The 72,089-nt window shown below is 35.3% G+C and overlaps 1 protein-coding gene across 4 annotated transcripts; it reads right to left on the bottom strand.

The window, feature by feature from the left end:
• Positions 1-12,521: 12,521 nt before the first annotated feature.
• LOC148948720 (uncharacterized) lies at positions 12,522-50,036 on the bottom strand. Of its 4 annotated transcripts, none has more exons than XR_016142198.1 (2): positions 38,259-38,340; positions 12,522-13,180 (listed from the first exon to the last, which is right to left on the bottom strand). XR_016142198.1 is itself a non-coding variant. In XM_089094065.1 (2 exons), the coding sequence occupies exons 1-2, from the start codon at positions 49,815-49,817 to the stop codon at positions 12,730-12,732; spliced, it is 480 nt and encodes a 159-aa protein (XP_088950191.1). In that variant the 5' UTR covers positions 49,818-49,833; the 3' UTR covers positions 12,591-12,729. The 4 variants fall into 4 exon arrangements, 3 of the variants coding, with proteins under 3 accessions (XP_088950191.1, XP_088950193.1, XP_088950192.1); XM_089094065.1 differs by lacking the exon at positions 38,259-38,340 and adding an exon at positions 49,789-49,833 and having other exon boundaries at positions 12,591-13,180; XM_089094067.1 differs by lacking the exon at positions 38,259-38,340 and adding an exon at positions 49,965-50,036 and having other exon boundaries at positions 12,592-13,180.
• Between the last annotated feature and the right edge of the window lie 22,053 nt (positions 50,037-72,089).

Here is a 72,089-nt window from a genome sequence, read left to right as displayed (position 1 = left end):
AGTGCAAGAAAGGAGGAACATGCTAGTAATCAAGTGTTACACAAAAATCCAAGCAATTGGTCAATTGGATGGGTTTTTTTCAAAAACCTTTAGTAATAATTGTTCAATGAATGATAGCTGGCATATCCGTTCTTGTATTCTTTTCACTGAACTAGTTTCCAACTGGAATAAGGATGCAGTGAGTTCTATTTTACATCTTCAGCCTCCAAAAGGGAAATTTACTCTTATTTATGAATGCACTGAGCTTAGGCCTATAATAGATAAGAAGTCAAGTTTTCTCCCCAAGAAGTGTAGTTTTCAGACAGAAAGTCTTAAATGATTATTCTGATTTCCTACAAATCTACACAGATGGTTCGGTAAAAGGGTCCAAAGCTGCGAAAATCCCAAGCTACTCTTTGAATATTTGTACAAGGCTGCCAAATGGAGCTTCCATCCTGACTGCTGAGATTCAAACTATAATGGAGGTACTTAAGGTAGTTATAGCACAACCTCAACTATCAAAAAAGTGCGTTGTCTTTTCAGACTCAAAGTCAGCTTTACAATTGCTTTTTAAAGTGCACAATCATCACCGAACTCAGATCTGCATTACCTTCGGAGCCTTCTCTTTGACCTTCAACAGAGAAATATTATCATTCAGTTTCATCACGTTCCAAGTCATCAGGGTACATACTACAATGAAATTGCTGATTTGTTGGCAAATTCTACAGTGGATACACCCATTGCTATCAACGCCAGGTCTCTCACTCTACGTCACATAACCCGACATAGAATACCTCAAAAATGGTTCTTACCTCCTATTCTGATCTTCCCGTTTCGGGAAACTAATGTTCTTTATTTCAGAATAAAGAGTAATTATCTGATTTTAAGAAAGGAAGAACACGAATGGAGTAAAAGGGACGACCCACACTGCAGATTTTGTTTAAAAGTGCCTGAGACTTTACAACATATAATTTTCGAATGCTACAGCACAGCTTACCTGGCAGCAAATATCAAACGTACATTTGAAAGACTGAAGACGAATAAAGATATTGACGAGCTATTTAAAGCCAATTATAATGCATCAGATGAAAGATACTTGTACAAAAGCATAATTGATTTTCTCGTAGATACTAATATTGTTTGAAGAAAGCGGAGTGAGTCCAGAAGAGAGCGAGAGCGAGTACCAAGAGCCGAATAGATACTAGCTGGCCTCCAGGCCTTAAATTGCTGGGATTATGGCAGCTCGAGTACTCATACTTCCCACAAACCATCCAAATCCATTGTTTCTTATTTTACTTTTTTTCTGTTATATGAATTGTTTTTGTTATATCAAAACCAAGAGTAGGCTATTATATTCCTTAAGAATTGAAGGAAGAAAAAAAAAGAGAAAAACAAAAAGAAAAAAGAAAGAAAAATATATTGACTGTGACGTCGAAAAAAAAAACACTTTTGTTTATCTGTTGGTTGCGTTGATTTTCGTGTACTAATTGGGTATTTAGACGAAACCTCCTAGAAGCCGAAAGGAGTCTATTATAGATTTCAGGTGCTGTTTTTCGAAAGAAGAAGAAGCCTTACATTTGGTGGACGATTTTTCCAACAATATTCTATCAATACATTTATTCGTATTGAACGTCATCGCATCCAATGGATAAAATTGAACCGGAGAACTATTTTAGCTTACTTGCAATACTGATTGGCCAGAAATTAAAGAAGCAGCACGTATTATATATGATGATAAAGAATTTATTATAGAGCAGTCCACTCAAGTTCGTCCTGATCTCGTTGCTCAAATTGCGGAACAAAAATTTAATGAAATAATCAATGACTTGGATAAGACAGGTATTTGAAAGGTGGCAGCATATGTGTATACAATTGAATTTCAAAAACCTGGACTACCATGTATGCATTTGCTATTGAGGATGAGTTATGGTAATCGAATCCATAGCCCAGTCGTGAGTAGTGATCTAGTTTTGGGGACGATTCATAATCCGTGCGGAATGGGGTTAAACCCAAACGTCAGTTGTATGATTAACAAAAAAGGAAAATTGCAGTGCCGCTTCGGGTTCCCAATACAATACAATCCAGTTACATCTCTAGCGGATGATGAGAAACCAAAGTATTGCCGTCGCTATTACCCCAAAATTGAATTACCTGTGATTACCCAAAGTAATCAACCCTTTTTGGGGGAGTTTTCTTTCTGTTTCTAAAATTACACCCCTTTTACTTGTGCTTTACCATCATGGAAAAAGTGGGGCAACAAAGTAGCAATGCTACTTGGCAGTTTTGAGATTTGTTGGCAGACTTTGTCTGAAAATACCATTTTTTACATATGAAAATGCTTTTTGCTCAAAGAAGAGCTGTCAAAATACAAGCTGTGCTGCTAAAGTGTCGGAAGCTTTTAGAATTCTGTCGAATTCTGCTACAGGCAGCTTTGGAACTTTGTTCATACCTGGTGCTGTGAATATCAATGACAGATTGCAAGCCAAGGGGGTTTTCCTTAGTCACCATTGGATGTAAACTGGGTCGTATCCAAGTACCCCACTTGTATTAGTTTATCAGTAAACACAAGAAGACACGACGACCAACAATAAAAAAAAAAAAAAAAAAAAAAAAAAAAAAAAAAAACTTCAACCTAAGGGCAAGGCTTTATGGTTGGTGTAGCTACAGTAATACAAAAACGTATAAAAGAAACATAAATTTTTATGCATTTGATGTAAAATAATAAGAATCCCTTTTTATATAAGAAAAAAAATCAGAAAAATATTATGCATCAGAACACTCACTTTATTTACAAAACCAAGATGCATGCTTTCCTGGTTTAAACATTTTAATTTAAGAAAAGTTTTAAAAGGACTGTTCGGGTAAGCGTATATTCAAGGAGATGGCAGTGCCGATTTTACTACAGACATTTTTTTGTATATACTATCTTTACAAACGATCACTTGTGTGTTTATGTATTTTTCCTCAAAATCGGCTCCCTATTTTTTTCGGGAAAAATGGTATCTTGGGATATTCTCGCATAAAAAAAAAAACGATCTAGATAGGTCAGAAGTCTGAGAAAAATTGTTAAGAGCCTTAATTTTGTTTTTTGCCAATGACATCATGTACTATGTTAGCAGCCTACATTGTATAAGCATTTCTTATGATATCACATAAGCAAATAAGCATTTTCTTGACATTATATTAATATAATGTCTGTTGGAAGGCCTAAAAAACGAAGATTCGCATCATCAATTGTGACAACACCTTTACTGGCGGCTAAAGCAAAGCCCATTACTAATTTGTCTGAGGTAATCAAAATCCAAAAACGTGACAAAAATGAAAATGAAGAGCAAACATGGGCGGTTACAAGATATACAAAAACGACAATTATGGGTTAGGATATATATATATATATATATATATATATATATATATATATATATATATATATATATATATATATATATATATATATATATATATATATATATATATATATAACTTTTTTAAACCCTATATGTAAATAATAGGGTTCTGGTTACCCTCCAATCACTTTTGACTCTAGAACTTACAAATTTCGATCGAATGTATCCCCTCTAAAGTTTCTATGACAACTACTTTCATTCAAAGGAGCCAGAAAAAGTAAAACAAAGACAAATAAATAATGCATTGAAGCCATATCGCTATTTACTTAGGAAGCACTATTGTGCTGCCATCGATTTGACTTATATCATTCCTGCAATACCCTTAAAAAAAGATGGATTCCATACCCATATATCCCAAGCAATACGAAGTTAAAAATTGTAGCATCCTTGAATGCGTAATTTTTACCTAGGACTACTCCATGCTCTAACCAATTTATTAATCACTGGAAAACAGGGGCAAAAATTCATCTTTTGACAATACCCCCTCCTTCCCCCCCCCCGCCCAGTCCGTCCCTAAAATAAAATTTCGATACAATTCTCCCCAAAATTGGCTGTATGCACTTTTTCTTGACTGCAAGAAAATCCGTTTTTGAATAGCGTTCCGATTTTTAAGGAATCTCAGTGTAAAGGCGGCTATAAAGATCTTGTATTGGCTATGATCTTTTTAAAAACATCTCAGCCCTTTCTCTGATGATAGAAAAGTAGCAATAGGGAACAGAAAAGAAAAACTTTAACTATGACACTGCATTATTCCTAAACAAAAGTATACAATAATACTTGATCTTGCGAGTACTAATTAGAACTATAATGCTACATTATTCTGGAACTAAGAATAGTCAGATTAAAAATAAATTAACTGTATTTTTTTTTTTGTACAAGAGACACAGGAATTACATATTTAGAAACTTCCTATAAGACACTGAATATAAATTAATAGCTATTTTGGGCTTCTACTGTTATCTTCACTATCAATTTCTTCTAGTCTCTTTTCTATGGCTGCAGTTTCCAAGCCATACTGTTTGTTATATATAAGGGCTGTTTCTAAATGCGGGTTCTCAAGACCTGGCCCGTGGTCATAGATATTACGCTGCAAAAAATCATCAACATCATTTTCTTCACGCAAATATAAGAAATATGTGAGAAAAACTGCCATACTTAAACACACGACATACGTCTGAAACCATGGAGCTGGGTCCTCAGCCCCACCTGAAATAGATTGACGTCCCGTCCAAGAAGCAGCTTTACTAGCTGAAAATTTTACTGGCTTGTCATCTTAAACTTTATTGGAAGAGGCATAGGTTCGTGACGAAGCCGAGAAATTGCAGCAAGACAAATTTCTACAAATCTTAAAACATCGCTGAAAACCAACTCTTGACAAGCTATACACCGTGGAAAATATTTTGACTAAAAATTAAAATTTTTGCAGGGGAATTGGGCCTGAACATAGGGGAGATTTTAGGGGGAAAGCATAGCGGCTAAATAGTGAAAAACTAACGGAAACCTAAGCAAAAATGCAAAAACTCCACACACTTATAAAGGGACTTTCTTTAGCAAAATCAAGAAATCAACTTCATTTTGCATTTGCAAATTTCCCTAGTGAAATCAATAAACCAACTTCATTTTTCATCTTAATGGTAGCCATCTTTTGTTGTAGTCCTGCCCAAAAGCTTTCATTTATGTTCTTCTGCAAGTTTATCAAAACTACATTTAGACAAAATAATTGTATTATATATATTAAAGAACTTCAGTACAACCTCATACACAATTACTACTTTCATTAAACTCAAACTACTGAATGCACCATATGTATATTTATTTTCTATGATGAAGAAGTATTAATTTTTTTTTTTTTTTATTCTTCCTTTTTACCTTTTTTTAACTCTTGAATGACAGAGAAGTAGCCCCCAACAATAGATGCCAGCAATTACAGTACTAAGGTCATAACTGTAAATTCAACAATGAGCTCATTAGTTCACATGGGTGAAGTGCACAGTGCAGAAAGGTGAGCGAGAAGGGGATAAAAGAAAGTACGTTAAGTAGAAAATAGGGGACTAGACTTTACAGTCCCTACCGACGGTACTAGTCTCTGTTTCTTGGCCATTCAGCCAGGAAGTGCAATGAGGGGTTTTGGGATTCAACTATAAAACAAATACGCTTTCAAACTCGAATTCATGATAAGAGATATACAACTTCTGCATTTGACCTGATGGATGACGGAAGCACAAACAGTGAGTAATTTTAAAATTCTTAAATTGAATGTTGTGTCACTGAATAATTTAAGACTTAATGAGCTGATAGATTCGATTGCTTTTAATCCTGTTGGTGTAATCAGTTTACAAGAAACTAACCTTCATAGGCTAAGAAGGATTCATGCACCAGGTTTTAATATTTATAGGAAGGAAAGATCTACTGGGAGGAAAGGTGGAGGTGTTGCAATCCTTATAAAACATTTTATTTCCCATTCATTTATTGCTTCTAAGGAGTATCCCCATGAGATAGACGCTGTTACTATTTGTTTACATCTAGAGGCGGAGAGAAAACTGAAAATTGTTTCTTTTTATAACCCGAAGGGTAATAATGATATAACAGATATCATTCAGGAGATTACATGTGATGGCAATACTATTGTCCTGGGGGACTTTAATGCTCATAGTTTCCTATGGGGAAACTGTACTTCTTCAGACAAAGCAGGAAGTTCTATTGAAACCCTAATACTTGGTCCTAAGCCGATTTCTATTTTCACTCCTTATGGGCTTCCAACTCACTACAATATTAGAGGAAATTCCTTTTCTACAATATATTTGCAAATCGGACTTACATGCCTAGACCCAAAGATTGAGATTAAAAGAGTTCCTGAACTTCGGACAGGCCATACTGCTCTGCTTTGTCAAATAGCAAATAAATCCTTGACCCCAAACCCACCAAGATATAAATTCAACATAAGGAAAGCTAATTAGAATCTTTTCAGTCAATATTTAAATGAAGCGGACTATTCGCCATTGACAGAGGAAGATGACCTTGAATGTCAAGCTATCCTCAATTCACACCATTTAGAAAGAGCAGCTGAAAAGGCTATGGGGCTTATTTCTGGTCAAATCAATTTTCCAACAGTTAAGAAACATCCTAAAATATGGTGTAACGATGATTGCAGAAAGGCAGTCAAGGATAAGAAAAAGGCAAGAAATGGGTTTCAAAAGCATCCTAGCGAATAAGCACTGATTTCGATGAAGAGAGCAGAATCTCTGGTCAAAAATACAGTGCTAAAAGCTAAAAAAGGAGTATGAAATAATTTTCCCTTAGAATTAGATCAAAATGTCCCCTCAACAAAGATTCATACCTTTATAAATAAACTGATGGGAAGTAATGAAAATACAGTTAAATTCAATTCAATTCAATTCAATTTATTCGAATAAAAACATAACACAAACATCCAAGCAGCAATACAAGCAGCACAGTCCTGTTATTATGGTCCAGCGACGAATTATTACATATTGATAAAGAAAAGACAGAAGCTTTAGCTGTCAGCTTTGGTAAAACTAAGGTTTTGGCGACAATGAAACCCCTCAGTTGCAAATTCCACGATACTGACAAGTCAAAGGAGGAATTATTGGTACCTCTGACAATAATGGAGTTGAATGATATTCTGGGGGAAGTCAATATTTCATCTGCAGCAAGTGAAGATGAAATCATGCATAAATGGATAATTGAGTCTGGTGATGTTTTTAAAACCGAACTACTTCATATTTATAATCAATCTTGGCAGAGTAGGAGATTCCCGAAGTTATGGAAGCATGCTATTATTGTACCAGTGCCTAAGCCAGGAATACCTCCCGAAAGAGTGGAGTCTTAATTAACCTATCATAATTTTACTAGTCCTCGGTAAACTGTTAGAGAAAATACTTCATAAGAGACTGGAATGGTTTGTCGAATCTAACCGGTTAATACCAAGTTCCCAATCAGGTTTTCGTCGGGGTAGATCCGCTGTGGACAATATAGTCCTCCTTGAAGCTGCTATGAGACAATCCACAGAGCAAGGAAAGATTTTAATTGCCGTGTTGGTAGATTTTGAGGCTGCTTTTGACAATGTTGATAAAACTTTACTCTGCAGAACTCTTAAAGATATGGGCTTCCCAGAGGGGATTATGGAAGTTTTAGATAATTACCTATCCGACAGGCATTATAAGGTACTCTATGGACATTATAAAGTCCATAGAGAGTACTCTAATGCATCTCCAGTGCATAAAGGACTCCCGCAGGGGTCATTACTTAGCCCTTTATTGTTCACTTTGTTTCTGTCTGATTTAAAGTTCAGCTCTGATAATGCTTGAAAAGCGGAGTTTGCTGACGATCTTTTGATTTGGAGCTCTGGGTCCAATACAAATGATATGGCAATAGAAATTAAACAAAATAATGAAAGAGCTATGGGGCTCTTCTATGGCTTATTCTCTTCCGGTATTAGCATCAAAGACTAAGGCAACTATATTTTACAAAAGAAAAGGATTTGTCCCTCCCAAAATATGGATAAATGGAAATGAAATTGATTACGACCCTTCCCCCAAACTTCCTGGTATCCATTTGGACCATGGTTTGACTTGGGAAAACCAGATTGGTTTTGTTAAAAAATCTTGCATGAAAAGGCTAATTCTTTTAAAACGTTTAGCTGCTACTAAATGGGCCAGCTCACCAACTGTCCTGCTTGATTTTTACAAAAGGTTTATCCGGCCAAAGATTGAGTATGGCATTGAAGCATACGGAGGATGTTGCAAAACAAGTTTAACAAAATTGGAAATCCTCCAAAACATGGCAATAAAAACAGCCTTTGTTTTTCACAACCACATCCCAAGTCATAAGGTCAGGGCACTAACTGGTATTCCGCCAGTGCAAGAAAGGAGGAACATGCTAGTAATCAAGTGTTACACAAAAATCCAAGCAATTGGTCAATTGCATGGTTTTTTTTTTTTTTTTTTTGAACCGTTATTAATAATTGTTCAATCAATTATAGCTGGCATATCCGTTATTGTATTCTTTTCACTGAACTATTTTCCAAATGGAATAGGGATGCAGTGAGTTACATTTTAAATCTTCAGCCTCCAAATGGAAGTTTAATCCTATTCAAGTATGCACTGAGCTTATAATGGATAAGAAGTCAAGCTTTCTCCCCACTCAGATTAAGGTAGTTTTCAGACAGAAAGTCTTAAATGATTATCCTGATTTCCTACAAAGCTACACAGATGGTTCGGTAAAAGGGTCCAAAGCTGCGACAATCCCAAACTACTCTTTTAATATTTGTACAAGGCTGCCAAATGGAGCTTCCATCCTGACTGCTGAGATTCAAACTATAATGGAGGTACTTAAGGTAGTTATAGCACAACCTCAACTATCAAAAAAGTGCGTTGTCTTTTCAGACTCAAAGTCAGCTTTACAATTGCTTTCTAAAGTGCACAATCAGCACTGGACTCAGATCTGCATTACCTTCGGAGCCTTCTCTTTGACCTTCAACAGAAAAATATTATCATTCAGTTTCATCACGTTCCAAGTCATCAGGGTATATACTATAATGAAATTGCTGATTTGTTGGCAAATTCTACAGTGGATACACCCATTTCTATCAACGTCAGGTCTCTCACTCTACGTGACATAACCCAACATAGAATACTTCAGAAACGGTTCTTACCTCCTATTCTGATCTTCCCATTTCGGGAAACTAATGTTCTTTATTTCAGAATAAAGAGTAATTATCTGATTTTAAGAAAGGAAGAACACGAATGGAGTAAAAGGGACGACCCACACTGCAGATTTTGTTTAAAAGTGCCTGAGACTTTATAACACATAATTTTCGAGTGCTGCAGCACGGCATACCTGACAGCAAATATGAAACGTACATCTGAAAGACTGAAGACGAATAAAGATATTGACGAGCTATTTAAAGCCAATTATAATGCATCAGATGAAAGATACTTGAACAAAAGCATAATTGATTTTCTTGTAGATACTAATATTGTTTGAAGAAAGCGGAGTGAGTGCAGAAGAGCGAGAGCGAGTACCAAGAGCGGAATAGGCACTAGCTGGCCTCCAGGCCTTAAATTGCTGGGATTATGGCAGCTTGAGTACTCGTACTTCCCACAAACCATCCAATTCCATTGTTTCTTATTTTACTTTTTTTTTCTGTTATATGAATTGTTTTTGTTATATGAAAACCAAGAGTAGGCTATTATATTCCTTAAGAATTGAAGGAAGAAAAAAAAAACAAAAGAGAAAAGCAAAAAGAAAAAAGAAAGAAAAATATATTGATTGTGACGTAAAAAAAATTTTTTTTTATCTGTTGGTTGCGTTGATTTTCGTTGAACTAATTGGGTATTTAGACGAAACCTCCTAGAAACCGAAAGAAGTCTATTATAGATTCGAGGTGCTGTTTTTCGAAAGAAGAAGAAGCTTTATATTTGGTGGACGATTTTTCCAACCTGTCAATACATTTATTCGTATTGAACGTGGTCACATCCAATGGATAAAATTGAACTGGAAAACTATTTCAGCTTATAACTACGTAGGTGTTACATGACTAAGCTACGACACAGAATGCATTTGTTGGTGAAAAAGTAATACTGCCGTCATAATTTACGGAATCAACACGCTACTATGCTGAACATTTTAAGGATGCAATGGCTATGGTTCGTCGCCTTGGACCGCCAAATTTCATCATAACTGTGACTTGCAATACTGATTGGCCAGAAATTAAAGAAGCAGCACGTATTATATATGATGATAAAGAATTTATTATTGAGCAGTCCACTTAAGTTCGTCCCGATCTCGTTGCTCAAATTGCGGAACAAAAATTTTATGAAATAATCAATGACTTGGATAAGACAGGTATTTGAAAGGTGGCAGCATATGCATATACAATTGAATTTAAAAAACCTGGACTACCATATATGCATTTGCTATTGAGGATGAGTTATCGTAATCGAATCCATAGACCAGTCGAGATTAGTGATCTAGTTTTGGGGACGATTCATAATCCGTGCGGAATGGGGTTAAACCCAAACGTCAGTTGTATGATTAACAAAAAAGGAAAATTGCAGTGCCGCTTCGGGTTCCCAATACAATACAATCCAGTTACATCTCTAGCGGACAATGAGAAACCAAAGTATTGCCGTCGCTATTACCCCAAAATTGAATTACCTGTGATTACCCAAAGTAATCAACCCTTTTTGGGGGAGTTTTCTTTCTGTTTCTAAAATTACACCCCTTTTTCTTGTGCTTTACTGTCATGGAAAAAGTGGGGCAACAAAGTAGCAATGCTACTTGGCAGTTTTCAGATTTGTTGGCAGACTTTGTCTGAAAATACCATTTTTTACACATGAAAATGCTTTTTGCTCAAAGAAGAGCTGTCAAAATACAAGCTGTGCTGCTAAAGTGTCGGCAGCTTTTAGAATTCTGTCAAATTCTGCTACAGGCAGCTTTGGAACTTTGTTCATACCTGGTGCTGCGAATATCAATGACAGATTGCAAGCCTAGTGGGTTTTTCTTAGTCACCATTGGATGTAAACTGGGTCGTATCCAAGTACCCCACTTGTATTAGTTTATCAGTAAGCACAAATAGACACAACGACCAACAATAAAAAAAAAAAAAAAAAAAAAAAAAAAAAAACTACAACCTAAGGGCAAGGCTTTATGGTTGGTGTAGCTACAGTAATACAAAAACGTATAAAAGAAACATAAATTTTTATGCATTTGATGTAAAATAATAAGAATCCCTTTTTATATAAGAAAAAAAATCAGAAAAATATTATGCATCAGAACACTCACTTTATAAAACTAAGATGCATGCTTTCCTGGTTTAAACATTTTATTTTAAGAAAAGTTTTAAAAGGACTGTTCGGGTAAGCATATATTCAAGGAGATGGCAGTGCCGATTTTACTACAGACATTTTTTTTTGTATATACTATCTTTACAAACTAGCAATAATTGTGTATTTATGTATTTTTCCTCAAAATCGGCTCCCTGTTTTTTTCGGGGAAAATGGTATCTTGGGATATTCTCGCATAAAAAAAAGATCAGGATAGGTCAGAAGTCTGAGAAAATTCGTTAAGAGCCTTAATTTTGGTTTTTGCCAATGACATCATGTACTATGTTAGCAGCCTACATCGTATAAGCATTTCTTATGATATCATATAAGCAAATAAGCATTTTCTTGCTTGATGTCATGCATAGCGTAAATAAAATTGTTGGGTTCCCAACACATTAGTTATTTATATAATATAATGTCTGTTAGAAGGCCTAAACAAACGAAGATTCGCATCAATTGTGACAACACATTTACTGGCAGCTAAAGCAAAGCCCATTACTAATTTGTCCGAGGTAATCAAAATCCAAAAACGTGTCAAAAATGAAAATGAAGAGCAGACATGGGCGGTTACAAGATATACGAAAACGACAATTAGGGTATATATATATATATATATATATGTGTGTGTATATATAACTTTTTCAAACCCTATATGTAAACAATAGAGTTCTGGTTGCCCTCCAATCACTTTTGACTCTAGAACTTACAAATTTCGATCGAATGTATCCCCTCTAAAGTTTCTATGACAACTACTTTCATTCAAAGGGGCCAGAAAAAACAAAAAAAAGACAAATAAATAATGCATTGAAGCCATATCTCTATTTACTTAGGAAGCACTATTGTGCTGCCTACGATTTGACTAATGTCATTCCTGCTATACCCTTAAAAAAAGATGGATTCCATACCCATTTATCCCAAGCAATACGAAGTTAAAAATTGTAGCATCCTTGAATGAATAATTTTTACCAAGGACTCCTCTATACTCTAACCAATTTATTAACCACTGGAAAACAGGGACAAAAATTCAGCTTTTTGACAATACCACCTCCTTCTCCCCCGCCCAGTCCGTCCCTAAAATAAAATTTCGATACAATTCTCCCTAAAATTGGCTGTATGCACTTTTTCTTGACTGCAAGAAAATCCGTTTTTGAATAGCGTTCCGATTTTTAAGGAATCTCAGTGTAAAGGCGGCTAAAAAAAATCTTGTATTGGCTATGATTTTTTTAAAAAACATCTCAGCACTTTCTCTGATGATAGAAAAGTAGCAATAGGGAACAGAAAAGAAAAACTTTAACTATGAAACTTCATTATTTCTAAACAAAAGTATACAATAATACTTTATCTTGCGAGTACTAATTAGAACTATAATGCTACATTATTCTGGAACTAAGAATAGTCAGATTCAAAATAAATTAAATGTATTTTTTTTTTGTACAGGAGACACAGAAATTACATATTTAGAAACTTCCTATAAGACACTGAATATAAATTAATAGCTATTTTGGGCTTCTATTGTTATCTTCATTATCAATTTCTTCTAGTCTCTTTTCTATGGCTGCAGTTTCCAAGCCATACTGTTTGTTATATTTAAGGGCTGTTTCTAAATGCGGCTTCTCAAGACCTGGCACGTGGTCATAGATACTATGCTGCAAAAAATCATCAACATCATTTTCTTCACGCAAATATAAGAAATATGTGAGAAAAACTGCCATACTTAAACACACGACATACGTCTGAAACCATGGAGCTGGGTCCTCAGCCCCACCTGAAATAGATTGACGTCCCGTCCAAGAAGCAGCTTTACTAGCTGAAAATTTTACTGGCTTGTCATCTTCAACTTTATTGGAAGAGGCATAGATTCGTGATGAAGCCGAGAAATTGCAGCAAGACAAATTTCGACAAATCTTAAAACATCGTTGAAAACCAACTCTTGACAAGCTATACATCCTGGAAAATATTTTGACTAAAAATTAAAGTTTTTGCAGGGGAATTGGGCCTGAACATAGTGGAGATTTTAGGGGGAAAGCATAGCTGCTAAATATTGAAATACTAACAGAAACCTAAGCAAAAATGCAAAAACTCCACACAATTATAAAGGGACTTTCTTTAGCAAAATCAAGAAATCAACTTCATTTTGCATTTGCAAATTTCCTTAGCGAAATCAATAAACCAACTTCATTTTTCATTTTAATGGTAGCCATCTTTTGTTGTAGTCCTGCCCAAAATCTTTCATTGAGGTTCTTCTGCAAGTTTATCAAACCCAAATTTAGACAAATTAATTGCATTATATATATATTAAAGAACTTGAGTACAACCTCATACACAATTAGTACTTTCATTAAACTCAAACTACTGAATGCACCATATGTACATTGATCTTCTAAGATGAAGAGGTATGAATTCTTTTTTTTTTTAATTCTTCCTTTTTACCTTTTTTTAACTCTTGAATGACAGAGAAGTAGCCCCCAACAATAGATGCCAGCAATTACAGTACTTAGGTCATAACTGTAAATTCAACAATGAGCTCATTAGTTCACATGGGTGAAGTGCACAGTGCAGAAAGGTGAGCGAGAAGGGGATAAAAGAAAGTACGTTAAGTAGAAAATAGGGCACTAGACTTTACAGTCCCTACCGACTGTACTGGTCTCTGTTTCTTGGCCATTCAGCCAGGAAGTGCAGTGAGGGGTTTTGGGATTCAACTATATAACAAATACGCTTTCAAACTCGAATTCATCCATTTACCTTGGGAAGTTAGTCCTTATGAGATCTCTTTTGGAAGGGATAGGAGGGTCATTACTTTATCCCCTTTCTTGTTCATGTACATTAATGAGACAAATTAAACAACCAAGCTTAGCGAACGTAGCTTAGAGAGACTCATTCAATTTAAAAATGGAAGTTCTAGTCCCCTTTTTCAAGATTGAAAAGTGACTAGAGGAGGACTTGCTCACTTCTGGTTCCCTTTTTCCTTGGGCACATACATAGCCCCCAGGATATCAAGTAGAATCAAATCATTCTAATCAAAACAGATTTAAGGTTCACAGAATATTTATCCAACGGACATAGTCAACATAACTCAAAGATTAAGGACGGGAATTTTGTCAAATGGCATATTCCTCACATATACATTTTAGGAGAACGGTGCAACTTTTTAGACTGAAATCTTACAAGGAGTTAAATCTGTATGATATCAGGGACAAACTGGACCCATTGCCTCTTGAAAGTTCCTACTCTCTGTCATCAATATTTGGCAAAAAAGGGTATGTTTCACTGTGTTTAATCCAGAGTAAAATATGGAATTCAAATATTCATAATTTGAGGCAAAATACGGACCCATGATCCCTCCAGACTCAGGCCCTTTTCCTCCACAGTATGTGAAAACTTGGCTAAACAACAAGATATGTCAAGACCCGGAGACAAAAAAAAGAAGCTAAGTCCAAGCTACAGAAAGAGTTGATTCAAAGTAAGCTATGTTCAAAGTCGGCTAGGCCCAGCTCGAAATGGACAACTGGAGAAATCTAAGGGAAAATCTGGGGGGTGTCGATGAGTTGTCCCTAATCGCGCCCACTACTGCCGGCCAAAAGCAGAGAATCAGAAGATCAGTACCTGCGGTACGTGGATCGTTGTCAAACTAAGTCCAAGATCAAAGCAAAACAAGTTAAATCTTCAGTTGGTGCAAAAGCTATCAGATTTCATATACACAACAAACCAAGTCTTTCCATCTAAATCCAAGCTATGGAATTTCGATGACACGGTGCAAAACTGCAGCACAAGCAAAAGCTGCAGCATTACTTGGTTGAAAACAAGCATTGTCCAGATGGATTAGACATCAAACTCAAGACTAAGGCCTGACTCGGTCCAAAAGCAAGAACAAATGCAAGCTAAGTAAGTAATAACGTGCATAGGTCCAGTTTGATATAAAGACGTACTAAATAATTTCTTGTCCTTAGTTCGGTCAAATTGTCAACTTTCACAAAGGTAGACAAGCAACATTTTTTCACCTTGATTTTCAACTGGTATATTTGAACACACAAAGTGGGTCCGGGGTCCACAATGTCTGCTACTTAACTCAAAAAAGTCTTGGCCAAAAAACGAAACTTTCTAGCACTTTCTAGCAGAAGAGTAGTCATATCATTACACCCTTTTTGAACTACAACCATAAATTTCTAATTAGTATGATACAAGGCTAAAAATGGACCTTGGGCCATACCAACAACACATCCTTGACCACATCAACTTGTGTGAATGATAGTCTTTAGAAACATAAGCCCGTTCTTAAACCTTTTCATTGCAGTATTCAGATCACCCTAAAACTTATGAGGCATGTATGTTGGGTCATAGACCCACTGTGGATGGAGCTTCAGAAGTACAAGACAATTACATGCCCTGTCTATCTTTTATATGAAAAAAAAAAACATACCTGCTTGAAATATGGTGGGCACTAACTACCATTAAGTAAATATTGCCCTAAGAATTTTAGATAACTGGCTCTTTTCAGATCAGACAGAAGCATCTTCAAAATTTAGGAGTTGTGGACAACTTGACCAATAAAAAGTTGTGGACAACTCGAAATCTGTCAAGCAAACACCATCACTTTCGATTTTCAATCATTAACCCATCAAGTTACTGCATTATATGTCAATATTAAGCAACCGATTCCTAGAACACAAACCAATTTTTTTTAGGCTTCAACTTATGTCTACCATCTAGCGTGCAGTTTTGTGCAAAGCCATCTTGTGGCAGCTGGTGTGAAAATTCCATATCGACTAACAAACTGTAGACTCTGGCTCAAGAAGAACCAAAAAACCCCACATCAAGCAAGGATTATATGCAGCTGTTTAAATGACATATCGTATTTATCAATTTACCCGAGGTCCATACTTTCAGTAACAGGCAAAAATTTAGCAAGGGGAGGGGTGCATGATAGGCCACATGTCCAGATCGAACAGTTTTGCAAGATTATGGTTCAGAGAAGGCAAATTACCCTTGGCTGCTTTGCCATAACTTGCTAAGTATGTTAACTTGCTCAATATGGTTGGCAATTTGTGTATTTGGCCTTTCTGCAGCTCCATTCCAAATTTTTTCCTAAACTTTTTATGTGTTTTTTTTTTTTGGCGATTTCCATAGTTTATATCCATTCTTATAGCTCAAAGATCATTAGAAGAAATATTCCTTTGGTAGCTTTAATAGTTTATTTATTTATTAGGTAAAAGAAAACACACATATGTTGATGGAACAATATAAATCACTTGTGGAATTGTTAGGATAAATGGAATACCAATGTTCTGTCTCTATTTGGTGCTATGGGATATTTGAACACTATGAGCTGCCCAAGAAAGACACTGCATACACTGCACTAGGAGTTGACCACTTCTACAGAACGAAATGTGCTTTGTGAATTTCTTGTTTTTTAGGGAAATTACCTTATTTGCAAAAAGAAAAGAAAAAACGTAAGAATCATCCAGAACCATTGGTGCTGGCTTAGATTTCAATCTTTCATTTTTATTGTCAGTTACAAGCAGAGAGCCGCCATACCATTATTTGTGAGAAGACAAGAATTGGCCAGATTTTCAAAGCAAATCCAGCCTGCTAGTGCAGTTTTTCTGGCTAGCGGGTTTTGGCACAAAATTCAAATTATCACGCTCATGACTCTAACAAAACTTCCGATTTTCCCCTTTTTTCATTTTATGGGCAATGACTCCAAGAAACGACAAGTATTTGTGAAAACCTTGCAAAATCATAAGTAAAGGGCTGGGCACACGTAGATGATTTTGGGAACAGATTTCCAAATCAGCGCCGATTTTAAAAGAAATCAAGGGCTAGGCACACGTAGCTGATTTCGGGAACCGATTTCAGCAAGGGTGTATTCCACGTCGAGTGATTTTAATTAATGATGCTAAGAGGCGGGGCTTAGTGACGATTTTTTGGTGATTAATCATCATTAATTATGTTCTAGACAAGAAATGTACTAGGGCTTTAGAGTTTTAGCCATGTAATTAATCTTATTTAATGATTATTGTAAATTAATGATGATTAATCACCGAAAAACGTCACTAAGCCCCGCCTCTTAGCATCATTAATTATAATCACTCGACGTGGAATATACCCTGGCTTCTTCTTCATTCTTCTATTTCACAGCAGGCGGGCTTTTCGGTTGATACTATTTAGCCCTTTTCTTTTTGCTTCACTCTGTGGGCTACAGAGCTACTGGCTTAGTTGTCTCTTATTTATTAGATATTCTCAAATATCTTTCAGTAGATCTTTCGACTCAAGGAGTTCAAATATAAGATGATAGATATCGATTTCTGTGCTCTGTGTGCAAGAATAGTCGGCTATGCTCTTTGCTGATAGTGAGATTTTGTGGTGTTTGAAGCACTTTAACAGTTTACAATGCAAGGTATTCTGTGCAAACATCAGCATATTACATTCAAATAGGCAGTGGTCAATTGTTTCATTATTCATAATACAATACCTGCAAAGAGGGGACAGGGGAACTGAACCACTTGAATTAGGAAACTGATACGAGAATGCCAGAAAGTTTAGTCCATTTGTTCCAGAACAAATTCTGTGATAAATTTTAGAAAAGTACTTATTGGGAAAGGGGGAAGGAGTAGAATTTTTCTTATTAAACATAATATCTGATAGTCTCCATTGGTAAATATCTCTAATGGGGATTGGTCTCCCACTTGGCTGGTCAATATTTATAGCATTTTTGCTATTTCATCAACCTGATGATTAACACCTATACCAGTCTGGCTACGAATATACTGCAGATAAGTTCTTATGCCACTTGAAGCAAGATTATCTATATACTAAGACAATGATAAGTGTCAATGTCCAGCTTATACTGTGGAGCTGAAGACAGCAACTCAAGGCTTGATAAAGAGTCAGAACAAACTATAATATTATTTGAATTAGCAAGCAAGGGTTTATTTTCCATAAGGTGTTCTAATGCCATGATTGTGGCATTTAACTCTGCAGACATTATAGATACATTATTATACAATCTCTCACCCATTGCAATTTTCAGGTGAGGAAGGAAGGTACCACTTACTACCTTCTCATTCATTTTGGACCCATCAACAAATATTTGGAAATGGTTTTTATAAGTAATTGTATTAAGTTCAGCAAATTTTTCTGGACAAAAGCAACGGGGGTTAAATCTTTAGTCCACTTTGAGAAATCAGTATTTATTATGGGGATTGACCAATTCCATGGAGGGGATTGGGGGAAAGTAGGCCCAATAGACTTGGCGGGAACAGGGAACTTCTTCTGAATATTGACATACTCATCTGCAATGCCTCTATACATGGCTGGATTTCTTAACCAATTATGTAGGGTGTGTGAGCTATTTGATTCAATTTTTGTAAGATCTTTTATCAAAAGAAAGCTACGTCTCTCCCTTATTGTGGTTAATCCACTCTCCATAAGCAGAAAATTGGTGCTTGTGGGTTTCCTAAGAACAAATATGAGACGTATTATATCGTTTTGTATTGTTTCAATTTTTTGCATCTGGGTCTTTGCACAGGCACCATAGACGATGAGCCCATAGTCAATATGGGATCTTATGTGTGATTTATAAAACTATAGTAAGGTTTTCTCCTTACAGCCCCAGGGTGTAGATAGAAGTCTTTTTAGTATAATTGTTTCACTACAGACTTTTTTTTATTGTGTTTGAAATGTGGAGGTGGAAATTAAGTTTTTGGTCAAGCATGAGACCTAGGTAATTAATATGATTATCTTCTGGAATAGTTGTTAGAGTTAGTCTTGCATTAACATGATTTCGCTTTCGGTGAAATTGGATTATTTTTGACTTGGTAGGTGCAATGGGTAAATCTGAATGTTGAGAGAATTTTCCAAAATGGAAAAGTGACTTTTGCAGCTTTGACTGTGCAATCTCAAAGGAGTTGCCAGATGACCATAGTACCAGATCATCAGCATATTGTAGACTCGTGTGGGGGAGATTCATGTCCCAGAGATACAGGACAAAAAGTAGGCAACTGAGGACTGCTCCCTGAAGAAGGTCTTTGGTTATTGTCTTTTGGGGTGAAGAGGCTGAACCGACACAAACAATGAAACTTCGCAATTCTATGAAAGATTTTATAAAAGATACTAGCTTGGGGGGTAGTCCAAGATTTGCAAGTTCAATTAAAAGGATTTGGTGTTTCACATTGCTATATGCCCATTCAAAATCTAGGAAAGCTGCAACTAGGACATTATTTTTTGAGAATGATTCATTTATTGCATTTGTTAACAATATGAAAGCATCTGTTGAGGAATGGTGGTTCCTGAAGCCAGTTTGAGTGTGAGGGATCATATTATTTTTTTCAACACACCAGAGGAGTCGGTAATAGAACATTTTCTCCATTATTTTCCCCATCACAGGAGTAATCATTATGGGCCTATAGGACACAGGGTTATTTTTGGGTTTTATTTTTCTTTAGGATTGGTAAGAGGGACGAACCTTTCCAGATATTGGGGAATATAGATGAAGACCAAGCATGATTATAACAATTTAGAAGTTCCTGTTTGTATGAAGGGGTGAGATTCTTTATCCATTTAGGGTGTATATTTTCATAGCTGCCGCTAGTCTTGGTCCTAATATGATGTATTGCATTGTTCATTTCCTGAATTGAAAATGGGCTGGTTATATACTCGGATCCTGGGCGAGGTTGGTAACTTGGGTTCATAGGAATTGGGGGTATTTTGCTACAATTGTTTGATGTTAGCTTAATGACAAAAAGAGTGGCAAATAGCTTAGCTTTTCCGTTATCATTGTCATAATGGGTAGTATTATGTATAAGCTCATACATGAGTGGGTTGGGGGAAGTTTTTTTTCCCACAGATGTGGCTTATGACTTTATGTATAATTTGCTCATGTGTTTCTCTGGAGAGATTATTTGCAAAATTGTTCTAGTAGTTATATATAGCATTTATTATAGTCCTTTTTGGATTAGATTCTGCTTGTAACTTTTTTAAATATGTAGTAGGTGATGGTTTATTTAAGAATGTTCTCCTAGCTGCTTTTTGTTCTCCATTTATGTTGGCACTCATTTGTCCACCATGCTTTGGGAATATGTTTAGGGAAGGTTTTCCTGGGTGTTGTCCTGGGGATAGCATGATTAGCTGTGTTTATTAGTAAAGATGCCAAAACTTCAGCATGTGTGTCAGCTGTTGCGTTTGGAATGCATAAATTTTGGGTGAAACTTGTAATTTCATCATTTAGCTTATTTTGGAACATAGGCCAATTTGCTTTAGTGTTGATATATTTGGAGGTATGTGATAAGATTTCAGCAGGTTCGTTTAGGGAGTAAACTATGGCAAAGTGGTCAGTACATAGACTATCAATTTTATTTATATAAATTTTATTCAAAATATTTAAAGACACAATTTGTAGGTCAATTGTAGAAACTGGCACTTTTGGGGTTAAAATATGTATTCAGGTTTGGAGGGGTAGCAACAGCTAATTCATTATTATTTGAAGTCATATGCTCAATGAACTTAGCAGCTTTATTTGCTTGTTTATTCCCCCACAAAAGGCGCTGGGCATTAAAGTCTCCACAAATAATGAGATTTTTCAACATCTTAGGATTACTTATATAACTGAAGAAATCCATGGCAACTGTGGTTTGGCCATTAGGGTTATAAAAGCTTATTATGTAAGTTTTTGTATTATTCAGCCTGATACCAATTCAACACTGATACCAACTGCATCAACATCATTTACAAAATCTGGAAAGCTGATGCCACAGAATTTTATATTATTATTAACTATTAAAGCTACTCCACCTCCTTTTCTCTCTGATGATCTATCCTTTATCAGGATAGTGTATCCCAGATACTTAATTTGTGGATTTTGGGTTAAATGAGTTTCCTGGAGGCAAGCAATATTGATGGAATTATTATTCATAAAAGATATTAGTTCATTTAACTTATTTTCTGTAAGTGATCTTACGTTCCACTGGAGTATTGATATGTGTTGTGTTGTTGTTTTATTTTTCATATGACTGTGTATCAATCTTCAGCTTTGTTAATAGTAGAGCAAGATCTTTTTTTGCTTGAATGAGCATATGATTAGGGATGTAGATTTTTGCCAATTCAGCAATGATTTTTGTTTTCTGTTGTTGTTGTTGTATATTCATGGCCTGAACAGCATTGCAGTTTAGAATGAATAAGCTTATATTTGGGGTTTGCATGTTTCGCTGTGCATCCAGTTTGTCAGTTAAGGGATTAACTCCTGGTAGTGTTTCTGGTTCGTTTCTCGTTGGGAGGGGGTGCCAGGCCGACCTCATCTCACTAGGCAAGGAGGCTTGTTGGCTTGGTGATTCTTTCTGATAGAGATGCGAGCTAGGGGGATTAAAGGATGGTGTTTCGCAAGGAGTACTTGGTGCATTGGGAGTGTTTGACTTGGGGGTTTTATTTGATTTCAATATAGGTTTTATTAGGTGTGATTGGGCAGCACTTGCTTCCATAGCTGCAAAAGGGTATGGAATGGCCTTCTCTGTTGCTATTTGGAGTGTTAGTGCTCTTTTCTTATATGCAGGGCATTAAATTTATTGGTGGATTCATGTGGGCCTTTACAACTGATACATGTAGGCTGAGTGTTGTTGCAATTTGTCAACTCTTTAGGATGGGACCCTTTACAATTACTACAGGCTAGGAGAATTTCATTACATTTATTTGTTGTGTGTCCCAGTTTCAGACACTTTTGACACAGGATAGGCTTTGGCTTGTATTCCTTGTGCGGTTTGATTTGCCCAAATAGGAATAACTTTTCTGGGATATTAATTTTTTCCTTCAGTGTAAATAGGAAAGATCTACTTGTTTTTAATCCATTAGAGTTGGGTTTACCCAGTTGAGTGACATTTTCAACAGGGATTGTGTTACCAGCCCTATCTGAGAGCCCTTCTTTTAAATCCCTAATTGGTATTTCTAGGGGAACATTATATGATACTATTTCTGTTGGAGAGTGTTTTGGGTTCCGTTTAGTTGAATTAATTGGGGTATTCAGAAGAGATTTTAGATTAAGTATTATATCAGCTGATTTCTTATCTTGGAAAGCTATTAGCAAAGATCCATCACGGTGAATGTTAAGAGAAAACATTGATTTTAACATTTTGAAAATTGCAACCCTTATTGTAGTAATCTTTGTTATTTCAAAGGGGGTATTTGGAGAAATTTTGAGGTAAATTCCTAAGTTTTGGGAACGATAATCTTGGAAAGGAGGAGGGGAAATACTTTTGATTGGGGATATTTTTTTCCTTTTTTTGGAGCTCCTAGAAAGGACCTCTTGAAAGCCATTATCATCTATAGTGACATTTGCTCCAACACTGATCATTGTCCTATTCTCAGAACTTGAGTTTTCATGTGAGCTTTGTGATAGGGAGCTTGACCAGCCAGGACGGGGTAAAAATGGATCAATTTCATTAGTAGGCCTATTTGGGGTGGGATCCGGAGGGACCTTTTTTTAGGGGGAGTTCTTTGCATTGCCTTTTTGAATAAGCTTTAAGCTAAAAAGGAAAGGATAATAGTATGATACCAGACCGTCTGCACTCTACAGTGGGGAAAACTTCCACAAAGGAAACACCACAGTATGGCCCTGAGGAGGAGTTTGAGCACGAGGGGTTCAGTACAGCTACTGATTAATCGAGACAATAATTCACAAGAAACTCATTTTTAAAATTTCTTAAAGTGTTGCTGTTGCGTTTTTTGTATCAGCTCGGGAACCGAGCTTCTTCTTCTATTTAACAGCGGGCGGGCTTTTCAGTGATATTATTTAGCCCTTTTCCTTTTGCTTCACTCTGTGGGCTACAGAGCTACTGGCTTGATTGCCTCATGATTATTAGATATTTTCAGATATCTTTCAGTAGATCTTTGGACTCTAGTTCAATTATGAGTTGATAGATGTCGATTTCTATGCTCTGTGTGCAGGTTTTGTTGGCTAGGCTCTTGGCTGATAGTGAGATTTTGTGGTGTTTGAAGCGTTCTAACAGTTTTCAAAGCAGAGTATGTTCTGCAGATGTAAGCATATTACATTCAAACAGGCAATGGCCAATTGTTTCATTATTCATGTTGCAATGCCTACAAAGAGGGGACAGGAGATTTGAACCAGTAGAATTATAAAATTTGTACGAGAATGCAAAAAAATTTAGTCCATTTGTTCCAGAACAAATTCTATGATAAATTTTAGAAAGATACTTATTGGGAAAGGGGGAAAGAATAGGATTAATCTTATTAAAATTAATATCTGATAGCCTCCATCGGTAAATATCTCTAATTGGGATTGGTCTCCCACTTGGCTGATCAATATTTATAGCATTTTTTGGTATTTCATCAACTTGATGGTTACCACTTATGCCAGAGTGGCTAGGAATATACTGAAAATACGTTTTTATGCCACTTGAAGCAAGATTATCTATAATACTGAGACAATGATAAGTGTCAATATCCAACTTATACTGAGGAGCTGAGGCCAGCAACTCAAGGCTGGATAAAGAGTCGAAATATACAATAATATTATTTGAATTTGCAACAAAAGGTTGGTTTTCCTTAATGTGTTCTAATGCCATGATTATGGCATTTAACTCAGCAGACATTATAGATAAATTATTATATAATCTCTCGCCCATTGCAATTTTCAAGCGAGGAAGGAAAGCACCACTTGCTACCTTCTCATTCATTTTTGACCCATCAACAAATATTTGGAAGTGACTTTTATAGGTAATTGTATTAATTCAGCAAATTTTTTTCTGGACAAAAGCAATGGGGGTTATATCTTTAGTCCACTTTGAGAAATCAATATTTATTATGGGACTTGACCAAGTCCATGGAGGGGATTGGGGGAAAGTGGTTGCAATAGACTTTGCTGGTACGGGGAACTTCTTCTGAATGTTCTCATGCTCATCTGCAACTCCTGCATACATGGCATGATTTCTTAACCAATTATGTAGGGTGTGTGAGCTATTTGATTAAATTTTTGTAAGATGTTTTGTCAAGAGAAAGCTACGTCTCTCCCTTATTGTTGTTAATCTACTCTCCATAAGCAGAAACTTGGTGTTTGTGGGTTTCCTAAGACCAAATAAGAGGCGTATTATATCATTTTGTGTTGTTTCAATTTTTTGCATCTGGGTCTTTGCACATGCACCATAAACAATGAGCCCATAGTCAATATGGGGTCTTATATGTGACTTGTAAATCTGGAGTAAGGTTTTCTCCTTACATCCCAAGGGTGTGGAAAAAAGTCTTTTTAGTATATTTGTTTTTCTATAGCATTTTTTTATTGTGTTTGAAATGTGGAGGTGGACATTAAGTTTTTGGTCAAGCATGAGACCTAGGTAATTAATATGATTATCTTCTGGAATAGTTGTTTTATTTAGAGTTAGTTTTGCATTAACATGGTTTCGCTTCCGGTGGAATTGGATTATTTTTGACTTAGTAGGTGCAATGGGTAAATCTGAATGTTGAGAAAATTTTTCAAATTGGAAAAGCGACTTTTGCAGATTTGACTGTGCTATCTCAAAGGTGTTGCCAGATGACCATAGCACCAGATCGTCAGCATATTGTAGATTCGTGTGGGGTAGGTTCATGTCCCAGAGATATTGGGCAAACAGGAGGCAACTGAGGACTGCTCCCTGAGGTAGGTCTTTGATTGTTGTCTTTTGGGGTGAAGAGGCTGAACCAACACAAACAATGAAACTTCGCACTTCTATGAAGGATTTTATAAAACATACTAGTTTGGGGGGTAGTCCAAGGTAGGCAAGTTTGTTTAAAAGGATTTGGTGGTTCACATTGTCATATGCCCCTTCAAAATCTAGGAAAGTTGCAACTAGGACATTATTTTTTGAGAATGATTCATTTATTGCATTTGTTAGCAAAATGAAAGCATCTGTTGAGGAGTGGTGTTTCCTGAATCCAGTTTGAGTTTGAGGGATCATATTGTTTTTTTCAACAAACCAGAAGAGTTTGTGATAGATCATTTTCTCCATTATTTTCCTCATCACAGGAGTAATCATTATGGACCTATAGGACTCAGGGTTCTCTTTGGGTTTATTTTTCTTTAGGATTGGTAAGAGGAACGAACACTTCCATATATTGGGGAACATAGAAGATGCCCAAGCGTGATTATAACAATTTAGCAGTTCTTGTTTGTATGAAGGGGTGAGATTCTTTATCCATGTAGGGTGTATATTGTCATAGCTGCCGCTAGTTTTGGTCCTAATATGATGTATTGCATTATTCATTTCCTGGATTGAAAATGGACAACTTATATACTCAGATCCTGGGCGTGGTTGGTAAGTTGGGTTCATAGGAATTGGGAACATTTTGCTTTGATTATTTGATGTTAGCTTATTAACAAAAAGAGTTGCAAATAGCTTAGCTTTTTCATTATCATTGTCATAATGGGTATTATTATGTATAAGCTCATACAGGAGTGGCTTGGGGGAAATCTTTTTCCCACAGATGTGGCTTATAACTTTATGTATAATTGGATCATGTGTTTCTCTGGAGAGATTATTTGCAAAATTATTCCAGTAATTATATTTAGCATCTATTATAGTCCTTTTTAGATTAGATTCTGCTTGTAATTTTTTTAAATATGTACTAGGTGATGGTTTTTTTACGAATTCTGTCCTAGCTGCCTTTTTTATTCTCCATTTCTTTTGGCACTCATTTGTTCACCATGCTTTAGGAATGTGTTTAGGGAAGGTTTTCTTGGGTGTTGTCCTGGGGATAGCATGATTAGCTGTATTTATTAGTAAAGATGTCAATACTTGAGTATGCGTGTCAACTGTTGTGTCTGAAATGTATGAATTTTGGGTGAAATTTGCGATTTCACCATTTAGCTTATTTTGGAACATACACCAATTTGCTTTAGTGTTGATATATTTGGAGGTATGAGGGAGAGTTTCACCGGGTTCATTTAGGGAGCACACTACAGCAAAGTGGTTAGTACATAGACTATCAATTTTATTTATATAAATTTTATTCAAAATATTTAATGACACAATTTGTAGGTCAATTGTGGAAAATCTGCCACTTTTGGGGTTGAAATAAGTATTCAGGTTTGGAGGGGTAGCAACAGCTAGTTCATTATTATTTGAAGTCATATACTCAATCAATTTACCAGCTTTATTTGCTGGTTTATTCCCCCACAAAAGGCTGTGGGCATTGAAATCTCCACAAATAATGATATTTTTTAACATATTAGAAATATTTATATAATTAAAGAAATCCATGGCATCTGTAGTTTGGCCATTAGGGTTATAAAAGCTTATTATGCAGGTTTTTATATTATTCAGCCAAACACTGATACCAATTGCATCAACATCATTAGCAAAATCTGGAAAATTGATACTACAGAATTTTATATTATTTTTAACTAATAGAGCTACACCACCTCCTTTTCTCTCTGATGATCTATCCTTTCTCAGGATAGTATATCCCAGAAACTTAATTTGTTGATTTTGGGTTAAATGAGTTTCATGAAGGCAAGCAATATTAATAGAATTATAATTCATATAAGATATTAGTTCATTTAGCTTATTTTCTGTGAGGGATATTATGTTCCACTGGAGTATTGATATGTGTTGTGTTGTTGATTTATTTTTCATATGACTGTGCATCAATGTTTAGCTTTGTCAAAAGTAAAGCAAGATCTTTTTTTGCTTGAATGAGCATATCATCGGTGATGTAGACTTTTGCTAATTCTGCAATGATTTTTGTTGCTTGTAGTTAATGTATGTTCATGACGTGAACTGCATTACTTTTTAGACTGAATAAGCACATATTTGGGGATTGCATGTTTGGTTGTGCATCCTGTTTGTCAGTTAAGGAAATAATTCCTGTTAGTGTTTCTTCTTGGGAGGGGGGGGGGGGCAGGCTGACCTCATCTCACCGGACAAGGAGGCTTGTTGACTTGGTGATTCCTTCTGATAGGGATGGGAGCTAGGGGGCTTAGAAGAGGGTGTTTTAGACGGGGTACTGGAGGCAGTGGGGGTATTGGACGGCGGATTTTTAGTTGGTTTCGTTACGGGCTTTATTTGGTATTTTTGGGGAGTATTAGCTTCAATTGCTGCAAAAGGGTATGGGATGGCCTTCTCTGTTACTATTTGGAGTATTAGAGCTCTTTTCTTATATGCAGGGCATAGTGATTTATTTGTAGATTCATGTGGGCCTTTGCAATTGATACATGTAGGCTGAGTGTTGTTGCAAGTTGTCAACTCTTTAGGATGGTATGCTCTACAATTACTACACTCTACGAGAATTTCATTGCATTTGTTTGTTGTGTGTCCCAGTTTGAGACACTTATGACACTGGATAGACTTAGGTTTGTATTCCTTGTGTGGTTTGATTTGCTCAAACAGGAATAACTTTTCTGGGTTACTAATTTTTTCCTTCATTGTGAATAAAAGGTATTTACTAGTTTTTAATCCAACGGAATTGGGTGCGCTAAGTTAGTCAGCGTCTCCAGCTGCGATAGACGTGTCAATCATATCTGAGAGCCCTTCTTTTAAATCCTGAATGAATATTTCTATGGGGCCCTTATAAACACCTAGGTTTGTTGGGGAGTGTATAGGGTTCCATTTAGAGGCATTAATTGGGGTTTTCAGATGTGATTTTAGGTTAAAAACTATGTCTTCTGATTTCTGATCTTGGACAGCTATTAGCAGAGATCCATCACGGTTAATATTAAGAGAGAACATTGATTTTATCAATTTGAAAATTGCAACTCTTATTGCAGTAATCTTTTTTATTTCAAAGGGGGTAGTAGGAGTAATTTTAAGGTAAATTCCTAAGTTTTTGGAGGGAGGATCTTGGGCAGGGAGAGGGGAAATGCTTTTGATTGGGGGGGATTTTTTTTCTTTTTTAGAGCTTCTAGAAAGGACCTCTTGGAACCCATTATCACCATTTATGGTGGCATTAGCCCCAACACTTATCAGTTCCTTATTCTCAGAATTGGAGGTATCATTTGAACTTTGAGAAAGTCTGCTTGACCAGCCAAGATGGGTATGACTTTCACTGTCATTTGAGGTGGGATCTGGGGGGATTTTTTTTTGGAGGACTTCTAATTATTGCCTATTGGAAAAAGCTTTAAATAAAAACCAAACTAAAACAAGAAGGAATAATGGAATTATATCAAACCGTCTGCACTATAATGTTGGGAGGAGAAACACCACAGTATAGCCCTGAGGATGAATTGAGCAGGATTGGTTCGGTACAACTGCTGATTAAATGCGATAATATTTCACGAAAAAATTTATTTTAAATTTCTTATAAAGTTGCTGCTGTATCTCGAGCTGATATCGGTTGATGAAATCAGCTTCTTCTTCTTCTATTACACAACAGGCAGGCTTTTCAGTTGATACTATGTAGCCCTTTTCCTTTTGCTTCACTCTGTGGGCTATAGAGCTACTGGCTTGGTTGCCTCTTATTTAAAAGATAGCCTCAGGTATCTTTCAGTAGATCTTTCGACTCAAGGAGTTCAAATATAAGATGATCAGCTATGTGTGCCTAGCCCTTCAGCGTCGATTTGAGCTTGAAAAATTTTCTTGTTTTCGTCGCCAATTTACAAAATCAGCGACGATTTTCATCAGGATCATCAAAAAAAAAAAAAATAGGAATACAAATAAATAGTCACCCAGAGATGTCTGTGTTGGAAGACCCCACTACTGAGCTGAGGACTAAACTGAGAACTAAGCTGAGATCAATCATGCAACCATTAATAAACTCCAGTTGACTATTTGTGACCATGATTTTTTGTTGAAAATCTTGTCCAATCAATTTTTCTTTCAACAAATTTTTCTTACCGCTATCGTTTGTCCACTGATGCTGAAATCGGGTCCCGAAATCAGCCACGTGTGCCGAGCCCTTAAAATCCATTTTTCATGTTGGTTTATTGCTAAAAATTGATCATGACATATTTTTAAACAGCCTGCTTTTTCAATCATTATTTGAAACTAATTGGCATTAGTCTCACAAGCCAGTCCTATAAGCCCACCTTGCTTTACATTTATTACTATTATTTTGTTTTTAACTGGCAATATTTTGCCACCAAGACATGACTTGTTGTAAAAAAAAGGAATTTTTATCAAACAATTAATGGTAACAAACTGAAGTAAGGGACAAGGCAACCTAATAGTAACCAAAACTTAAAAGGAATTTTGATCACCAATTAACAATAATTACAAAATATATAAAATTCATCAAGTTTAATTTTATCCATTAAAAGCTACAAGCCTGAGAATATTTGCCAGCTTTTTGAAAAAAGGGAGAAACACGTCCCTAAAAAGTCAAGCTGTCTTAACGAAAATGACACACCATATAAGAGAAACCCATTGTGGAGATTTTAAGCTCCTCTAAACAAATATGGAATTTTGCTTTAACTTCCAGAGATTGAATATAAAAAATAAATGAAAGTAAGGCGATCTTTTCCAGGAGGAGTTTCCACCAAAGATGGAACGGTCTTGAGGGAATAAGCAAGGGCAAATTTTCCATGGGAAAATTTTACGCGGGAGGAATTTTCGTGGGGAACGCATTTTCCAGGGGAGATTTTTCACAAAGAGAGGAGGCGGATTTTTCAGCAACATTTGAACAACGATCAAAAATCATAGGCACCGCAAATGCGATGCCTAAGTAAAGAGCAAAGTGGGCACAACGTATTATTTATCTATTCATTTTTTTTTCACCAAGGCCCTTTGTATAGAAGGAGTTATTGTAGAAATTAGGAAGAAGCCCCCCCCCCCTTTGCCTTCTAAAGATCAGAACAAACATAGTTTCTACTTTACAGAAAACCAAACATATTTTAAATACATGAATGTCAGTATATATATATATATATATATATATATATATATATATATATATATATATATATATATATATATATATATATATATATATATATATATATATATATATATATATATATATATATATAAATATATATATAATATATATATATAAATATATATATATATATATATATATATATATATATATATATATATATATATATATATATATATATATATATATATATATATATATATATAAATATATATAAATATATATATAAATATATATATAAATATATATATAAATATATAAATAATATATATATATATATATATATATATATATATATATATATATATATATATATATATATATATATATATATATATATATATATATATATATATATTAAACTGCCAGTCCTTATTCATTTGTTCTTTTCATTAATATTGCTGATAATGGTGATTTTTCCTTGGATATTATGACAAATAGAAACAGACAGCTCGAAATAAGGATTGTTTTCACTAAAGTATAAATTATGTTCTGGTCTTTAGAAGCTATGCGGGACATCAGTCTTACTCCTATTAGTTTCTGTTCGTTTTGACTTTGACTCAGTTATTTATTATAATTTCTGTTCGTTTTCGGGTTCATTTATTTATTGATAGTGATTTGTGGTAGTTTTACGCTTGGACAATTATTTGACTTTATTTCTGCTCATTTTTGGTTTAATGCAGCTCTTTTCTTTGAAAAACTTTTTTAGTGGAGAAGTTTTTTGTTTTTTTTTAATAAAAAAAAAAAATGTTTTTCAACTAAAATCAAGGAGCAACATTAAAACTTGAAACAAACAGAAACTTGTCTGTATATGAGAGGGGCTGCCTCTTCCTCAACCCTAGATCAGTACACTAAAGTTTGACTTGCTGGCCCAATTTTTTAAGAACGACTCCTGAAACACAGGGGCCACTTAATTAGAATAAGAAGCTTTTTTCAAGCACTAGAAAAAATTAGCATAAAGAGCAAGAGTTGATAAAGGGGCAGCCCCCCCCTTAAATATGGAATATCTTCTGTTTGTTATAAGTTTTAAGGTTACTCCTTACATTCAGTTGAAAAACTTTGTTTTATATTTATTAGTTTATAGGCTGAAGGCCAAACAAAGTCCATTGAAAAATACCTTTTCCATGTTTTCATCCCCAAGATTTTGAAAGAAAAAGTTTGCCATCCCCCTCCATCAATTTTTGGTGAATTGACGATCCTTGACATTGATGCTAATTATCATGTACACAAAAAGTATGTAGTTGTCTTAAACTATGTTTTTTTAGTGACAGCATTTTCATCCACTATTTAAGTTCATTTTTCAGAATGATTAATATAATAATACGGAAGACCAGGTAGTTAATACAAAATAAAAATACACTCAATAAAAACAAAGTTAGGGAATTAGCTTTCAGTACAATAGCCTATAGCTAAATAATAATTACAGTTGAAATATAGCCTGATTTAAAGCCAAAGAGTCTTTTAAAAAGAGCTAAATCCATTGACCAGCAATAGTACAATTACTTTTTTGGGGGGAGGGGGATATTTAAACCTTTATCTACAGTCTAGCTGGATAAATCATAATGCATGATTTTCTTTACTACATTCTACATGATTTTCTTTACTACATTGTACATGATTTCCTTTACTACATACCAGGGACAAAATGGAATTACAGATGACCTGACAAGTATAAGCAGGGTATAAAAAGTTGAAGTTGTGGTACCATGTAAGCAGGATTTCTCTTTTGAGAATAGGGATGGAGGAGGCAGCCAATGATGGAGCAGAGACCCCAAATCATCTCACAGCTCCATCCGTTTATACTCAGCCTATCCTTGTCAGAGCATTCGTCATTTTAGAACAAGATTTTTTAGCAATTGCAACTTTTTTTTTACCCAAGTTATCTATTATGGGTTTTTCTCTCCATTTGTAAACATGAATATCTAATGATTTGAAGGTTATATACTTTAGATTGTTCATGCAGAGTTTCAACTCTTGTTGATAGAAGAGCATCACTAAGTATGGCAAACCATTTTTTGACAGAGATGGGTCCAGTATTCCACAAACAAATTCATACTCCATTCATACTGGAAGTCACAGGGACTTCTTGCTGTACGGTTTTAAGCCAGCTTAAGCACTTTGTGCAGACTTGAGAAGAGGTGTTAGTCCTTGTCCTGCACTGGGTCTGGGACCATTGCTTTTCCTGGGGCCATAAATTTCAATTATTTCAAAAATATGAAAAATGCAACTTGGAATGTGACAACATTAAAAAAACAACTATTGTATTGACATTTTGACTGACAAATTCACATGCTTTGAAATGGACTTATTGGGAATTTCAAAAACTCATACCCCCTGGGTGGAGAAAATGAAATTAGGTGATATGGAGTTTATTCATTCAGGCAGGAAAGACGGGGTGCATAGGCAGGGAGTAGGGCTCACGATGAATAAGGAAGCTGCTAAGTTTTAATTGGGTTGGGAAGGTATTAGTAATATAATTCTAGTTGCTCCCTGCAAAACAAAATGATGGAGATAGTAGTGATTGAGATAAATATTACTGACAGCTAAAGGAAAATATAGACAGGAGCCAAGGTAGAAATACAGTATTTTAATGCCCAGGTGGTAAGAATAGGAATAGAGGGTATCCTTGCCTTCGTAAATCTGGTGTAGGAAAATAACAAAGTAATGGTTACAGACTGCTGTAATTTCTTAGGTATAATAATCTAGTTACAACAAATACAGTGTTTGGTCATAAAAATGCCCATGAGTTAACATGGTATTCAAATGATGGTAAGACAGCTAACCTTATTGATTATGTTATTCAAAACCAAAGACTGGGAGGATTAATATAAGATACTAGGGTACATGGGAGTGTTGATACTGATATTAAAGGTGAAAATCGCCATATAGTAGTGTCTAGTGTCTGCCCATAAGGGTAATAAATTCTCCCTTATCATTTGCCAGCGCAAAAAGGTTCCCCAGCCCCCTCCCTTAACAAAATAACAAAGAGTTCCATATATGTTCCCATTATATTTTACAATGGAACAACTCTTCTCTTCTTACCAATTGATTTTAATTCACTGTAGAGTAATGAAGAAGAGAATAGTAGCACTTTTGTAAAATATACTGAAAGTAAACATAGGTGGCTATATATTGATATTTAAAATAGTGGTAAAGTGAAACAAAGCACTTCTGAAAGCTACATTAAACCAATCATAGATTTGTATTTATTCATTAAATAAAAACCCATTGCTTCACTTCTATGTATACATACTTATAATATATATATATATATATATATATATATATATATATATATATATATATATATATATATATATATATATATATATATATATATATATATATATATATATATATATATATATATATATATATATATATATATATATATATATATATATATATATATATATATATATATATATATATATATATATATAAAGTCTATTGCTCTGGAATTAAACAATTTCTAATTTTAAATACTAGAGTGTTAATAATTCATTAAGAGTGAAAGACTCTTTGGATATTGTTTCAGCTAAAAGAGTGGATTTGTCTGATTTTACAACAGTGTATAAAGATCTATCACTGAATTTACTATTTGAAAATTTAAAACTGTCATTAAAACATATTTCCTTTTGTCTAATATGGTTTTTTTGAAAATGGATATTTGTAACAAAAAAGCCTGATGGACAAATTTCTTTAATAGTACTATTAGTTCAAGACGCTATAGCTTGGACAAAATATTTGATTTATTGGAATTAGTTTTATTCAATACTTTTATAAGGTTTAATGGTAATTTATATAAGCAAATTATAGGAATTCCTATGGGTGGTAATGCCAGACCATTTATAGCTGATTTATTTTTAAATCAACTACAATATGAATATATGATATATAAAATAGCCCAAGTAATGTAAAATATTTTCTTTCAAATAATAAAAATATTTGAATGATCTTTTGGTTATAAATTGTTCAGAGTTTATTGGGATTTCGATAAATATTTATCCACTAGAGTTAATTCTGGAACCTAGTTATAGGACAAGCAACTGTGACCACATTTTAGATTTAAATACTATTATTTTGGATAATAATAAATTAATCTTTAAAATATATAAAATAAAACAGATGGTTTTAATTTTTAAGTAATCGATTTACCATTCCTTGAAAGTAATAAATGTCCAAATATCACATACTCAGCTTTTTAATCCCAACTATTTAGGTGTGCAAGAATTTGCAGTAATTATACAGATTTAAAAAATAGATGTCAAATGCTTAACCACAAATTGATCTTAGGAGATTTTTCTGTTGATAAAACAACTTAGCAATTTAAAAAAAATTAATTTTCAGCATAATGAACTTTTAGGTAAATATACAAAAAAATAATCAAGAAATATTGAAGGATATTTTGTAATTTCTCTTTTTTTTCTTTTGGGCTTGTTTTATATATAGGGTTTCTGAACCAGCTTGAACGCCTTTACATTTATAATTGGTTCTAGAAGCCAATAAAGCAGTTTGTTTTACAACTCAGCTCCAGCTCATGAAATGTGGAATTGTTCTAGATTGGTTTTTAGGTTTCTCTGACTTGCTGGATTCTAAAATGGATAGAGCTAGTCTTATTTTTTGTAGGCTATGCAATTTTTGAATAATTTTGATAGATCTAGTCTTATTTTGCATGTAATTTTTGAATAAATGCCACCTTGCTGGGTAAGGAATTTAATGCACAAAAACCCATATAGGTAGTGTGTATTCCTCTGAGGAGTTCTGATGTGAGGTGATCACTTGGAAATGTTTAATTAGATTTGGGGTGCTTTTGCTTGTAATTTTACAATGGCTTACATTTATTAATGGTAACTTTGCATGAATTTTGACATATCTATTTGGTTGACTGTGGGGTTATACTGCTTTGTCCTGGGTGATTAAGATAAAGAAGACAGCAAGAAGCCCATAAACTAGAATTTTACCTTTACAACAAGTTGTATTTGATAAGATTATCAAATTCTTATTGGGCAGAAATAAAAGTAAATCTTAAGCAAAGGGACATATTGAAAAAAAATTACGAAAGTTTCTTACTTATCCCCTTTCTATAGCCACATTATTTACTTTGCCCTTTCCCCTGATGGAGCAATATATATCCAACTATTTTCTTCTTATCAATTCATTAGGATTTGTTGTAAAAGAATAATAAAGAAAAGAGTCACACTTTCATAAAAGATCCAATATTTGCATTGATAGGATTTAGTGACCCAGGCTATCTACAAAATAAAGCAACACATAAGCAAGCATAAAGTAAGTATAAGCAAAAGTAAGCACAAGCAGTATATAAGAATAAGCTTGGTACATAAGTACAAGCATAGCAGGATGCTGCATCTTCTTTCTTTTATCCTTTGAAAAGGACCCACACTTCTTATAGACAAACACTAAGCAATCATTAGAACCAAGCTCAGCTGGCTTACACACTTATTGATTACCTTCAAAAAGGTATACATGAGAAGGCGCAAGGCTTGCTTCTTTTATGCACTACTACTCACATAACTACTACTTCTATATATCTTCTAATAAATTTACTAGCAACATAAGGAATATACCAAAACTCTATGTCTAGCCGAGTGTGGAAGACTCGGAATTGACTTCCATTAGAAATAGTTGCAAGTACCACAGTCCAGTCTTTCAAAGTAGTTTAGCCTCTACAGATTTCTATACTAGGTCTTATCACAATCCGTTTTGAGAATATTTTTACTTTTGTATTAGCTGACTTGTGATCAGTATGTTTTCAGTTATTTTGTAGGCTTACTTTTTGTTATGTTTCAATTAGTAAGAGATATGTTTCAGTTAGTTTGGTAATGCTACTGCATGTTCCAGTTATTATGTTTTCAGAGTGTATGTTTCAGTTACTGTATGTTTATGTTATGTCATCAACATTGTCATAGACTTTTTTTTATAATTGTTTAGTGTGACAAGCTTGTTAAAGCTTTTCATATTTTGGTATTAATAAATAAATAAATAATAAAAACCTGAGTGAGTACTACTACAACCATCAACTTACTGCAGCACTAGCCCACCTTACAGCAGCATTGCTGAATACACTCCCTCCTCCATCCCAATTTATTCCATGCTCTACACTTCAGTTATGGCCATAGGCTCTATACAACTTAAAAAAAACGATACTGATGAAATTCTTACTATATAACATGCAGGGTATTTTTATTAATAAAATTTCAACTTTCTTTTCAGTTCAGTCCATGTTTTGAATTATTTTTTAACAATATAATCTTGATCAAATTCATTAATATATTAATATATGCAATTCATTAAAATATGGAATTTATTCTGATAAAATTCCCAAATATCCTTGCACACAAAATTTAAAAAGCAGCCAAATATGCAATGCATCTGCTAGCCTAACTATATTTCAGAATCTTTCCTAACTCCAGAAAATCTTAGCTATAGTTAGCAACCATATTCTATATTTCACTAAAACTTAAATTCTGTAAATATTTAACACAAACGAATTCCAATAAAATTAAAATTGGCTATTTGAAAATAAATAAGAAGGCTGGATCGAAATGGAGAGAAGGATGAAACTTGATTCAATAGAAAATTACTGTAGCCTATATTATAAAGTAAGAATTTTATTATGTTAACTATATTATAAAGTTAATGTTCTTTATATTATATTTTTTATTGATACAATATAATCATTATGTCTACAACATGCACCTGCAATGCAGAAAGGCTTTTTTATATGACGAAAAGGAATGTTAGCTGAAGCTAATAAAGAATACGGGTTTGCTAAGGAAACAGAAGACACTGCACAGTCTTTAGAGTCACAAGACTTAGCAAAATTCACCCCCCTAGACAAAGAGTGGGATTAAGAATTTTATTACTAACATTTTCTTTAGTTTTGTATATAGCAACTTAGGGTAATATGGTGTTTGGGACCATTATGGGGGGGGGGGTACATTATTGCAAATGCAGATACAACATTTGGAAAGAGCACAAAATAAGGAGTCTAATATGGTATACTCCTGCTCTCCATAACAAAACACAATACAATTCCGGAAACTACTGTAAAACGCTTCAAAATACTTACTTATATCATTCCTAAATACATTTTATTTCAATTCAGACCCCCCCATAATCCTCATAACAGGCAAATATATTCCAATTTATATAGGCCTATACTCTTTTTTTTAGTAGCATGACTCTTTCCTTCCTCCTGTTGTGTATTTTTGAATTAATATGAAGAAAAGAGTTGTACTACTGGACATACAAAGAATAAATACAATTTGAGCTCTAAATTTGCACATTAGAGAGGAGAAGTGGGGCTAAGGTGAAGCAGACAGCATTTAGAAACCATATAAGTAAATATTTTAAAGTATTTTGTGTTGCTTTAAAATTTTATAGTGCTTCCTTATGAAGAGGGGGAGTACAAAATAAAGATTTGTAATGGCAATATTTTTTTATTGTTTCTTTCAAAAGAAAATTGGCAGAAAAAGATATATCTTTATTAATGAAAGTTGTGTAGATGAATCCTGGAATAGAATTAAAGAAATAAAGCATAAGATCTCAGAAAGGTATACTAAAGTAAGTTGGACTCAAAAATCCAAAACTATGCCTTTCATGACAAAAGAATTAAAAAGAGTAACAAATAAAAAGAAAAAGTGGTGGATATCACATAAACAGAATATACAGCATATGGATAATTGCAAAAATATATTAAGGCACAAAACCATGCCAGGGATCTATCCAGAAAGCTATTTGAGCAGCACAAGGAGGCTGTTGCAGCAGCAAGCAACTCAAACCCACATCACTTTCGAATTACACCTTAGCTTGTAAACCTGGTAAATAATCTATTACACAACTTAAAGAGAATGATCAATTGGTAGGTGACTGAAAGGAAGATACAAATACTTTAAATAAGCAGTTTATCTTTGTAATTACTCCACCTGATGAACAGATATGTTTCAGTTGCTTTGGTATGCTACTAGATGTTACAGTTATTATGTTTTCAGAGTGTATGTTTCAGTTACTGTATGTTTATGTTATGTCATTAACATTGTCATAGACTTTGTTTATAATTGTTTAGTGTGACAGGCTTGTTAAAGCTTACCATATTTTGGTATTAATAAATAAATAAATAATAAAACCTGAGTGAGTACTACTACTACTACCAACTTACTGCAGCACTAGCCCATCTTACAGCAGCATTGCTGAATACACTCCCTCCTCCATCCCAATTTATTCCATGCTCTACACTTCAGTTATGGCCATAGGCTCTATACAACTAAAAAAAAACGATACTGATGTAATTCTTACTATATAACATGCAGGGTATTTTTATTAAAGAGATTTCAACTTTCTTTTCAGTTCAGTCCATGTTTTGAATTTTTTTAACAATATAATCTTGATCAAATTCATTAATATATGCAATTTATTAAAATATGGAATTTATTTTGATGAAATTCCCAAATATCCTTGCAGACAAAATTTAAAAAGAAGCCCAATATGCAATGCATTTGCTAGCCTATGTTTCAGAATCATTCCTAACTCCAGAATCTCTTAATTACACTTAGCAAACATATTCTATATTCCACCAAAACTTAAATTCTGTAAATATTTAACACAAATGAATTCCAATAAAATTAAAATTGGTTATTTGAAAACAACTAAGAAAGCTAGATTGAAATGGAGAGAAGGATGAAACTTGATTAATGGAAAATTGCTGTTGCCTATATTATAAAGTAATAATTATAAATTAATAATAATTATATAATAATAATTATAATTATAATAGTAATAATAATTTATAATATATTATAAAGTAGTAATAATCCAGATCTATGGACAACGGCCTCTGCAAAGGGTTGCCTCGACCCTTTTGGGATACCTGCAAGACTGGGGACCTTGCGGTCAACTCTATTCCCACTTGAGGTGTGGCGACCCTCGAGGAAATTATAGCCTAGTAAACGACGCAACATTCTCACGGGATTCTGACTAATGGAAAATTCTTCTGGGCTTGGTATGTTTTGATGGGCATCTTTGGGCTGAAAAACCTCTTCCTTGCTAATTTATCTATTATGAGCGGCCTCCCCGTAGTAGCATAATATTTGTAGGCATGAATATGTAATGAGTCAGAAATAATAAGCTGGAGAATGTCTGGACAGGATTTTGACTCTTGTTGTGTAGAGAGCATCATGGACTGAAAACCCTATTGTGCACAAGAAACACCAAAAACTGTACACAGCAACCATATTGGTACGTCCCTGGCACATCATGATGACCAGTTTTAAGCTGGCTTAAGCACTTTGGGGTATACTTAAGAAGATGTGTGCCCTCCGTCCTGCACTGGTCCCTGGGAGCATTGCTGTTCCTGGGGTAAAAAAAATTTCAATGATTTAAAGAGCATTAAAATTGGAACTTGGAATGTTACGACATTAAAAAATGACTATCGTATCGACATTTTGACAGACGAATTCAGACGATTTGAACTAGATTTATTAGGAGTTTCAGAAACTCATATCCCAGGGGTAGGAAGCCTGAAATTAGTTGATATAGAATTTGTTTACTCAGGCAGGAAGGATGGGGTACACAAACAGGGAGTAGGACTCATGATGAATAAGGGAGCTGCTAATTCTTGTTTAGGCTGGGAAGGTATTAATAATAGAATACTAGTTGCTCATTTTATGACTAGAAAGTTCAGAGTATCAGTTATAGTAGTATATGCCCCTGTAGAACCGACTGACGGAGATACTAGGGACTCAGATGAATTTTACTTACAGTTACAGGAGCAAACAGATAAGGTCCCGGGTAGAAATATGATGTTATTACTGGGAGATTTTAACGCCAAGGTTGGTAGAAATAGGGATAGATGGTATCCCAGCCTAGGTAAATTTGGTGCAGGAAAATAAAACAGTAATGGATACAGACTTTTGCAATTTTTTAGGTATAACAATCTAGTTATAACCAATGCGGTTTTTGGTGATAAAATGGTTAATAGATTAACATGGTATTTATGTGACTGTAAGACAGCAAACATTGTTGGTTATATTGTTGTAAACTGAAGACTGGAAGTATCAATACAAGATACTAGTGTATATAGGAGTGCTGTTATTGATTTTAAAAGTAAAGATCACCATCTAGTAGTGTCAAGGGTTAATTCAAAACTGAAATATCGGAAGGGTAACTACATCCCGGGAAGCTATGATGTTGGTAGACTCCAGGATGAGAATTTGAGAGAAACTTTCCAGGAACATTTGAATACTAAACTTGAGAGTTTAAAATTTGATAATGAGGAAGATGGTTGGAATAATTTTAGAAAAATAATTTGTGAAGTTGCTGAAGGTGTATTAGGGAAGAAAGCAAGAACTGCAACCAAGAATATTAGTGAAAAGGCTTTATGTTTAATAGAAAGGAGAAAGGACTTGTACAAGAATTATCTGAGTGATAGTTTGTATGAAAACAAAAGAAATGTAAAGAAAGTGGAGAAAGCATTAAAATATGAACTAAGGAGGTGTGAAGTGGAGGCCATGGATAAAATTGACGAGGATCTGGAAGATGCAGCTAGACGGCATAATAGTAAAATATTGTACTGGCATGTTAACAAATTGAGAGGGTGTAGTCAATCTGGACTTGTCCCAGTTAAAGATAGGAATGGAATCGCAATTAGCTATAAGGAAAAAACTAAAGAGAGATGGGCCAAACATTTTGAGAACTTGCTTAACCAAGATAGAGTTGCAGGAAAAAATACAGAGGAAAATGAAAAAGTTTGTGATAATTTGGATGTGAAGGAAGATTTGTTTTGTGAGGAGGAATTAGCAACAGTACTAAAAGGATTAAAGAATAATAAGGCTCCCGGTGCTGATAGGGTGGTAAATGAGTTTCTTAAATATGGTAGCTCTGAGGTCAGAAATAAGTTATTGAAGATTATGAATAAGATTTTTGAAAAAGGGGAAGTACCTAACGATTTTAGGAAAACCTTAATTAAGCCACTTTATAAGAAAGGTGATATAAGTGAGTGTGGTAATTATCAAGACGTTAGTCTGGTCTCTGCAGGTAGTATATTACTTAGTAATATGATACTTTTTAGACTGAGAGATGCTGTTGACAAAGTTTTAAGAGAAGAGCAGTGTGGTTTTAGAAAAGGTAGAGGATGTGTGGACCAAATTTTCACTCTAAGTGCCTGAGTTTTCAAACACCTTTGGTCCTCAGTTTTATAGATTACAAGCAAGCGTTCGATTCTGTTGATAGAAGAGCTTTAGTAAAGGTTGTATCCTTGTATGGTATACCAGACAAATACATTAAAGTGATTAGTGCTATGTACAAGAATAACACTGCTGCGGTTAAGGTAGGAAATGAGGTTAGCAGCTGGTTTTGTATTAAATCAGGAGTTAAGCAGGGCTGTGTTCTATCCCCCTTTATAATGATTATTTTGATGGACTAAGTTTTAAGGAGCACAAGAAAGGCAATGGGAGACCACGGAATCAAACGGGGAGGAAAAAGTCTCCTGGACTTAGATTATACTGATGATTTAAGCATCCTAGATCAAAGTGTATGCAAAATGAACGAAGTTTTAGATATTTTGCGATTTTAGGGTTCTAAAATTGGTTTGAAAATGAATGTTAGGAAGACTAAGTCACTAATGCTAGGAATAAGTGAAGATGGAAAGGTGACGATGGATAATGAAAAGATTGATCAGGTGGGAAGTTTCACTTACCTTGGTAGTATTCTTTGTAAAGATGATGGAAGCAGTGAAGATGTTAAAAATAGAATAGCCAAGGCTCAGGGTATTTTTTCACAGCTAAAAAAAGTTTGGAAAAATAGGAAGATAAGTCTGCAAACCAAGATTAGAATCTTAGAAGCTACAGTGATGACAGTGGTCAAGTATGGCTCTGAAGCATGGACGCTCCGAAAAGCGGGTGAAGACTTGCTAGATGTTTTCCGGAGAAATTGCTTAAGGATTGTTCTGGGTACCCGGCTGACTGACCGTATTTCAAACAATAGGCTATATGAAAAATGTGGTTCAATACCGCTCTCTAGGGCTATAATGAAAGAAAGGTTGAGGTTGTTAGGGCACGTTGTGCGGATGAAGGATGACAGATTGCCAAAGATTGTTCTTTTCGGCCAACCATCTAGGGCTAAACGGAAAGCAGGTCGTCCTCGTCTGGGGTGGGAGGACGTCATAAAGAAAGATTTAAAGGAGACTGGAACTTCCTGGGCAGGTGTAAAAAGGGAGGCTTTGAATAGATTGAGGTGGAGGAGGATCGCACGTAGCTGTGTTGGCCTCAGGCGGCTTGATGCTACGGTGAGTTTATATGAAAAATGTGGTTCAATACAGCTCTCTAGGGCTATAATGAAAGAAAGGTTGAGGTAATTAGGGCACGTTGTGTGGATGAAGGATGACAGATTGCCAAAGATTGTTCTTTTCGGCCAACCATCTAGGGCTAAACGGAAAGCAGGTCGTCCCTGTCTGGGGTGGGAGGACATCATAAAGAAAGATTTAAAGGAAATTGGAACTTCCTGGGCGGGTGTAAAAAGGGAGGCTTTGAACAGATTGAGGTGGAGGAGGATCGTGCGTAGCTGTGTTGGCCTCAGGCGGCTTGGTGCTGCGGTGAGTTGTCCACAATTTTTTATGGAAAGCAGAGATGCCACAACAATAATTATTTTTTTCAGTTAAAACAGATATGGAAGAAAATGATATCAAATTCCCTGGGACACCACAGAAACATTTTGATAGACCCAGGTCCCCAATTGGGACTTGTTCATTCTCTTGGGTATTTTTGGATTTCTCATAGGCTACTGGCGTAATTTGGCTTTTGTGTGTGCTCCCTTTTAATTAAATTCCTTGGATGTTATTGAATGTCACAATGAATCTATGGCTCAGTTTTCCTGTAATTTGAGATATATCTGAATAATCTCAACCTTTTTTTTGTTTGACCTTTATAATTTTTAAATGATAATACCTTGAATTTCTTTTTATTGAAAGCAGGGATGCCAAAAAGTGAATTATTATTTTTTTTAATTTAAAGCAGAGATGGTATCCTATCAAAGTGGTATCCAGGGGGGGGGTAGGGAATTGGCATATTTAAATCACAATATCTTGAATATTTTTTTATTGTATGCAGGGTTTCCAAAATTTTTTTTTTTTTTTTATTTAAAGCAGAGACGGTATCTTGTCAAGGCAGTATTCAAAGCGGGATGGATAGAGGGTTTCATTTATAAATGAAAATACCTCAATTTTCTTTTATTGAAGCCAGGGATGCCAAAACAGTTATTTATTTTCTTAATTTAAAGCAAAGAGGGTATTCTATCAAGGCAGTATCCAGAGGGTCTTTTTTTATACAAGTGGAAGTTCTTCTAATATAAGGTACTTACAAGCTATCTACAAGTGAGAACTATAATTTTTATTAATGTATTTTTTTCATTGTAATTGAAGTGTTTCACCATCATGTATTTTTCAATTTGATAAATTTACTCCTTTTAGATGCAGTTTATAATTTAACTGATATTATGTATTTATAAGTTTCTACTTTGGAAAGAATCCCCAAAAGAAAAAATGAATAATATCCAAATTGAGCAGCCAAAAGCAATCCAAAAAAGCAGCATTTGAGCATTAGTCTACATGATGTATATTCTGTAAGGAAGCCAAAAAACTTTAAAATGTATTTTTTGTTTTTTAATTGTTATGAAAAACCAGTTTTTAATACAAGAAAGGCTCTCTAGGAATCCAAAAGAGCAAAAAAACAATCAATATCAAAGATGTCAATTTCAAATGTTTTGAAGATGACAAAACACATATAGGCAAAGGGCATTATGAAAAAATTAAGCTTCTAAGTTCAAGCTTATATTCAAAGTTTTTACCCAGATTATTGACAAATTTTGTGATATGGTATTTGAAGTCTTGTATGCAATAGTAATCAATGAAAAAAACTACTAATATTGATAATTATTTATGTTAAAAATACATAGCTAATAGATACTTCTATTAGCTATACATAGCTAATAGAACTATTATGCAAGGGTTCTAAAACGCCACAGCCATTTTGTTTCTACCAGATTTCTACTTCTCTTGATGAATAACAAAGAAGACCAGCATCCAGCCAGCAACTTGTAAAGTTTTTAACTCATGAATGGGCCCAAATCTGTTGTAAATTCAAGCTGGGATTTGAGAAAGACTGATGAAAACATTCATGTTTGCAGTGAATATTGATTGCACTGGTAGTGCACTGCCAACATCTCACCATCAGCAGCACAGAAAAATCATTGGCAGTGCGTTTCCTTATTGGTATGGTGCCAGGGTCTAATTATGTCACTGACCTTCTAGACCAGGGATTCACACTTGATATTGTGCTTAGTCTTTGCCAAGGTCTGCCATTATAGGCTTCAAATTAAGCTTCAAGTCATTACAGTGAGTGAGTATGTAGTACTCCAAATTAAGCTGAAAGAGAGCTTGCCTTAAATTGCCTGGCCAGTGAGATAAGGTGGTGTTGAACCTCCTTTAGAGAATCTTGCTGGGGGTGTGACTTCATCAAGGTTTCATAGTATCCATAGCTGGATTTAAAGCTTTGACACTTCTAGGCCCAAGTGTTTTTGGAGAAATCCCCAAAAATTTAGTTATAGCAAAATCACTGAACAGAATGCAGCTGATGAGCCAAAAGTAATGAAAGAGAGAGAGGTAATACCAAGCTCTCAGTTGCCATTGTTAGGAGACATCTGATAGTTTATATGTGGCCATAAAAACATGGAATTCCTGTGTTGTTTTAAAATCAATTTTCTGTGAATAGGTAGCATGACAGTGGAGTGTATCTGGCATATTGACAAGAAATCACAGCAGTCTAGTTTTTATCAAGAAAAAAAAGCACTCAGTGATAATGTATTGTGCCTTCAGGCATTGTGTAAATCCTGGCTTGGCAGCATCCCAGGTCAGATTCCTTTCCAAATTTGTCAAGTCATGATAAATACCTTAGTTGAATGGTTTGACAGTCTTGCATTGAAAAGAGGCATATGAAAGACTGTTTCCCAGGGACACAGAGCAAACAGCATAGAAATTTTGACATTCATGTGGCTGGCTTCTGGGGCCCTTTAGTCTCTGGCTCTATCCCCTGGTGACACCAGAGAAGGGTGGAGAGAAAACTGAACTTGGATTTATATATTCACTTTATTGTAGCCTAGTAGTTGATAATGGGCTGAATTTTTGTCTCCATGCGCAAGCAGCTGTTTCAAAGGCAAATCAGAAACTTGGTATAAACAAAATTAACAACTAGGTCCTAAACAGCCATGACCAAGCTTGACAAGAATCTAGTCCTGAAAAATTTTGAGTTTAGGATGTGTGTTGAAATGTTGAAGTTTGCTTGGAGTTGGAATGTCTCTAGCCTCCCCTTATTTTGAAAAAAACTTGAGTGTTGGAAGATGTGCAGAGACATGCCATCAAAGTGATATCTGGCATGCAGGATCTTCCCTACCCTGCAAGACTAGCAAAGCTGAAACTCCCAATTCCTGTATACAGGAGAAAAAGAGGTGATGCCATTTTGGTGGTCATCAGTTGGAACTTGTTAAGCAGCCTACCCTATCCAGAGTCTGTGCTAAATTCTTTTCCTCAAGAATTGTCAACATTTGGAATAAACTAATAGTACTACTACTAACAACTCACCACAGCACCAAGCTGCCTGAGGCCAACACAGCTACACATGCTTCTCCTCCATCAAAGTCTATTCAAAGCCTCCCTTTTTACACCCTCCCATGAAGTTCCCATTTCCTTTATATCTTTCTTTATGACGTCCTCCTAACCAAGATGAGGACAACCTGCTTTCTGTTTAGCCCTAGACAGTTGGCTCTCTGAAGATACTGTTACTGCTGAATCTGCAGACATTTTCAAACAAAGACTGGATGCTGAATGGTTCTCCAAGGAGTGTAAACTCAACTGGGAAGCTATGGATCCGTATAGTGCCACTGGTCACTAAAGAATCCTGAATACAACTCAAATTGTCAACTCTGGAGCTCAACAAGGAAATATCCTTAGATCTCTCCAAGCTGCAATTTACAGTAATTTATTTAGTGGCTGATTTAGCAGCTCTCAAATCAATATACCAAATAGTAAGAAAATGCACTAAAGATCTCTATGATAACCCTTATTCATCAATTAATTAATTAAGATAAAAACACTTATTCATCATGTATCCAGATGTTTCAAATACCATCCCTGGCTTGTCATTGCAAGCTGGATGATTATAGCTTGCAAGATCTTGAATGCTAACAAGTCTATCTCTGGCCTATTTCAATGTGAGGATTCAAATAAACTTGGTAAAATTCTAGTTTTGCTACTTTTTGCTATCTTGAAAAGGGGGTTAGGTTAAAAAAAAATGAAACTTTCAGTAATGAATTCAGGAGTAAAAAAATACTCCCAGAAGGTATTGCCAAGCTTCTATGTTAACCATCTTCTGATTTCTAAGTGTTAGAAATTTGAATGCTTGACAGGTCTACACACAAATTTTTTTAAGGTCATTAAAGGTCAAGGCCCTCTAGAAGGAGAAGGGGTGGAAATAGGTAGTTAAAAATACCTTCCCAGGACACACTTCAGCCTAGTCTGTAGGCCCATCCCTGAAAGTTTCATATTCCTTCCCTAACCCTATCCCAAGATAGCAAGAAGTAGCTAAAACAGAATTTTACCATAGACTCTAGTAAGCTTTTGAAAACCAAGCAAATGCCATACTAATAAAATAGCCTACTCCAGTCTTTGGTTGTTAACCTATATACTAAACTTGACTAAAGAAAATATGGGTAAGGTTTATATTAACAGACTATTCAGATAGCTAAGAAATAAACTTACCTCTACAGTCAGAATTGCATCCTGAATCCAAATTTAACATACATTTGGATCAGAAAAGAACTTTACCCCTACCCCTTTATGAGCTATACCAATTCAGGGTATATTCAGACACTAGGGAGGGGAGGTAAAGTTGATTTCTGATACAATCGAATGTTAAATTTGGAATCAAGATGTAATTCTGACTATAGATGTACTTTTGAAATTTACCCCCACTCCCCTAAAGTGCAAATATATAGGCTATCCTGAAGCGGTCTATATAGTGGTGGGGGGTAAAATTCATTTCCAATGCAAATGCAAGTTAAATTTGGATTTAGGATGCAATTTTGACTTTAGAGGTAAGTTTATTTCTTAGCTACCTGAATAGTCCATTAATATAAACCTTACTCAAAAATATTAATGAAATTCTGGCTTCATAACATGTAGCAATTTTCTTTTGGCTCCACTAACCCCCCCTCTAGGTACAGTCTTGTTGCCTATTATAATTTTAGGGTAAATTTCTAGGTGGTACTATAATTTAGCTAGGATGAAAGTAACAACGTCATTTGGTGCCTTATTTATGCTCTTTCATAATTCAATAATTGCTTTTGAGGCTAGCTGTATCTTTCGCACTAAAAAGGGTCTCAATGGTATTTTGGTAAAGTTCTACCAAATGATATTATTGAGTTAGGAATAAAGTGAATACACCATTTGATGCCTTTTTTTATGCTGATTACAAATATAATATTCTTTTCTATCAGAAATGAATTTCAGCCCCCCTATATATGCCAATTCAGGGTTATGTTAGGTTGTAGAAATATATACCCTGAATTGGCATATATAGGGGGGGGGGCTGAAATACATTTCCAATAGAAATGATTACTATATTTGTAATCAGCATAAAAAAAGGCATCAAGTGGTATATTCACTTTATGTGTAAGTCAATAATATGATTTGGTAGAACTTTACCAATATTTTATATGAATTACAAAAGAGCAAAAAAAAACATCAAATGATGTTTTCACTTTCATCCTAGCTAAATTATATGGCCCACTGCAAAGGTACCATGAAATTTACCCCCCCCCCCTCCCCCCTAATGTGCAAATATATACCCTGTATTGTCAATGGCAAAGTTTTGAATCACAAAATTCAGTACTGCTTTTGTTGATGGTATTTGATAAACTTGAAATGGTAGGAAAACAGTTTATAGGCTATTTGAGTAGCCTAATAAATGAGGTTTGAATTGTTATAAATGATAATTTTCAGAATAGCCAATATTACTCTTGAACAACTTATTTATAAACTAGTTATATGTTTTTGACCACATTTCAATAACTTAACTAGTGTTGATAACTTCTTTGTGTGGTAACAAAAAGGAAGGTAAAGTTCTACAAAATCATATTATTGAGTTAGGAATAAAGTGAATACACCATTCAATGCCTTTTTTTATGCTGATTACGAATATAATAAGCATTTCTATTGGAAATTAAGGTAAAATTCTACTTTAGTTACTTTTATCTATCTTGGAAAGGGGTGAGGTTAGGAAAATGAAACTTTCAGGGATGGGTCTACAGGCCAAAATATGTCCTGGGAAGGTATTTTGAAGTACTTACCTCCTCTCCTTCTCCCTCTAGAGAACCCTGAATTTTGATTACATGACAGTTCTATACCTATTGAAATTTTGACAAAACAATATTTTACCTTAATTTTCAGTTATAAGATTCCTTTTCTCTGGCTTTAGTTCTGAAAATGAAATTCCTGCTATTTGAGTAGTATTTTAAGCCATATCAATGTTAATTTTCAAAATTTAGGAAATGTATTTGCATAGCCTATCTTTAAAACTCTATAAATCAGGATTGAGGAAAGTTGTGAAGCTGAAAACAATTTTGTTGGACTTCATTTTAAGCAGAAGATCTATATTACAAGGTTTCACGTTTATAACACACAGATTTTTAAAGGTCATCAAAGGTCAGGACCCTCTAGAGGGAGAAGGAGTGGAGGTAGGTACTTCAAAATACCTTCCCAGGACATACTTTAGCCAGTAGATCTACCCCTGAAAGTTTCATTTTCCTAACTAAACCCCTTTCCAAGATAGCCAAAAGTAGCTAAAGTAGAATTTTACCGAAATGAGTTTCAGCCCCCCCCTATAGAGGCTTAACCTAACCTAACCCTGAATTGGCCTATATAGGAGGGGGGGCTGAAATTCATTTCCGATAGAAATGCTTATTATATTTGTAATCAGCATAAAAAAGGCATTGAATGGTGTATTCACTTTAGTCCTAACTCAATAATATGATTTCATAGAACTTTACCAAAATGAAATACCTTTGGGGCCCCTTTAAGGGCTCAAGATGCAACTAGCCCCAGAAGCAATTATTGAATAATGAAAGAGCATAAAAAAGGCAGCAAATGTCATTTTCACTTTCATCTTAGCTAAATTATAGGCTAGCACCACCAAGAAATTTACCAATTTAAACTGGTTTCCTTCAAGAGAGTAGCCTGGGTCTAACCATTAAATAAGGGTCAATATATACAAAATCATATTATTGAGTTAGGACTAAAGTGAATACACCATTTAATGCCTTTTTTTATGCTTATTACGAATATAATAAGCATTTCTATCGGAAATTAATTTCAGCCCCCCCCCCCCCTATACAGGCTATACCTAACAAAAACCTAACCCTGAATTGGTAAATATAGGGGGGGCTGAAATTCATTTTCAATAGAAATGCTTATTATAATCATAATCAGCATATAAAAAGGCATCGAATGGTGTATTCACTTTAGTCCTAACTCAATAGGCTAATATGATTTCGTATAGGCTAGGCCTATATTGACCTAAATAAGTACCCAAGAGGTACACTTTAATCAATAGCCTATATTCGTCAAAGGTAAGGCACTGTCCAAGTACAGCATTTTTGAAGGAAGACATTGGCACATTAGGACAGATCATAAAAAGGTGCATCAAGTCTAGTAGTAACCTATTTCCAGTTCTACCTTGCAAAGTTCTGTAACTTTATCCAATTGCCCAGCAATCTAAATCAGTAGAGATTAGCACAATGGTTTATATATACAGAAGCTTCCTACAGTATATTTGGCTTTCTGGCTAATATTGTTATAATTTATAATTATATAATTTATTTTAGTTTTGCAATTTTCGAGGATGATAGATTGTGTCATTGCTTAATCTTATGTCAAAAAGAAAAATTAGATAGGTAGCATGCAATACACAGACGCTGCGCTTCAGAAGTTATTAATAATAAGCAAATATTTATCACCATTTGTGCTCAGAAACACAAGTTAATTTTGAACTCGGTATTTAAGTGATACTTTTTTGTGACATGCATTTCTTTTGTTTACTTTGGTAAAAATAATGATTATTGTTCTAAAATAAGTTCTGGTAGACAGTGGCGTTTATTTACGAAAATGTATGCCTATAGGGGGAGGGTGGAGGGGTAAATATTTTGTCAAAAAAATTACTGTCAAAATCCCGAAAAGGGCATTTTCAATAGAAATACCCCCCCCCCCCAAAAAAAAAACAACATTTTTCAAATCTTGAGAGCCAAATCTTGATACCCTTCATTCTTTCCCTAATTGATTCAACTGTAAGAGTGTGAATTGACTATGCTAAGTGAAAATTAGTTGCTGGAAAGCATCCAAAGCTTAAACTTCAAATCCCATGCATTTATTAATGCTGAATTATGGGTTTATCACAAATAAGTTAGGATGAAAACCCAGTCGTGTAAAATAGAGTTTGGGAAGGGATGAAAGTGTAGAAAAGGAGACAAAACGAAAAGAAAATGCACGAAAGTCTGTCATAGGCAGTAGTTATGATTCGGAAGAAAAAAAGTCACTAAACAGCTATATATAAATGTACATAAATACATTTGGTTGAGCACAAAATAATCGAATCATAACTAATGTTGCTACCAGTGCCTGTCAGTTTTAATAAAATGTAATACTAGATAGTGTTTTACAGAATCTGGTATTACACTCCAGCTGGAGGGACATTCGCTGACTGGGGTCACTCCCGAAATGCTAAGGGGAAGGGTGATACACTACATAAATAGCCTGAAAGACTGCTGCCAATTTGTCGGAATTTTTTTGACTTTCTAGTATGTGGATTCATTCATATGTCCACTTTTCGTGATCAATATTCGGTAAGACTATGTTTCAATACAACAATATTTGATTAGGGAATCCTTATATGCACAAAAAATTTGCTTTGCACAAAAAAAGATCCAAAGCTTTCCTGTCCAATTAGCTAATGCTTTAATTTGGTCTGTAATAGTTTTCGATCATCAAGATCAAAATAGAAAAATATTGGAGACGTGAAACACTGGGGCGTTACATTTCGTACTCCAATCAGCTAGCAGAGCTAATGTCAGCTTGCAGAACTAGTTTCAGCTTCCAATCGGGTTTCAGAAAAAAAACAGAACTAGTCACTCACGACACCAAAAAGTGACACCCTCTTTTGGATTTTTATTAACCCCCTCGGAGTATAGGATTAAAAGTGGCAGCATAATCGAATGTAGTCGTTAATACCTTCTGTACTTGCACAATGAATTTAATTTTGATCCTCATGTATATCGTATGCACTTCGCTTTTGAAAAACCTAAACAACATGCCCCCGCAATGGAGAAAGTTTTTTTTTATATAATGAAAAGGAATGTTAACTAAAACTTTTTAATTATGGTTATTATAAATAAGGATTGTACAAATTCCATTTTATTTTGTTTTATATCTTTGTTTTCATTCTCACGTTTTGTTTCTTAATTTCTTACGGGCTTCGTTTTCTGAATGTCCCTATTGTGAGTTTGATCTTTTAATTTATGTGCTACAATGAGTAAAAATTTGAATGTGACGAATAAGTACCAATCGAAATTGCATACTTTTAATGTCAAAACAAGGAAAATGATTTCCCCCACCAACAAAAGTCTTCCAAAAACAAGTGAAAAATTAAAGAAGAACGTTCAGTCTACATCCCTGAACCCATTACAGATTCCAGTAGCAATAGTAATCAAGAACCTGCCTAATATATCCGCCCAACATGTAACGACAGACTGCTTCTAGTAGACACCACCGGTTCCAGTATAAAAGAAAAAAAAAATAGTTTTCATACTAAATGGGAAACTGATTACTTTTTCACCCAGGTGAAGGATAAACGTATGCTCTTACTTTGTAATTCAAGTGCATTAATTATGAAGAAAGGAAATTGTGAGCGTCATTAAAAAAACGTTCACTCCAGTATTGAAAAGGATATACCTCGGAATCCTTCCTGAAGGAAGTGCAACTGAAATCCCAATTAAATGCCCAACAATCTCAAGTTTTTTTCAGAAAACTTAACAGCAACTGAGGCATATTTTCGTTTTTCAAAGATTAATGCTGGAAAAAAAAACTTACAAAAATGACAAATTAATCATAGCTGCACTTTTAGAATGTATAGATAAATTATTTAATAATTTTAAAACAAAGGTGATATAGTGTCTGCTACTCAATCATTGCAACTGAATGAAAAAACAGTTATAGGAAGAGTTGAATCAACGAGTTCTTATGTAGTTTCGAAACTTAAAACTGACTTAGATCGCTATAGTTATTTTTCCTGTAACTTGATGAATCAATAATATGATTGAGATAGCCCAGTTAGCCATTTTCGTAAGTATTAGTTTGATGAATTTAAAATAAAAGAAGAGCTGGTAGAAGTTGTACCACTTCAAGGACATACTATGGGACAGGACATATACTTGTTCCACATTTTTTTTAAGACGCTAATGGATTCTGATAATACTTCTGTATAAAAGTTAGTGGGCTCGGCAACCAGTGCAACTACCACTATGGTAGGCAGTGAGAATGAATTTACTGCCTTATATCTTAAAACAACAGCTTTTCAAAATTCTGTCTTACCATTGCGTACACCAGCAGCCGTTGTGGTAATTTTTTTAGTATGAGCAAAGCGTTAAAATTGTTAATAAAGTAAGAACTCATGTATCTAAGAGACGTTTGTTCAGGACTCTGAATGAACAGTTATAATGCCAGTTTGATGATGTATTGCTTCATAAAGAAATTCGTTTGCGCTCAGCACAGTCTTTATGCAACGTTCTAAACAGTTTCTTCCCGTTAAATTGGAGTTTTTAATAAAAATAAAGTATATCCTTGTCCTTCCCTTCACTAGAGGATTCAGTGTGGCTGTAAGATTTTGCGTTTCTTATGCTCGCAACAGAAAAGCTAAATAACATTAACTTGCAGCTTCAAGGCGAAGATAATGTGATGTTGGTGGAATTACTTCAAACGTCATTTCATTCACAAAAAGTTGGAACTGTGGGGAAAGGGCTTACCCAGAGCACATTGCTTGTCTGATGCAGACCTTGATAAACAATGATCTACCTCCACAGCCTTCTTATAAACATGAAGAACATATTGCAATTATTTCAGACTTGAAAAATCAATTCTTTCAACCCTTTCAAACACCTTTCCATTGAAGCATATGTTCGTCACATTTCATTTTTGCAAAGATTGATGCAGAAAGATTCCTTACCTGTTTCATGAAACATTTTGAAGAAGACAACGCTGCAGCGGAGATGGACCTGGTTGATTTTCAAAGTGACTTTTCATCAAGATCGCGCACTTCAAGAAATGAAAATATTTGACCTTTTGTTCCTAAGGAAAGATATCCAATTTTGGTTCAGGTTGGTTAACGAGGAAATGCAATTTTCAGCTCAACATATCTGTGCCAGATTTTATTTTCCAGTGTGACACTCATCAAAAACAAGCACATGAACCGGTTGACCAACGAACATTTGGACAACTGTATTCGAATGGCCGCTATAATGTATGACCTTAACTTTAAGGAAATTGCTGATGACGAAAAGGTGCCATCCCTCACGTTTAACTATGTTTTTTAGATTCAAATATTTTTTTTTTAATTTAATAGAAAAATTAGAAATATAGAGGGATAATAAATAACTTTGTGATTTAACAAAAACATGTATTATTTTCCTACTTTGTTGGGTAGCTCACACTAAGGCTTATGAGCTTTAAGGTCAGTCACTTAAAATTGCGGGGACCACAAGCCATAAGGTATACCAATATACAATTTACCAACATACCAAAATTACCAATATGCTAAAAAACCTGTTTTTAGGTAATGCCCGATCATCAGGATGTTCGCAATAGAACTAAAATTATAGTATCCATTTAAAGATTAGACTACGGAACTACACCACTGAAGATTTTAAGCCTAAGATTTTGGAGCATTGCCATCAACTGACTCAGATACAAAAAGAAATATGTTCTAACTTGCTTGTCTTTAAAATCCAACGCTTTTAGCTTTTAAGCACATAACATTTAAAGGAGGTTGCTCATATTTTTCATTTGACCCATAAAAAGGCAATGTGAAGTAGAAAAACGAACCGAAAGGGTTTTTTCCCAATTAAATAATCTGAAGGGCGTCTGGAGGAGGAGGAGAAGGATAGCTTTAACCCAGTAGAAGTCCAAAAATCAGATGGAATTTCAACCCATTTGAACAACAATCCTACATCCTATCGGCTCAGAATTATAACGTAAAGCTACAATTAAAAAGATATTGTGCAAACTATTGTTGACCAAAAAATTGATTAAATATTCAAATTTTGTTTAAAATTTAGATTACAACCCAATGTTTTAATTCGTCAGCAGGAAAACTGTAAAAAATAATATATTCCTGATATTGATCAATAATGGAAGCAAATCAATTAAACTGAAATTGATTTTAAAAGCGTTTTTTAAGAAAGAAGTTTTCAAAGAAAAGTTAAGAACTACATTAAAGCCTAAGCAAACAGAAATACAGTTATATAATAATAATTCAAAATTTAAAGTGCCCAGAGACTACCGTCAATGAGTAAATTAAACCGAAAAATAAAAATAAAATGAATGATCACAACGAAAACAAAGAAAAGATACTAGTATAAATATGATCAGAACAGGCAAATCTTATAAGAAACATGAGTAGGGTCACCCCCCCTACATATTCTAATGACCAGAATCCCATTTACGCTCTACTGAAAGCAATTTGTTTCAAGCAGCGTGTTTTTATTTATTATAAAATCAACAGGACAAAAAAAAAATAATCACAAATACAACCAATATTTACAAATAAGAGAGGTTCTAATCCCTTCGCTCTTAAACCCTTTAAACAGCTTGGGTATCATACACGCTTACTTAATAGCGTTATGTCTCAAAACAATTTGGTTTGTTTTTCTCGAAACATTGACAAAAGCAAAAAAAAAACACTCAACAATAATCAAGATTACTGGAAAAAAAACTAATGAATGTAGTTGAGGGCTTATGGCATAGAAGCCCTAGTCCTGCTTGTGGCAATTTCTATTTCCTACTACTACTGCTACTACTAACAATTTACCGCAGCACCAGGCCGCCTGAGGCCACAGCGGCTACGCACGCTCCTCCTCCATCCCAATCTATTCAAAGCCTCCCTCTTAACCCCCTCCCAGTAAGCTCCCATTTCCTTTAAATCGTTCTTCATGACATCCTCCCACCCCAGACGAGGTCGACCTGCTTTCCATTTAGCCTTAGACGGTTGGCCGAAAAGAACAATCTTCGGCAATCTGTCATCCTTCATCCGCAGAATATGCCCTAGCCATCTCAACCTTTCTTTCATTACAGCCCTAAAAAGCGAGATTGAACCACATTTTTCGTACAGCCTACTGTTGAAATACGGTCAGTCAGCCAGGTATCCAGAACAATCCGTAGGCAATTTCTCTGGAAAACATGTAGTAAATCTTTGTCTCCTTTTCGGAGTGCCTAGGCTTCAGAGCAATATTTGGCCACTGTCATCACTGTACCTTCCAATATTCTAATCTTGGTTTGCAGACTTATCTTCCTATTCTTCAAAAGTTTTTTTTAACTGAGAAAAAACACCTGAGCCTTGTCTATTCTACTTTTAACATCTTCACTGCTCCCACTGTATTTACTAATAATACTACCAAGGTAAGTGAAGCTGCCCACCTGATCAATCTTTTTGTTACCCAACATCACCTTTTCATCTTCACTTATTCCTAGCCTTAGTGACTTAGTTTTTCTTAATATTAATTTTCTAACCTATTCTAGCACTCTGAACTCCCAAAACATCTAAAATTCATTCATTTTGCTCACAATTTCATCTAGGATGCTTAAATCATCAGCATAAGTCCACGGGAGGTTTTACTCCCCATTTGATTCCGTGGCCTCCAATTGCCTTCCCTGTGCTCCTTAAGACAAAGTCCATCAAAATGATACATATAAAGAGCGATAGAAGACAACCCTGCTTAACTCCTGATTTAATACACAACCAGCTGCTAACTTCATTTGCTACCTTAACCGCAGCAGTGTTATTCTCGCACAGAGCACTAAACACTTTAATGTATTTGTCTGGTATACCATACAAGGATAAGACCTATGCTAAAGCTTTCCTATCAAAAGAATCGAACGCTTGCTCATAATCTATAAAACTGAGAACCAAAGGTGTGTGACAACTAAGGCCTTAGACGTTAGACCTTAAATCCTCCTGCGCCGCCAGGGGTGCCTAGGGCATCAGTGAATGTTAACCATTCGGGTCTGAGATGAGCCGCTGCCTAGACAACTTCCCAGTCTGGTTGGAGAGAGGCATTCAGGCGACATAGGTCACTGTTGTAGGTTCGCCTCAATGTGTTTTGAGGTCTTCCTCGCTTCCGCCCTCCAACTGGTTGCCACTAAAGTGTAGACTTCGGGATTCTATGGTTTTCCATTCTTAAAACATATCCAAGATACCTCCATCTACGGGATCTATTGGCGTCGGTTATTAATGGTTGATTTGTGATTCTCCGAATGGTATTGTTTGAGTCCCTTTCCGACCAATGTACACTCAGAATCCTCCGGAGGCAATTATTCTCAACAGCATGAATCTTCTTCTCTTGTTCAATGTTTAAGTACCAAGTCTTAGCGGTATACAGGAGGACTGGTAAAACGTTACTGTTGAGTAAGCACAGCTCTAGGCCATTTGAATAGTTCTTAGATTTCGAGATTATTTTCAGTCGATTGAATAATGCGTTAGCTTTCTATTTATTACTATTAGCTATTCTAGTTATTACTTCTTTTGTGGAAGAACCAGTATTCTCTATGATGCTACCCAAATACTTAAACTCAATAACTTGTTCAATTTCCTCACCAGCACATGTGATATGTAGGGGGGAATTGGATGTTGCCATGGTTTTGTTTTTCTTGCATTTATTTTGAGACCAAGCTGGCTGGCTTTTACACTGACCCTGTGAATGAAGTACTGCAAACGTTGCTTGCAACCCTGAACTAATGTTATGTCGTCTGCAAAATCTAAATCGTTGACTGTTACACCGGATGATAATTCAATATCATCTCTTGTTTTGTTATGAAGGGTATCGTCAATAGCTATTATAAAGAGCAGTGGTGACAACACACATCCCTGTTTTAACTCCATATAAGATTCTAAAGTATCTCATTAGGCCTTCTGGTGTCTTAATGCAGCATTCACTCCCTTCGTACAATGACATAATTATCTTAATTATTCTATCCGGAAAGCCGTAATAGTTCAGAATTTGCCAAAAAGTTTCACGATCGACCGAATCGAAAGCCTTTTCAAAGTCTATGAAAGTCATGTACATTTTGGACCCCCACTCATGACAATCCTCTATGAGCAGGCGTAAAGTGAAAATAAGATCTGCAAAGGAACGTCCTGCATGGAACTCATATTGTTCATCTCTCATGAGTTTATCTAGTTCGGTCTATATCCTTTCCAAAATAACATGACAAAGCTCTTTCCCGGGCATTGATAGTAAGCTGGTTCCTCGCCAGTTTCAAGGAACAGTAGCATCACCCTTTTTGAAAAGTCTGACCAGTGAGCTTGTCTTCCATTCAGCTGGCACTTCTCTATTCTCCCAGATTTTGGTAAAGAACATGACCCAGTATGAGACTTGTCCTGGGATTGATGCCTTAATCATCTCTGCTGTTATTCGGTCTTCACCTGGTGATTTACCGTTTTTCAATTTCCTGGCTGCAGTACTTATCTCCATTATACTTGGTGGCTCATCACTGATAATCAGGGAAAAAAGTGGTATCGTTGGGATGTTCTGGGGGTTTTCTGATGGAAGTCTATCCAGAATTTTCTCAACGTGTGACACCAATATTTCATTTACAATCTCTGGCTCTGTCTGTAAAGCACCGGAAGGGCCCTGACAGGACCACCTTGGGAACGTTTCTTTCCAACTATTTCATTTGTTATCCTATAAAGGGCTCTAGAGTCACCTCTTTTGGTAGCTTCTTCTGCAAGATTCGCCTTCCTTTCAATTTGACAACGCTGGTCATTTCTTGCCCTTTTTTTCACCGCTTTATCTGCTTGTCTATAGCTGGAACTTTAAAGATCATTTGACTTGGTACTTGATTCTGAAAAAGGGTTTGTTTTATACGTTTTATTTTCTCTTTGAGGGCCCATGTCTTGTCTGAAAGCCACTGATCTTTCGGGCTCTTTCTGTAGCCAAAAATTTCTGAGGCAGCCGATTGAAAACAAGTCTTCATGTCCTTCTACATGTTTTCTTGATCTAACTGTTCTGGTTGAGAGAGAGAGGGGGAGAGCTTGAAAGTGATTGGAAAGTTCTACCACAAAATTGTGCTTCAAAGTTTTATTTAGTAGCTTGTCTGAGTCCGAGGAGTTTTCTTTGTATTTCTCCTCAACTTGATTTTAAATTTTGCCATCATAAGCGAGTGGTCAGATCGTACATCAACACCTCTATACGATAGTACATCAATGAGGCTTGAGCGCCAATTGTAGCTAACCAAACAATGGTCTATTTGATTTTTAGTCAAACCACCAGGGGAGGCTTAATTATTAGTTCAATTATTAACCTAAGAGTGAAAATTTGGTCGACACATCCTCTACCTTTCCTAAAACCGCACCTTTCATTTCTTAAAACTTTGTCTGTAGCATCTCTCAGTCTAAAAAGTATCATATTACTAAGTAATTTGCTACCTACAAAGAACAGATTAATGCCTCGATATTTAGCACACTCACTCTTATTGCCTTTCTTATACAGTGGTTTAATTAAGGTTTTCCTAAAATCGTTAGGTACTTCCCCTTTTTCAAAAATCATATTCCTAATCTTCAGTAGCTTATTTCTAACCTCAGAGCCACCATATTTAAGAAACTCATTTACCACACTATTAGCACCTGGAGCCTTATTATTTTTTAATCCTTTTCATACTGTCGCTAATTCTTCCTCACAAAACGAATCTTCCTTCACATCCAAGGTATCACAAAGTTTTCCATTTTCCTCTATATCTTTTCATGCAACTTTATCTTGGTTTAGCACATTTTCAAAATGTTCACCCCATCTCTCTTTAAGTCTTTCCTTATCACTATTTGTGGCCCCGTTCCTATCTTTAACTGGGATAAGTCCAGGTTGGCTACTCCCTCTCAATTTATTAACATGCCAGTACAATATTTTACGATTATGCCGTCTAGCTGCATCCTCCATATCCTCAGAAATTTTATCCATGGCCTCCAAGTCACACCTCCTAGGTTCATATTTTAATGCTTTCTCCACATTCCTTTTGTTTTCACATGATCTATCACTCAGATAATTCTTGCACAAGCCCCTTCTCCTCTCTATTAAACATAAAGCTTCATCACTAATATTCTAGCTGCAGTCCTAACTTTATTTCCTAAGACACCGTCAGCAACTTCGTACTCAGCAAGTAATTGTTTTCCTAATATTATTCCAACCATCTTCCACATTGTCGAATTTTAAACTCTAAAGTTTAGTACTCAACTGTTCCCGGAAAGTTTCTCTCATATTGTCATCCTGAAGTCTACCAAGATCATAACTTCCCGGGAGGTAGTTACCCTTCCGAAATTTTAGCTTTAAAATTAACCCTAGGCACTACTATATGGTGATCTTTACTTTTAACATCAATAACAGCACTGCTATATACCCTAGTATCTTTTATTGATCCTGCCAGTCTTCGGCTTACTATAACATAATCAATAAGGTTTGCCGTCTTACCATCATGTGAATACCATGTCAACTTATAGACCTTTTTATGACCAGACACCGTATTGGTTATAACTAGATTGTTATACCTATAAAATTGCAAAAGTCTGTAGCTATTACTGTTTTCTTTTCCTGCACTAAATTTACCTAGGCTCGGATACCATCTATCCCCATTTCTACCGACCTGGCGTTAAAATCTCCTAGTAAAAACACCATATTTCTGCCTGTCTATTTGCTCCTGTAACTGTAAGTAAAATTCATCTGAGTCACAAGTATCTCCTTCAGTCGATTCAACAGGGGCATATACTACTATAACTGTTACCCTAAACTTTTTAGTCATAACATGAGCAACTAGTATTCTATTATTAATACCTTCCCAGCCTAAACAAGACTTAACAGCTTCCTTATTCATCGTGAGCCCTACTCCCTGTAAACAAAGTCTATATCACCTAATTTCATGCTTCCTACCCCTGGGATATGAGTTTTTGAAACTCCTAATAAGTCCAGTTCAAAGCGTCTGAATTAGTCAGAAAAATATAGATAAGATAGTCATTTTTCAACGTCGTAACATTCCAAGTTCCAATTTTCATGTTCTTTAAATCGTTGAAATTATTTTGGCTTAAGGAAAAGCAATGGTCCCGGATACCAGTGCTGGACGGGGATCAACATATCTTCTCAAGCCTACACTAAAGCGCTTAAGCCGGCTTAGGACCGGACAGCCAGAAGTCCCTAGGACTTCTAGTATGAATGGAGGCTATGTGCAATCCTGGCCCATCTTGGTCACAACATGATTTTCAGCACTTGGCGATGTTCTTCTATCAACAAGAGTCGAAATCCTGCACAGACAGTCCCAAGCATATTACCTCCAACTCATTATATATTCATGCCTACAAATATTATGCTAGTATGCTACGAGGGGGAGGCACCCCATAGTAGATAAATTAGCTAGGAAGAGATTTTTCCGCCTGAAAACGCCCGTCTAAACAGACCAAGCCCAGAAGAATTATCCATTAATCAGAGTCCCGTAAGAATGCTGTGTCGTTTACTAGGCTAGTTTTCTCGAGGGGCGCCACTCCTCAAGGGGGAATAGAGTTGACCGCAAGGTCTCGAGTCTTGCAGGTACCCCGACAGGGTCGAGACAGCCCTTTGCAGAGGCCATTGTCCATAGATCTGGATCTTAAACCCTGCCGCAGTTGCCCTTCTATAGAGGATCCTCCCACGATGGTGTTCTGCGTCACCATGCAATTTAACCCATTACTGGGAATTGCTTTAGGACTTCTATTGGCTTCTTTTTTTAACCCAATTTCTATTTGCTTTAGGACTAAGCAGTATTCATTTAGGCATATAGAAGCATTCATTTCCTTTTTGTTTGATAAGATTGTTCATTTCAATATCGTTTGGTTCTATGAAAAGTGCTTTCTTTAAATTAATCTGATGTTGTGATCTCGTGGTTTTTACATTGAACAGATGGTCACTAAAACAGAAACGCAGTTTTTCGCTCCAGGAAGTTTGTTTCATTTCCCACGAAGAATCCAAAGTGCAATCATAGTCTTTCCATCGGTTTCAAATTTGGTAGCCAATTTTAAAGTGTTTTTTTTGTTGTTGCAAAATCAGGTTATTTGGGCTTTTGAAAAAAATGTATAGCTATTCAGCGATATTTTTGTATATAGTTTTTTCATTACTTACTTCAGACAACACAACTTAGAAAATCGTTACAGAAAAACTGAAAGGATAAAAAAAAAAAAAAAATTCTGATTGAAACTTCTAAATCCTTCTTTCAAAATCCGGTTTTTATGGACTTGTAAAAAACAATTATTTTTTTTTTTGCTCAGCTATATTTTTGCTCGAGGTATTTTTCGGCTGAATCTCCATTACTTACTTCAAACAACTACTACTACTACTACTACTAACAACTCACCACAGCACCAAGCCGCCTGAGGCCAACACAGCTACGCACGCTCCTCCTCCATCCCAATCTATTCAAAGTCTCCCTTTTTACACCCTCCCACGAGATTCCCATTTCCTTTAAAATCTTTCTTTATGACATCCTCCCACCCTAGACGAGGACGACCTGCTTTCCGTTTAGCCCTAAACGCTTGGCCGAAAAGAACAATCTTCGACAATCTGTTATCCTTCATCCGCACAACGTGCCCTAGCCACCTCAACCTTTCTTTCATTATAACCCTAGAGAGCGGTATTGAACCACATTTTTCGTATAGCCAATTGTTTGAAATACGGCCAGTCAACCAGGTATCCAGAACAATCCTTAAGCAATTTCTCTGGAAAACATCTAGAAAATCTTCATCCGCTTTTCGGAGTGCCCATGCTTCTGACCACTGTCATCACTGAAGCTTCTAATATTCTAATCTTGGTTTGCAGACTCGTCTTCCTATTCTTCCAAACTTTTTTTAACTATGAAAAAACATTTGGACAGTTGGAAGTAGATGGGCAGGATATAAAGTAAATGTAATGTTTCATTAAGTGTTTTTTTTCCAAGTGTTAAGTGTTTTTTTTTTTAATGACCGACTTTCTAAGTATTAAGTACTATTATTAGGTTAATGTTTCATTCAAGTGTTTTATGATGATCGCTGATCAAAGTTTATGTTATTTGCACCTTTCATTTATGTTATTTTAATATGTTCATGGCCTTATATTTGGTTTTAAAATACACTTCTCTATCTATCTATCTAATATGCAGAATAATTGTTTGTACATTTTGCATGCAGACCCGCTATACTTTACTCCCCCTCTCCCTAATATACAAATCTATAGCCCAGATTTATTTCTAAAGTAACAAAAAACTGGTGTGTTCTCGAATTTTACACAGCGTAAACTTGAGTGGCGCATAATACACAAATACCAAAATTCGTTCCCCCCCCCGGTATTTTCCGGGGGGGGGGGGTAATCACGGGGGGTAAACGCCTAGAACCATTGTTCTCGTACATAGCACTAATCACTTTAATGTATTTGTCTGATATACCATACAAGGATAAAATATTTACTAAAGCTCTTCTATCAACAGAGTCGAACGCTTGCTCATAATCTAAAAAACTGAGGACCAAAGGTGTTTGACAACTCAGGCACTTCTCAATTATTAACCTAAGAGTGAAAATTTAGTCAACACATCCTCTACCTTTTCTTAAACCGCACTGTTCTTCTCTTAAAACTTTGTCTACGACATCTCTCAGTCTAAAAAGTATCATATTACTAAGTAATTTACTACCTACAGAGAAGAGACTAATGCCTCGATAATTACCCCACTCCTTCTTACTAACCTTTCTTATGGAGGGGTTTAATTAGAGTTTTGCTAAAATTGCTAGGTACTACCCCTTTTTCAAAAATCTTCTTTGTAATCTTCAGTAACTTATTTCTAACCTCATAACCATCATATTTAAGAAAATCATTTACCACACTATCAGCAGCTGGAGCTTTATTATTTTTTAATCATTTTCGTACTGTCGCTAATTCTTCCTCACAAAACAAATCTTCATTCACATCCAAGGTATCACAGACCTTTTTCATTTTCCTGTATATCTTTACTTGCAACTCTATCTCGGCTTAGCATATTCTCGAAATGTTCTGCTCATCTCTCTTTAACTCTTTCCTTATCACTAATTGGGGACCCATTTCTATCTTTTACTGGTCCAAGTCCAGATTTACTACTCCCTCTCAATTTATTAACATGCAAGTACAATATTTTGCTATTATACCGTCTAGCTGCATCTTCCAGATCCTTCGCAATTTCGCAAATTAGAAAAACACTATGGAAAAAATGAACGATAAAATATTGATTGAAATTCTAAATCCCAACGATGAGCTCAACTTAATCCCATAAACTAAATTTTTGAACAGGAAGAAAAATAATAATAATAAAATCATGTCTCTCAAAAGTGAATAAGGTAAAAAAAAGAAAAAAAAAATCAAAGGATACCGAAAGCATCTGGTTATATTTCAGAATTCAGTCAATCAAAGTGCTGCAGAAATCTTTTTCTGATGGTAAATGTAAAATTTAACTAGAATAAATTAAAAAAAATTTTGAAACCAAAAACTAGAGTTAATCAAAATCCGGGTTGCATATTGAAATCAAGATTAAAACATTCCACAAAAATCGTATTAAAGAGAAAACAGAAAATATAATAGTTTTAAAAAAGTTACATAATGTATTTCCAAACTAAAAGGTGTAATTAACATTAATTAAATCGCCGAGAGTTCATACGCAATCATTTCTCAATTTATTTTGGTTGAATTCTTATTGTGCCAGACAAAATCTATTTTCAAAATAAAAGGTGTGATTAACATTGGTTAAATCGCCGAGAGTTCTTGTGCAATCATTTCTTAATTTAATTTGGTTAAATTCTGGATGTGCCAGACAAAAAACAAAGCGAAATGACTGCATGATGGACAGAAAGGGGTCCATGTGGCACTGCTGTTTATGAAGAAATTTGCCAATAAAAAATAAAATCTACTATTTCTTAATTCAAAATACAGAACTTGAATTAAACAATATTCCTAAAGCATTAAAATACGTACGGGTGTATTAAAATAAAATAACATTTTCATAAAAATAAACAAACTTTTATAAAAGATTGTGGAAAACCAGATCGTGATGATCTAAAGTTTTGATTTAACATAAAAGAATTTATCTTCGCAAATTCGCACGTTCCGCCAGTTTTGTCATATAGCTCTTCCATGTAAAACGAGTTAAGAAATCCTCCGGTTAGCAAACTTGAGGCAATACTTGACAAAACCTGCACTTGCGCTCCCTAAACTTATCAGTCACCTTTAGCACCAGAGCGCAATTTTTAATCTTTGAAAAAAATCCACATTTCTAACATTACAGGGAAAAGATAAGAAGAACAATGTCAATGCCAGGAAAGACAAAGAAGATACGATGCCTTGACAAGAACAGCTATATGAATAATGCCAGCAGGAGTAAATATAGTTTGGGAAAATTTTTAAATTTATAGTTCTTCGAACTACACGACAAATTTGCCATTTTCAGAAAAACACAATCACCTAATCCGTTTTTCGTTAAAATCTTAATTTATATGGGTACCATACAAGGCTGTATTCAGGGGGGGGGGGGTACGGATTCTCCCCATCCCCACCCGAAGTTCTGTCCGACTCATAGATCAATATTTAAATTGCTATGGTTGAAATATTTAGTAAGCTTAAAATTTAATTCGTAACAAATTCCGGTTTAACGTTTCAGCCACGTTGAAACTAGTCTAAGAGCTGAATTTGCAGCTTGTCTCTCAAGGACAGCAAACACAAAGTTATTCTTACCAGGGTTGCCACCGGTGACACTTTATTGTCACTTTTGACACTTTTTTTTAAATGACACTTTTTGGGACACCTGACACTATTAGGACACTTTTTAGCAAAAGTGGCACCTTTTTTGCTAAGTAGCACTATTTTACAAAAAAAAGATTTTTTTCAGACAAAAATCGGAAGGAAAACTGTCAATGTAAATATGCATCGATATCCTTTTTCTGTCAGTTAAGATTCTTATCTTAACTCTGCGCTCGGCAATTATTGGATGCAAGAATCTTTCTCTGCGGTGAAAAACATAAACGTGTTTGTCTCTATCTGTGTGTGAGAATTTTTTATATTCTTATTTTTATCACCGATAAGCGAAGATCATCCAGTGATCTTCGGGTACGAAATACTTGGCAATGGAGAGGGCAGAGATAGATATTTAACTGCATTGTGGTGGAGAAGCCTTCAATTGTTTTCAGTTGTTTAGTTCAACTATTTTGTGTTGTTGCAATAATTTGTAGGCTCATAGACGATAAGTCAGTCAAGCAGTTTGCAATTCTTGAGTAGGTCTGAATTCAATTTTTATGTTTTATTAGTTGAGGGTTGACTACAATTCAAAGAAGAAAACAGCAAGAAAAGCTAAAAGTGTATTTTTGCGCCACTATGATAATAGCTGTAACTATGTTAACCAGTCACTGGGCCAGTGACTGCTTAACTTTACGCGTCTTTTCATCGATTTCCGTGACTGGAGCTCTTGAAGCCCAGTGACTGAAAAGCTCATTGGTGACATCACACAACGACTCAGTAACGCAAAAATATCCACTGAGCTCACTGTTGTCCAACAAGAATATCTAGTGACCTCTTCAGTGACTGGGCCAGTGACGCAAAAATGCGCTCTAACATTTCCGTTCATATTTTTCTTTGAACTCTTGGCAATGGACAAATGAATATTCATACATAACCATCATATTAAAAACAAAATTGATACCAAAACTTCCATTATCTTTAATCCTATGCAATCATTAGCAAAATCACAATCTAATTTCATTTTTTTTTTCTTACTTAAATTTTTGAATTTGGACGCACTTCCTCATTTTAGTTATTATAATCCCACTAATATTTGATTGTAAATGTGCTTTCACGCTGATACATTAAATGCTCGTTTTTTTTATTATAAAGGTGCTTTCATATTGATACTTAAAATGCTAGTTGACTGTTCCTATGCCCTAGTCCCTGGAGACATCGCAAAGAAAAATTTACTGGGAGTGGCGAGAGTTCTCGTGAAACTTATTATATTCAGGTTGTGATACATAGATTACATTGTATACCTGTCTTATAGTTTTTCACTAGTTTTTGAAAACAAAGAGAAGAAAGTACTCTGTGGGACGAGTTGCCATTTTATGCAGTAAGCACCATTTGTGTTTTAGCGGGTTTTTAGGAGGGGGGCTGGAAAATTGACAAGAGTGGAAGTGCTGCGCAAAGCCGGAAATCAGCACCGGCTAAGTAAAATCAAAATTTATCTTTTATAGTTGATAAACGGCATTAGATCCAAAATTTCATGTTAAAGACGTTAAAGATGTGGAAGACCAAGCGGGAGTGATCCCAAGCGGACTGGCGAATATTTTCAATATAAAAACTTTGTTAACGCGAGCGCGAGCGACGCAAAGCGTCGCGAGCGGCAAATTTTTGGAAAATGACACTTTTTATACAAAATTTACACTATTTTGCCACCCAAAGTGGCACCCAAAAAAACCGGCCGAGTGGCAACCCTGATTCTTACTTGTCTCTCGAGGAAGGCTCATCCAATTATTAAGAAGAGCCAGGCGCCAAAATGAATCAATTTTCAATTCCATCGGTCATCAGACACGGAAAAGAGGCTATTTTCTTAAGAGAGGACTTACTTCTCCCACTTCTTTCTTACTTTTCCCCTTTGGGGTATATAGAGCCAGAAATATTGACCTTCTCCATATAGTTATCTGATCAGGCACAAATTTATACTTTATTTCAAATTAAAGAAGAAATCACGCCTACTGTATTAAGGAACAAGGTTAAACGAATCCTCAACTGCCTTCCAAAACGTGGCATTTGGCATAAGACATTTAAATGAAACCATCTACCACAGCCCTTAAATATACCTCTTATTGAGTTATGAACTCGCTTCCGCTGTGTCAACATCTAATTGGTGTTTTCACTCTTGGTATTTGCTAGTCGAAAGTCCCCGTGTGTAACTTGAACATTTACTGACCGTGTATGTCCCTGGACTTTCCTAAGTGATATTACTGACCTTGGTTCTTGATAATTGGATTATAGGGTTTGAATTATAGTTCTGAACAGTGAAAGAAATAAGAGGTGAGATTTTTAGTTCAAAATAGCTAATGTCTGACACAAAGTAATCTCCTTAAAAATAAATTTTTGTATCCTCTTTCCGGCCTAAGAAAGTAAAATGACAGTCAACCCCCCCCCCCCCTGCCTCATAGGTAGAAATAAAACATACATCTCAGGGGGACACAAACACTAAACTTACTTCAAACTAAACGTACAAGTGTAACCCCTGGCAAAAAAAGAAAAAAAATGATGCAATTAGATCACCCCTTGAAGAATCCCAACCTGAGATTATATCATTTCCTGATGATTCCCAATCAATTGAATGACTTCCTAGCTCTTTAGATCAGCCATACTATTACATTGTGACCATCAAGAAAACCAATGGTCAACCCTTTACTAGAGATCGGTTAATGGATATTAGAAAGCTTATATTTTTACTAGCTAACTTAATTTTTGAAGTAGTTTTCCTAAAAGACGGTATGATAAATCTTTATTTTATCTCTCGCAAGGTTACAGATTTTGTCATTTGAAGGTCGAAGGAATTGTTCATTAAGTATTCCAAAATATCTGCCCCATCTAAAGAAGTAGAAAAATTCTATAAAATGCATGGTTTGTGGTGTTGACAATAGAAAAGGCATAAATGGACTTAAAACTCACCTAATTGATTCTTCAGGTCATCTGGTCCAACCAACACCAGCCACAAGACTCAGCTTGAAAATTATGGTAATCTTATACCTAGTCGCTCAGTGCTCATTGCATGCAAAAACGAGTTTCAAATAGAAGTTTTTCTGTGTGGTATGGCCCTTCACCACAAGTCCTATAAAACAAAGCCCATACAATGTGCAATTTGCCTAGCTCATGGTCATACCAAAAATAATTGTAAACAGTCACTCCAATCATGTCAAAAATGTGCTAAACCTAGCCACGTTACAGAAAATTGCACCGAGAAAGACGCCTACTGTAAAAATTGTAATAATAAGGGGCACACGGCACTTGAGAAGCAACTTTGCCCGGCCTACCACAAGATAGCCGAGATCCTCCGAACCTCTGTGAGATTGAACTTGCCCTACTCCATTGTAGCCGCTACAATCCCTAGACAACCAACTCCAAGTCGACCCTTAAATAGCCAAACTGAAGTTTTAAAGAACCAGAGGAAAAAGGTCCCGCCCCAATAGATAAAGGCTTCTCATTTACCCAATGGTCCACTTAATTTCCTCAAATTGAGGCCAAATCGCAGCCTATAATTATTCCGATATAGAAAGTAATCAGCATGCCAACCCTATAAGCAGCCCCGATAGTACCTTAACTCATGCTAGTTGTAATTACCTTGATATTCTCGATTTTGCTACCAATATGGAGCCAACACTAGTTAATAATAATTCCCTTTATATTCTTTGCTTCAACATCAGAAGTATTCCGGGATACGTGGCTCAAGATTGAAGATTTAATTTCATTCAATGGTGTCTGCCCCTTTGACGTAATAGGATTAACAGAGATATGGCTTTCCGATAATGAAGACACAAGTGATTTTTCACTCCCTGGTTACCAAATAATCCATATGCCTAGGAGGTTGACAAAGTGTTCTGGGGGTATCTCACTTTACATGCGTTCGAATGTAAATTTTACCAGGCTATCAGAGTGCGAATCTATTTTCTCTACACAAATAAATCTCAGATGTATTTATTCAATAATTGTTAACATACTTATCAGCCAAAATTCCTATATAGTACTCTCCTTATTTTATAAACCTCCACCATTTCCGACCTCATGTTTTTGTAATCTGTTTGATGATTTTTCTAATTTTATAAATCTACCCCATAAAAAGGCAATAGTTCTTGGGGACTTCAATTGTAACCTACTCAATGTTGGTAAAAATATTGAATCTGACACTTTTTTTTAATCCGTAACCGCTAGTGGTATTCTACCCACAATTTTTTTCTCCAGTAGATTCAATCCTGTGAGATCGACATAAAAAATAATTTATAACATTTTTGTATACACATCCCTGGGAAGAGACCTGTCCTCAAATATAATATGTTGCGATATGTCAGGACATTCTACTGTTTACTTGTCAGTACCTTCACAACCTACAAGTTTACGCTGTAGAATTAACATCCTAACACCTACTGGAAACTACAGCTCTGCAAATATAACCCATTTTATCGATTGCCTAAGAACCACTGACTGGTCCGATGTTTTAAATTGTCAAGAAGTAAATTCTGCCACAAATGGTTTTGCGCAAAGGCTAAGTAAGATTATCCATTCAACTTTTCCTATTCGTAAAAATAGCCGGAAAACTATCCCTATATGCCCCTTGATGTCCCATAGCCTCATTGTCTTCTCATATCGTAAAAACAAATTATATAAGTTAGTCTGTAAGACCAGTAGTGATATTGACCTATCAAATTATAAAAATTATATAAACTTATACACTAAACTGATCCGTGAAGCGAAGAAAAATTATTATTATACAAAAATTCTCAATTGCAAAGGAAACCTGAAAAAGATTTGGTCCACCATTAATGTTATACTCTCAAAAAATAGAAAATCAAAGTCTATACCTTTTCACATTAAAGACACAAATGGTAAATTATTTGACTGTTCACATGCACCTGACACATTTAATGATTATTTGTCTAATGTTTCCCATACTGAATCCCGCTTCTCCTTACAGGCTTTATTCCCTTTCTTCAATTCTAGATCCATGTTTTTCTGCCCAACTGATAGCAATGAGGTACTTCAATCATTGGTTCCCTTCCTAATAGTTTTATAGATGACTGTCTTGGATTAAGTAATAAGCTCCTGAAGACCATATCTCCTTTTGTTTGCGAGCCCATCATGCATATTGCCAACCTATCTTTAACCCACGGAGTTTTACCTGATTTATTAAAGTCAGCCATTGTTATCCCAGTTCTTAAAAAGGGCGATCCAACTGAGATAGGTAATTATCGTTCAATCTCAATTCTCCCTGTTATATCCAAAGTGCTCGAGAGAGTCATCTTCAGACGTCTGTCTCCCTTTCTGTTTGACAGTCAGCACTCCGTTTCCTTGATTTCTCCACACCAATATAGCTTTAGGACGATATTTTCAACTTCTCATGCTCTAATTGACGCCACACAGTTCATACGCTCACAACTCTACCTTAAAAAAACTGTAGTGGGTTTGTTTTTGGATTTTTCTAAGGCCTTTGACACGGTCCGTCATAGTATTCTAATAAGTAAATTAAATAGTTACGGTATTCATTGTGTTACCCTCTCTTGGCTTGATTCTTACCTATCTGGAAGGGTACAGGGTGTAAGATTAGGTGATGTATCCTCTCAGCCCTTACCTGTTCGGAGGGGTGTCCCGCAAGGCTCAGTTCTAGGCCCTATTTTATTTCTCCTATATATCAATGATCTTGTTATGGACCTGGGCCCTTCAGTGTAGCCTGTACTATTTGCTGATGACAGGAACTTCTTCATCACTGGCACCAATTTACCATCGGCAATAACCTCTGCCCACGTCCTTCTGAACAGAGTCCAGGCGTGGTGCCTTATGAATAACATGACCATTAATAGTAAAAAAAGTCAAATAGTATTATTCAGAACCCCATACAACAAAGACGTAATTCAGCCTGTTCTTGGTCTCAAGTACTCCTCCGACATCCTCCCACAAGTGGAGGTTGCCAAGTTTCTTGGTGTATTAATTGACTCATGCTTGTCCTTCTCTAATCATATTTCTAACATCACAGCAATAATTTTGAGACAAGTAGCTATGATTAACCGTGTGAATTATTTTCTTCCTCCTGACATCCTAGTTACCGTCTATTATTCCTTTATTTTTCCTTACCTTTCTTATTGCGGATCAGTTTGGGGAATTACAAACCGGTCTTTCACTAAAAAACTCAAATTTTCCCAAAATTTTCCCATTCAAAAATAATTTTTCCTCTGGAATTAAGCAAAAAAAAAAAAAAAAAAAAAAAAAAAAAAGAGACGAATGCATTCTATTGAAAAAAAGGATAAAGATCCTCCAGAGCTTTTGATCGTTGGTAAGTGTAGAATCATCTTTTCGGTTGTTGGATTCGATTAAAACGCGTCCCTAAATAAAGAAAAAATGAAAATACAAATTTGTGTTTGCAAGTCAAAAGTTTATTTTACTACCAGAGAACAAAACAATAGAAACTTGTGGGTTTGAATATGTTGGTGAATAATCAGTAAGAATACGAGACCTATATAGCACTCCCGTTTCAAATTACTGAAGGTTGCCTATCAGCTATATCTGGGCAAGCCCAAAAAAACACTCCTCAATAAACGAACTGATTACGAGTTGGAATGAAAAGAAAATTTAATCTACTTTTTTTGTACTTTTTGAAATTTTTTCACTTTTTTTTCCGTATTTTGTTCACGTTTATATATCGCATCTAACCCATGACTCGAGAGCAGAGTTTAAAACTACACAGAAGTTTCTGCATCGTCCCGGTGAATAAACGGTTATCAGAATAAAAGTAAGAGAAAAAGCAGGACTAAGAGTCGAAAAAAGATAACCGGGACTGCCACATGACACAGAAGTTCAGCATAGTAACAAACACACACATGTAGGGAAACAACAATGTCGTTAGCAA

Source organism: Artemia sp. Qi Xiang Cuo, chromosome 9, assembly GCF_049724085.1.
Source record: "Artemia sp. Qi Xiang Cuo chromosome 9, ASM4972408v1, whole genome shotgun sequence".
In the NCBI taxonomy this organism is placed as follows: domain Eukaryota; kingdom Metazoa; phylum Arthropoda; class Branchiopoda; order Anostraca; family Artemiidae; genus Artemia; species Artemia sp. Qi Xiang Cuo.
This window is presented reverse-complemented; position numbering and strand designations above follow the sequence as displayed.

Excerpts from the sequence above, each read along its gene's own strand:
- LOC148948720 (XM_089094065.1), bottom strand. The coding sequence starts at position 49,817 with ATGTGCCAATGTCTTCCTTCAAAAATGCT. Across the intron at positions 13,181-49,788 it reads TGTCTTCCTTCAAAAATGCT|GATGTATAGCTTGTCAAGAG; the intron begins GTACTTGGACAG and ends AATATTTTCCAG.